Source organism: Callithrix jacchus, chromosome 14 (assembly GCF_049354715.1).
Source record: "Callithrix jacchus isolate 240 chromosome 14, calJac240_pri, whole genome shotgun sequence".
NCBI classification, from domain to species: Eukaryota; Metazoa; Chordata; class Mammalia; order Primates; family Cebidae; genus Callithrix; species Callithrix jacchus.
In genome coordinates, this window is record NC_133515.1 from 20,971,272 (window position 1) to 21,043,360 (window position 72,089).

At 41.2% G+C, this 72,089-nt stretch overlaps 1 protein-coding gene across 1 annotated transcript; it reads left to right on the plus strand.

The window, feature by feature from the left end:
* Positions 1 to 11,824: 11,824 nt before the first annotated feature.
* Positions 11,825 to 38,601, plus strand: LOC144579143 (cyclin-Y-like protein 1B). Its single transcript, XM_078348410.1, has 10 exons — positions 11,825 to 12,594; positions 13,913 to 13,972; positions 16,358 to 16,392; positions 21,769 to 21,869; positions 24,845 to 24,880; positions 26,933 to 26,984; positions 27,569 to 27,688; positions 30,595 to 30,761; positions 35,264 to 35,426; positions 36,944 to 38,601. The coding sequence occupies exons 1-10, from the start codon at positions 12,114 to 12,116 to the stop codon at positions 37,055 to 37,057; spliced, it is 1,329 nt and encodes a 442-aa protein (XP_078204536.1). The 5' UTR covers positions 11,825 to 12,113; the 3' UTR covers positions 37,058 to 38,601.
* The last annotated feature ends 33,488 nt before the right edge of the window (positions 38,602 to 72,089 follow it).

Here is a 72,089-nt window from a genome sequence, read left to right on the forward strand (position 1 = left end):
GATCAATTGCTCACACACCCTTATAGGGTGAAAAGATGCATTTTCACACCTGAGGTGAGTGAGTAATGCACTCTTTTTTACCCTTCATCATTGTTCACCTATTCACACATATTTAGGGGGGTTTATTAGTTTATTTTACTACTCATGCCAGTAGTACCAGCTACTTGGGAGGCTGAGACAGGAGGATCACCTCAGCCCAGGAGTTCAAGACTAGCCTGGGCAACATAGCAAGACTTGGTCTCAAAAAAAAAAATGACTTTTTAAAAATACACGGAATATTTATTGAAAATAAGAAAAAGTAAATAGCAACCAGTGGGTTTATTTTCTGACATTTTTATTTTGCTTTATTAATTTTAATTTTTTTTCATGTGGTTTATTACCAAGTGGTTTTTCACTGAGTAAAATTATTTTATAATCTTGGGCCGGTAAGAGATTCACTGATGCTCATATTTTGTCCATTTTTGTTCTCTTGTTTAAAAAGTAAAAAGGATTTGGGAGGTAAATATTTAGGTGATCGTATTGGAATCAGAGTGGTATTTTGTTACTTCCGTTTGTCTGTTTCTTCCTGAAACACCTTTGAGTCAGGTATCTGACTCAAATATCCTGGTCTGATCCTCTAGATCCCATAACTTTCTGATAGTAGTTTTTGTTTCTTTGTCTGTTTACACCTGGGAGATGTTTTTTTGAGGGTGGGGTGGGGAGGGGTCCCACTCTGTTATCCAGGCTGTAGTACAGTGGCACAATCATGGCTCACTGCGACTTCTGCCTCCCAGGCTAAAGGGATGCCCCTCTCTCCCTCCAGGTGCTACCATGCTGGCAATTCTCTTGACTTAAACACTTTTCTTTATTATCTATTTCAACAACCATATTGTTTTATTTCAGCAGTCATATTGGCTTTTTTTTTTTTTAGATGGAGTCTCACTGTGTTGCCCCGGCTGGAGTGCAATGGCACGATCTTGGCTCACTGCAACATCTGCCTCCTTGGGTTCAAGCAATTCTCCTGCCTCAGCCTCCTGAATAGTTGGGATTATAGACACATGCCACCACACCCAGCTAATTTTTGTATTTTTAGTAGAGATGGGGTTTCATCATGTTGGCTAGGCTGGGCTCAAACACCTGACCCCAGGTGATCCACCTGCCTTGGCCTCCGAAAGTGCTGGAATTACGGGTGTGAGCCACTGTGCCTGGCTAGCAGTCGTATTGTTAATTTACAAGTGTTTTCTCTTGTTCTGGAATTGTTCTTGTTTCATAGCATCATGTTCTTGTTTTCATTTTGATTGCCTTCTTACTACTTCCATGACTAGGAAACTTTTTTTTCTTAAGTTCTCTTCTGTTCTCTGAATTGTCTTTGCTTTCTCTGGGTTCTGATCCTTTTAAATTAGTTAATTAATTATCTGTGGTTGTTCTTAAATTTTATCTTTCATGTTGCTGGTTTTCTTTTATTAGGTCTGGTTTCATTTAAGAATGAGGGACTAGGTCGATTATTACAGAGAACTCTCATGGGTTTTTCTACTGTTAAATTGATAGGGGTCTTTCCTGCTAGTACTATCCCCTGAATAAGAATGAAGTTCTGTACATTGACAGGGCTTTTCAGAGGCTGGGAAGTAGCTTTTAGTCTGAGGAGCCCCCAATGCCGGAATAGGGTGGGCTTTAAGACTGGTGTGTGGGAAACTTCTTTAGCAGCCATGATTCTCTTCAGGTCATTTGTTAATTGTTTTTGTTTGTTGTTTTTTGTTTTCAGGGAAGAATCCCCTGGTAAGGAGGGAGAGCAGAGAAGGGAAAAGGGAGCTAACTGGCTCAGGTTTTCTGTAAATAGACTTTTAAAAGTCATAAGACTTACTATAAAAGAGCCCCAACTAAGTCTAAACTTAATCAGTATCATTACTCTTCCCTTGAATAAAATGAAGACCTTAGATTGCTTTAACATTTATTTCCCTCTTCAAAGCTTAGATGTATGCGTATGATTTAATTTACACAGTATAACACAATATTATATAATGTATAAAGTAAACCCCAGCCACTGTGCATGTCTTTTCTTTTCTTTTTTTTTTTTTTCTTTTTGAGACGGAGTTTCGCTCTCCTTATCCAGGCTGGAGTGCAATGGCGCGATCTTGGCTCACCGCAACTCCGCCTCCTGGGTTCAGGCAATTCTCCTGCCTCAGCCTCCTGAGTAGCTGGGATTATAGGCACATGCCCCGTGCCCAGCTAATTTTTTGTATTTTTAGTAGAGACCGGGTTTCACCATGTTGACCAGGATGGTCTAGATCTCTTGACCTCGTTTTCCACCCGCCTTGGCCTCCCAAAGTGCTGGGATTACAGGCGTGAGCCACCGCGTGCGGCCGCATGTCTTTTATCTGCAAAATTTCATAATCATCCCTCTATGATTTAGTTTCATTAACCCTTGATCCTTTATGCCTGCTGACTCAAGTCCTGGAGTTTTCTGCCCGGCAGATTATCTCCCTTTTATGCTTGTGTGGCATCTTCCTCCCTTTACAGGAGAACATGCTTCCAGCCTTTTTCCATGGAGTAGAAATTTGTTGAAATCTCTTGCTGGCTAGTTGTCCCTCTTCCATTCTTTTCAGTGTTCAGGGTTTGCTACCTTTTCAAACATTGTAACCATTTTTTGTGGGGTTTCAGTAGGCGGTGAAGATGAATGTGTGCTTAGTTTTTATCCTGAACCAGGAGTCTTAAAATATAAACTGTTGAGGATTTTAACAATTACAAAGTTATAAAGGAAGTAATTATAATAAATAATTTATTTTCTTGGTACAGTATATTAAAATAGTTTTTCACTCTGGCCTTTAAGTGAAATTTCTAAGTTTTAGTGAAGATTTTTTTGGTCAAGTAACATGACAGATGTCAAAATAAATTGCTTTACTGTTAGTCTCATTTGACAAAACCCTGCAGCCAGGTTCTCTCAGGGTGGCTTCATGGCCTGTGATATCCTCAAAGACCAGCCCTTGCTGTCGTTCCACTCAGCCATCCTTTGCTTGTTGGTGATGTCTCTCCTTACGGTTACCAAGTCCATACATTCAGTATCCAAGAGCAGTTGTGGAAGGGATTCTTTTCATGCCTGGTAAGGGAGAATAAAATGAGAGGCAATCCCAACACATTTGTTTTGTGTTACACTGGCAGCTCTGGGCCCCCTGCCCACCCTGGAGGCTGAGAACATAGATGCCAATGGGAAGCTGACTGCACCAAGACGAAGGGTGGGTGATGGGCTTTTGGGGAGGTCACTAGCAGGGGCAGCCCCAGTTTGATGTTTCCCCTTGTCTTTTTCTACCGCTTTGACAAAGGACTTTTGTTCCCTTTAACATTTTTAAAATTTATTATTGTTTTTTATTTTTTTCTTCAACTTTTAAAAAGTTTAGGAATCCATGTATAGCATGTGCAGGTTTGTTACATAGGTAAACATGTACCATGCTAGTTTGCTGCACAGACCATCCCATCACCTAGGTGTTAAGCCCAGCATCCATTAACTATTCTTCCTGATGCTCTCCCTCCCCCAGTACCTCCCTCCTATAGGCCTGGGTGTATGTTGTTTTCCCCCATGTGTCCATGTGTTCTCATCATTCAGCTCCCACTTACAAGTTAGAACACGTGGAGTTTGGTTTTCTGTTTCTGCATTAGTTTGCTGAAGATAATGCTTCCAACTCTATCCATGTCCCTGCAAAAGACATGATCTTGTTCCTTTTTATGGCTGCATAGTATTCCATGGTGTGTATGTACCACATTTTCTTTTTTTTTTTTTTTAATTTTTTATTGGATTTTAGGTTTTGGGGTACATGAGCAGAGCATGCAAGACAGTTGCGTAGGTACGCACATAGCAGTGTGCTTTGCTTTGCTTCTCCCCTTCACCCACATTTGGCATTTCTCCCCAGGCTATCCCTCCCCACCTCCCCCTCCCACTGGCCCGCCCCTTTTCCCCCCAATAGACCCCAGTGTTTAATACTCCCCTTTCTGTGTCCATGTGTTCTCATTTTTCATCACCCACCTATGAGTGAGAATATGCGGTGTTTCATTTTCTGTTCTTGTGTCAGTTTGCTGAGGATGATGTTCTCCAGATTCATCCATGTCCCTACAAATGACACGAACTCATCATTTCTGATTGCTGCATAATATTCCATGGTGTATATGTGCCACATTTTTCCAATCCAGTCTATTATCAATGGGCATTTGGGTTGATTCCAGGTCTTTGCTATTGTAAACAGTGCTGCAATGAACATTCGTGTACATGTGTCCTTATAGTAGAACGATTTATAGTCTTTTGGAAATATACCCAGTAGGGTCAAATGGAATTTCTATTTCTAAGGCCTTGAGGAATCGCCACACCGTCTTCCACAATGGTTGAACTAATTTACACTCCCACCAACAGTGTAAAAGTGTTCCTTTTTCTCCACATCCTCTCCAGCATCTGTTGTCTCCAGATTTTTTAATGATCGCCATTCTAACTGGCGTGAGATGGTATCTCAGTGTGGTTTTGATTTGCATCTCTCTGATGACCAGTGATGATGAGCATTTTTTTATATGATTGTTGGCCTCATATATGTCTTCTTTCGTAAAGTGTCTGTTCATATCCTTTGCCCACTTTTGAATGGGCTTGTTTGTTTTTTTCCTGTAAATCCGTTTGAGTTCTTTGTAAATTCTGGATATCAGCCCTTTGTCAGATGGGTAAACTGCAAACATTTTTTCCCATTCTGTTGGTTGCTGATCCACTCTAGTGACTGTTTCTTTTGCCGTGCAGAAGCTATGGAGTTTGATTAGGTCCCATTTGTCTATTTTGGCTTTTGTTGCCAATGCTTTTGGTGTTTTGTTCATGAAGTCCTTGCCTACTCCTATGTCCTGGATAGTTTTGCCTAGATTTCCTTCTAGGGTTTTTATCATGCCAGGTCTTATGTTTAAGTCTTTAATCCATCTGGAGTTAATTTTAGTGTAAGGTGTCAGGAAGGGGTCCAGTTTCTGCTTTCTGCACATGGCTAGCCAGTTTTCCCAACACCATTTGTTAAACAGGGAATCCTTTCCCCATTGCTTGTTTTTGTCAGGTTTATCAAAGATTGTATAGTTGTAGATATGTTGTGTTGCCTCCGGTGTCTCTGTTTTGTTCCATTGGTCTATATCTCTGTTTCAGTACCAGTACCATGCTGTTTTGGTTAATGTAGCCTTGTAGTATAGCTTGAAATCCGGTAGTGTGATGCCCCCCGCTGTGTTCTTTTTGCTTAGAATTGACTTGGCTATGCGGACTCCCTTTTGGTTCCATATGAAGTTCATGGTGGTTTTTTCCAGTTCTGTGAAGAAAGTCAATGGTAGCTTGATGGGGATAGCATTGGTTCTGTAAATTACTTTGGGCAGTATAGCCATTTTCACAATATTAATTCTTCCTAACCATGAACATGGAATGTTTCTCCATCTGTTTGTGTCCTCTCTGATTTCGTTGAGCAGTGGTTTGTAGTTCTCCTTGAAGAGGTCCCTTATGTTCCTTGTGAGTTGTATTCCAAGGTATTTTATTCTTTTTGTAGCAATTGTGAATGGCAGTTCGTTCTTGATTTGGCTCTCTTTAAGTCTGTTATTGGTGTAGACGAATGCTTGTGATTTTTGCACATTGATTTTATATCCTGAGACTTTGCTGAAGCTGCTAATCAGTTTCAGGAGTTTTTGGGCTGAGGCGATGGGGTCTTCTAGGTATACTATCATGTCATCTGATAATAGAGACAATTTGGCTTCCACCTTTTCTATCTGAATGCCCTTTATTTCTTTTTCTTGCCTGATTGCTCTGGCTAGAACTTCCAGTACTATATTGAATAGGAGTGGTGAAAGAGGGCATCCTTGTCTAGTGCCAGATTTCAAAGGGAACGCTTCCAGTTTTTGCCCATTCAGTATGATATTGGCTGTGGTTTGTCATAAATAGCTTTTATTACTTTGAGATACGTTCCATCGATACCGAGTTTCTTGAGGGTTTTTAGCATAAAGGGCTGTTGAATTTTGTCAAATGCCTTCTCTGCGTCAATTGAGATAATCATGTGGTTTTTGTTTTTGGTTCTGTTTATGTGGTGAATTACGTTTATAGACTTGCGTATGTTGAACCAGCCTTGCATCCCCGGGATGAATCCTACTTGATCATGATGAATAATTTTTTTGATTTGCTGTTGCAATCGGCTTGCCAATATTTTATTGAAGATTTTTGCATCTATGTTCATCATGGATATTGGCCTGAAGTTTTCTTTTCTTGTTGGGTCTCTGCCGGGTTTTTGTATCAGAATGATGTTGGTCTCGTAAAATGATTTGGGAAGGCTTCCCTCTTTTTGGATTGTTTGAAATAGTTTTAGAAGGAATGGTACCAGCTCCTCTTTGTGTGTCTGGTAGAATTCGGCTGTGAATCCGTCTGGACCTGGGCTTTTTTTGAGTGGTAGGCTCTTAATTGCTGCCTCGACTTTGGACCTTGTTATTGGTCTATTCATAGTTTCAGCTTCCTCCTGGTTTAGGCTTGGGAGGACACAGGAGTCCAGGAATTTATTCATTTCTTCCAGGTTTACTAGTTTATGTGCATAGAGTTGTTTATAATATTCTCTGATGATGGTTTGAATTTCTGTGGAATCTGTGGTGATTTCCCCTTTATCATTTTTTATTGCATCTATTTGGTTGTTCTCTCTTTTATTTTTAATCAATCTGGCTAGTGGTCTGTCTATTTTGTTGATCTTTTCAAAAAACCAGCTCTTGGATTTATTGATTTTTTGAAGGGTTTTTCATGTCTCAATCTCCTTCAGTTCAGCTCTGATCTTAGTTATTTCTTGTCTTTTGCTGGGTTTTGAGTTTTTTTGATCTTGCTCCTCTAGCTCTTTCAATTTTGACGATAGGGTGTCAATTTTGGATCTCTCCATTCTCCTCATATGGGCACTTATTGCTATATACTTTCCTCTAGAGACTGCTTTAAATGTGTCTCAGAGGTTCTGGCATGTTGTGTCTTCATTCTCATTGGTTTCGAAGAACTTCTTTATTTCTGTCTTCATTTCATTGTTTACCCAGTCAACATTCAAGAGCCAGTTGTTCAGTTTCCATGAAGCTGTGCGGTTCTGGGTTGGTTTCTGTATTCTGAGTTCTAACTTGATTGCACTATGGTCTGAGAGGCTGTTTGTTATGATTTCAGTTGTTTTGCATTTGTTGAGCAGTGCTTTACTTCCAATTATGTGGTCAATTTTCGAGTAGGTGTGATGTGGTGCTGAGAAGAATGTGTATTCTGTGGATTTGGGGTGGAGAGTTCTGTAAATGTCTATCAGGTTTGCTTGCTCCAGGTCTGAGTTCAAGCCCTGGATATCCTTGTTAATTTTCTGTCTGGTTGATCTGTCTAATATTGACAGTGGAGTGTTAAAGTCTCCCACTATTATTGTGTGGGAGTCTAAGTCTCTTTGTAAGTCATTAAGAACTTGCCTTATGTATCTGGGTGCTCCTGCATTGGGTCCATATATGTTCAGGATCGTTAGCTCTTCTTGTTGTATCGATCCTTTTACCATTATGTAATGGCCTTCTTTGTCTCTTTTGATCTTTGTTACTTTAAAGTCTATTTTATCAGAGATGAGAATTGCAACTCCTGCTTTTTTTTTCTCTCCATTTGCTTGGTAAATCTTCCTCCATCCCTTTATTTTGAGCCTTTGTGTATCCTTGCATGTGAGATGGGTTTCCTGGATACAGCACACTGATGGGTTTTGGATTTTTATCCAATTTGCCAGTCTGTGTCTTTTGATTGGTGCATTTAGTCCATTTATATTTAGGGTTAATATTGTTATGTGTGAATTTGATACTGCCATTTTGATGCTAAGTGGCTGTTTTGCCTGTTAGTTGTTGTAGATTCTTCATTATGTTGATGCTCTTTAGCATTTAGTGTGATTTTGGAATGGCTGGTACTGGTTGTTTTTTTCTATGTGTAGTGCCTCTTTTAGGAGCTCTTGTAAAGCAGGCCTGGTGGTGACAAAATCTCTGAGTACTTGCTTGTTTGCAAAGGCTTTTATTTTTCCTTCACTTCTGAAGCTCAGTTTGGCTGGATATGAAATTCTGGGTTGAAAGTTCTTTTCTTTAAGAATGTTGAATATTGGCCCCCACTCTCTTCTGGCTTGTAGTGTTTCTGCCGAGAGATCTGCTGTGAGTCTGATGGGCTTCCCTTTGTGGGTGACCCGACCTTTCTCTCTGGCTGCCTTTAGTATTTTCTCCTTTATTTCAACCTTGTTGAATCTGACGATTATGTGCCTTGGGGTTGCTCTTCTTGCGGAATATCTTTGTGGTGTTCTCTGTATTTCCTGTATTTGAGCGTTGGCCTGTCTTGCTAGGTGGGGGAAATTTTCCTTTCTATTCAATAAAGAGTGCTGGGATAAGTGGCTAGCCATATGTAGAAGTCTGAAACCGGACCCCTTCCTCACACCATTTACAAAAATTAACTCAAGATGGAATAAAGACTTAAATGTAAAACTCAAAACTATAAAAATCCTGGAATACAATGTAGGCAATACCATTCTGAACATAGAGATAGACAAGGATTTTATGATGAAGGTACCAAAATCAAAAATTGACAAATGGGACCTAAGTAAACTGAAAAGCTCTGTACAGCAAAAAGAAACTATCAACAGAATAAACAGACAACCAACAGAATGAGAGAAATCTTTTTGCCAACCGCAGCTGGCAAAAGTCTAATATTCAGCATTTATAAGAAACATAAACCAATTTATAAGAAAAAACAAACATTATAAAGTGAAAAGTCATAGACACTTTTTTTTACAATAAAATATTATAATATTTTATCATGAAGAAATGAATATTCCTAGAAAGTGTTCAACTTTTTTAAAATTGCATTTTAGGTTTTGGGGTACATGTGAAGAACATGCAAGATAGTTGCATAGGTACACACGTGGCAGTATGATTTGCTGCCTTCCTCCCCTTCACCTATATCTGGCATTTCTCCCCCTGCTATCTCTCCCCAACTCCCCATTCCATGCTGTCCCTCCCGTGTTCCCTCCAACAGACCCCAGTGTGTAGTGCTCCCCTCCCTGTGTCCATGTGTTCTCATTGTTCAACACCCGCCTATGAGTGAGAACATGCGGTATTTCATTTTCTGTTCTTTTGTCAGTTTGCTGAGAATGATGGTCTCCAGGTTCATCCATGTCCCTACAAAGGTCACGAACTCATCGTTTTTGATGGCTGCATAATATTCCATGGTGTATATATGCCACATTTTCCCTGAACAGACACTTTTCAAAAGAAGACATACATGTGGCCAAGAAGTATATGAGAAAAAGCCCAATGTCACTGATCATTAGAGAAGTGCAAATCAAAACCACAATGAGATGCTGTCTCTCACCAGTCAGAATGGCTATTACCAAAAAGTAAAAAAATAACAGATGCTGCAATATTTTGGAGTAAAAGGAATACCTATGTCCTGTTGGTGGGAGGATAAATTAGTTCCACCATTGATGAAAACTGTGTGACAATTTCTCAAAGACCTAAAAGGAGAACTACCATTCAACTTAGGAATCACATTACTGGGTATATACCCAAAGGAATATAAATCATTCAGTCATAAAGACACATGCACGTGTATTTTCATTACAGCACTATTCACAATAGCAGAGATGGAATCAATCTGAATGCCTATCGGTGGTAGACTGAATAAAGAATATTTGGTATGTATACATCATGGAATGGTATGCAGTTAGGAAAAATAATATTATGTCCTTTGCAAAAACCTAGGTGGAGCTGAAGGTCTTTATCCTTAGCAAACTAACACAGAAACAGAAAACCAAACACCACATGTTCTCAATTATAAGTGGGAGCTAAATGATGTGAACAGATATAGGGGAAAAACACACCCTGGGCCCTACTGGAGGGTGGAGATTGGAAAGAGAAAGAGGATCAGGAAAAATAGCTACTGGCTACTAGGCTCAATACCTGTTGGAAATTAATGTTGAGCTCTAAAACTGTTTTCCACGGTGTTGAGATATAACTTCCCCATGTCATACTATGTGTTGTTTCCCATGTTTTCATAAGATGACGGATTGGGGGTGTTGCAAGCATTGGGAAAAGAAAACTGAGGTGGCTTAATGTTGCTGTGTTTCAGCAGTTGAATGTTTTTATTATTTATCTGTGTTTTTCTTTGTATGATTATTTGGTTAGTATTTAATATCATGTAGTGCTCTGTCTTCTCCCAAAAAGACGTGTATTTAACTTAGGAAAGAAATGTAAAGTTTGGTAAATACAATGGGTCATGAAGGTGCAGTGAGACTGACTCCATCCTACATTCAGGGATAGGCCATCCCTCTTTAAAAGAGACACTATCTTTACACCATAGTACCACACAGGGGTAGAGCTTCCCTGAACCAGCTGGGGATTGTTACCTAGACCCAATGTTGTTTATTGTTAAATCTTGTGGCTTGAAACATCTACTAATTGAATTGGATATCTTAGTCTAGGTTACTATTTTTGACATATATAAGTGAATAAAATGCAGGATATATATTTTAATTTTTTTAAATTTATTTCAAGTTATTCTACCAAAAGTGAGGTTATGGCACATAAAATCTTGTATTATGTGGTGGTTTTCTTTTTTCAGATGGAATTTGTCTATGTCACCCATGCTGAAGTACAGTGGTGCGATCTTGGCTCACTGCGGCCTCCGCCTCCTGGCTTCAAGCAATTCTCTTGCTTCAGCCTTCCTGAGTAGCTGGGACAGCAGGTGTGTGCCACACACCCAGTGAATTTTTTGTATTTTTAGTAGAGACAGAGTTTTACTGTGTAAGCCAAGATGATCTCGATCTTCTGACCTCATCATCCACTCACCTCAGCCTCCCAAAGTGCTGGTGTTACAGGATTGAGCCACCTCACTGGCTCAGTTTTCTTTTACATAAGCCTTTTCATTTGCTGAAACCACAGATTCTAAGTTGCTCTATCCAAGTGATAATTAGAAGAATGTGATGGGGCCGGGTTTGGTGGCTCATGCCTGTAATCCCAGCACTTTGGGAGACCGAGGCAGGTGGATCACGAGGTCAAGAGATCAAGACCATCCTGGTCAACATGGTGAAACCCCGTCTCTTCTAAAAATACAAAAAAAAAAAAAAAAAATAACCATGGTGGCACATGCCTGTAATCCCAGCTACTCAGGAGGATGAGGCAGGAGAATTGCCTGAACCCGGGAGGCGGAGGTTGCGGTGAGCTGAGATCGTGCGGTAGCACTCCAGCCTGGGTAACAAGAGCGAAACTCCGTCTTAAAAAAAAAGAAAAGAAAAGAAAAATGTGATGTACTTAGTGCATAAATTTTAGAAAATTTCCCTTACTACTATTGTTAGTTTGATTGAATGTGTGTGTAATTTAAAAAAAATGTAAACTGAATAAATATGTATTGAATCTACATATGTATTGAAAATGTAAGTTGACATCACAGAGTACCCTTAGCTCATGGCAATGCTTTCTCTGAAAGCAACTGCAGAAATTTACTCTCTCTTCTTTCTAGTTTGTAAGAACTTGGAGGCCACAGGGGCAAGGGAGTTCTTTGGATACCAGATAAGGCATGAAGCAGATGTGGTTACAGTAATTCTGGTATAATTCATTGTAAGGTGATGATCTCTAGGAACGTCATCACCGTGGAGAAACCTGAAAGCTCCCAGCAGCCAGCAACGAATGAAAGGTGTGGGCGGGACTGCCAACAGGGTGGGGCCTGGTGAGCCAGTGCCTGGGCTCCCGCTTCACAGTGCGCGTGGGGGCGCCTCACGGGGGAGACTCTGATTGGTTCCTCTGGTTGGAACCTGGGCACGAGGTTGGAACTCTGGTGGTTGGTAGGGCAACCTCCTTCAGTTGATAGAAAACAGTGGAAGGAGGAGCTCCCTCTGCGCTGTCTTCTCTGCGATCTCAGCCCTCAGGCTTGTTGTATCTAGACCCATTTTAAATCAAGCAGGTTCGCTTCAGACCAGTCATCTCAGGGGAGGCAGCTGAGGTGGGGAGTGAGTTGTTAGTGGGGTGCAGCCCCATCACCAGGGGCTGGCCCTGCCAGGTGCCTGTGTTTGAAAGAGGTGAAGTGCTGAACTCTGCAGACTGGGAGGCAAGGGAAGGTCCAAGTTGCTGGAGAGGAGCCAAGGTGCCCCATGGGGAACACACTGAGTTGTTGTTTGTGCCCCAAAGTCAGCCGCAGGCGAGGTCTGCGTGGATGGTCTGAGGATCTGCCCTTCAGCTCTGACATCAATGAGGCGGTGGCAAGCAAAGGTGTGGGCCAAGATAGAAGGAACATGTCCAACACCAGCGCCAGACCCATTTGGGGCCCGAGCTGGCTGTGTGGGGTGGTGTCTGGCAGCTGCGATGACATCTATGAGGCAGTGTCAAGCGTAAGTGCAGACCAAGGCAGAGAAAAGCAGAGGCCGGCCAGAGGGATCTTGGTGCTCCCCAATGGCAGACGAAAGCAGAGCCAGTGCAGGGTGCACTGGGCAGAACCGATCTGCAGCAATAACATCAATGAGGGGGAGGTGGTGGAAGTGCCAGACCCTACTGCCGTGGAGCCTGCCCGGTGGGATTTGGGAGCCGGCAACGGCCATGACCTGCAGCACATCAGCGACCAGGTGATGCCCAAAGGTAAGGCAATGAATGATACTGTTTGCCCTTAGGCACGACTCTGGCTGACACTGATACCAGTTCTCACCCCCTCTCCCCACCCCAGAGGCATCCACAACCTCGGGCTCCTTTCTCCTGCCCCTAGCCAGCTTTCCCAGGCCCATGCACCAGGCGGGAGGACTGGCCCTGCCTCGTGCCTGCCGCCACCCTTTATTCTTTTTCCCTGCTGCATCTGGAGGTTTCTTTCCTCCTCCCTACCCCAGTGCCCAGTTCTGGCCCCTTTCTCAACCCCAGGCTGGCCGAACGCTAAGTTTTCCAGATAGAAAATGTACGCTACAGATTTCATTGCTGTAGAGGAGGTGTCTTACAGCTCTTCTGTTTACTTTGGTTGGCCTCTTAATTTATTTAAACGTTAGAATAATTAAGCTTCATGATGAATGTGACTTTGTAGCTGAAAGGTATTGTTCTCTCAGAATATCCAAAAATGGTGAAAGAATGAACAAAGTATGTGAATGAATTGTGCCTTTATACACAAAGCATGCCAGTACTTGTGAAAGCTTTTCCTTGTTCGGTGGTGTAAAATAAGCCTCTGAGTGCTTTCACACACCAGGTAGCAGATGGGTAGTGTTGGATGACGGCCCAAAATAGACTCTTCATATCATTTGTGGGAATTTATAACACATTTACAAGTATGTCTCATTTGACCCTGTCTCTACAAAAAAATGGTTAAAAATTAGCCAGGTATGGTGGCTTGCACCCACAGTTCCAGCTGCAAGAGAATCTCTTGATCCCAGGAGTTTGCGCCTTCAGTAAGTTCTGCTGGCTCCATCTCACCATTGTACCACTCCAGCCTGGGCAACAGAGTGAGACTTTGATTGTTTAAAAAATTGTTTTTGCCCCAAACAGCTCTTTGTTTTAAGACATTTGAAATATTGAGCAGGTGTCGGACCACAGTAACTGGCCACAGCATCTCTTACTGCTTGAGACTTTCCCTGAAATGTGCTGGTAAGAGCAGCCTAGAGGAAGGTGGTTATATCTGATAAGTAGAGGGAGGAGGGCATATATGTGATTCATCTAAAAGTTGCATCCCTTTATTTAGGTGCAAGTCTGAAAAAGAAGTCCCAGCCCTAGCCTGGTTTTATTCCACATGCATGGAGAGATTCTGTGATTTTTGCATTCTCCAGTAGAATTGGGACACTGGTGCCTTTATTTTCTTGACATTTATTACTAAAAGCTTTTCTCAAGACTGTTAAAAGTGATCCAAATGGTTATGTAGCTTTAAAAAGAATCTTTTTTACTCACCTCACTTGTGACATTGTTTCCTCTTCTTCCTCTACAGATATTGCTTCTTACCATCCAAGGGCAAGCACACTCTTCCTGAGAAAGTATCAAATGCATGGTGAGACAATATTGTTTCTGCCTTCAAGGAAAACCTAAAACTTTTCTGTCTTGTGTATTACAGAAAGTATTTAGAGAAACTCAGATATTAGTTAAAAACGTTCAACTTTTCATAGATTTACTTGTCTTATTTTCATATGTGATATAATTTCCTTTAGTTGTCAATGTTTATGGAAACATATAGATTTCGTGTTCACACATTTGGTGACATTTTTACCATTTTACCATGATTAATTGGCCACATGATTTAGTGTAGTAGTCACGGATTTATACCTTTTTCTTCATACGTCTTTGCCATTTTTCCCTTGCTTTAAAGAGTATGTTTTAATAATGACTGATAGGATTTTGGCCACAGCTTGGATTTCACTTGAGCAAATAAAAAGAATCCATTGTTCTGGATTGGATCTGTGATGTTGGCTCCTTGTTCACAGTGCTCTAACCACTGTCACATCCAAGTCGATGCTAGAACTTTTTCATTGGAATGTAATAGAAATGTAACATGCCCCGTGCTGTTTTCTGTATTAGCCTTAGTGTGTGAAACTAGTGTAAAGTTTTCATATCCTGCCTGTTTTAGGATGAGAATTAGAACTGTAGGATTTTTCTGTACTGTTGCTTATGTTACATAACATTCTGTTGTCTTACTTTATTTTTAAAAAAGCCATACACCATGTTTTTCAGTTAATTTGAACAAGAATACAAGAACTGGGGATTCTAGAATAACATCTGAAGTAATGCAGCACCATAAAAAAGGAGTTGTTCACCTGCATTTTCATATTTGTGTGGACTTTGTCTGACTTGAGCTAGTCATTTCTAGTTAGGATTGTTCTATTTCTCAGTTTCTTCCAAGAGCCATGGGCTTCTCACACCTAGAGTGCATGGAAGTAGAAGAAAACTGATCCCCTGCCCCTGTCACTTCAGTGGTGAGAAATGTGTGTCAATGAGACCAGTTCAACTTCAAAGGAGGAGGCATTATAGGGAAGAAAGTGTGGCCCAAGTCCCTCTTGGGAGCTTTTATTCTTTGGACCTTTGTTAGAACAAAATGATTGTGTGTGCTGAGGATACCCCGTGCAGTTAGATTGGCACCCTCATTTTGATATTTAAGTTTAAGATAGACTACCTTTCAGTTGAGTAAAGACCCATTTACTTTTTCAGTAATGTATGAATAGATGACTGAGAAGTGGTTTGGGATGCTTCCAGATATTCTAGTGCATCTTGAGATTGACTCCTGGCCAGAAACTGGTTCTGAGAGCTGTCAGTTATTAGATCCTGGTAATGAAAGTAAGCTACGTGTAAATGTAGAATCTGAAAACAAAACACTGCTGCATAGGGGTTCAGAAATACAATAGTAAACGTTTTTATTAGCTAATTTTCTCATCTGTCCCACATTTTGGCATTTTCATGAAGGAATACTTGAGACAGGATAATTTATAAAGAAAAGAGGCTTTATTGGCTCACAGTTCTACAGGCTATACAGGAGGTGTGGTGCTAACATGGGCTTCTGGCAAGGGCCTCAAGAAGCTAATGATCGTGGTGGAAGGTGAAGAAGTCATCTTTCACATGGTGAGAGAAGGAGCAAGAGAGAGTGGGAGTTGCTGCAGGCTTTTAAATAAGCAGATCAGGCCAGGTGCAGTGGCTCACACTTGCAATCCCAGTATTTTGGGGTGCTGAGATGGGCAGATCACTTGAGCCTGGAGTTTGAGACCACCTAGGGCCAACATAGTGAGACCCTGTCTCTATGAAAAATTTAAAAATTAGCCAGATGTGGTGGTGCATGCCTGCAGCCCCAGCTGCTTTAGAGGGGAAGGTGGGAAGATCACTTGAGGCCAGGAGGTCAAGGTTGCAGTGAACCATAATCACACCACTGTACTCCAGCCTGAGCGTCAGAGTGAGACCCTGTCTCAGAACAACAACAGTAACAACAAAACCCCAAGAAGATCATGCATGAACTCAGAGCAGGAACTCGCTCATCACCAAGGGGATGGCACTAAGGCATTCATTAGGGATCTGCCTCCGTGATCCAAAGACTTCCCCACCTCCAACACTGGGGATTACATTTCAACATGAGATTTGGAGGGCACACACTTTGCCTAATTTGTTTTGCCTTTCCTTATGTACATGGAGATGCTTTCATTTGAACATAATAGAATATGTGTTAGGTCAAAAAGTAAAACCGTGTTTTAAAATCTTACATTATGAGATTCGTCATGCCAGATTATTTAAATGTTAAATTTTGTTTAAATTAAAAATATTTTAAAAATTGATTTTTTAATATAGTGATAATCAGATTTATCTTGTTTTATATAGTGATGATCAGATGATTAGCAACTACTTTTATTCTGTGGTATTTTTCTATACCAGAATTGATTAGTTATATTTTTATTTTTAGTGCAAGGAAAGAGGAGAAGCTCTCGCCTATATTCTGTAAGTAAGCTTTTGAAAAGTTAAGAAATTAATTGCTTAAATTAAAAGTCTATCTGTCATAATTCCTTAGAAATGTAACAGGGACCCAGTGCTGTTAGTTTGATCCTCTTTTGGTGAATTTTCTAACTCTTTTCTATTTTCCTAAGTGTCTGATTTATGCAGGAAAGTCTTTAACTTACTGTGCCCATTTTTAAGGCTGTCTGACATTTAAGTTAAATTTAAATAATTTGGTTGTGATATAAAGATCTGCCTTAAATATTTAATCTTTTAAAATCAAATCAAATTGAAAATAGCCACGTCCATTTTCTTCAACACTTTCTGCTGACTCCCTGTCACAGCAGCTGAAAGCGCAGCATCCTCACTCCACTGCACCCTTATTTCCCTCCCCGTTTCTTCCACCTGTAACACACTTTTAATTAAATCATGAATTGATATTTACATGATTATGACTATGCACATATTATTCACTGCTGATCATATAATGTTCTGAATGTGCCTCTTCCTTGCACATCCTTCATTCTTTCTCTTAAATATTTCGAAACCTGAACACTTCTGCACTTCTCCAAGATAACCTCCCCTTTCCTAGCCCATGATGGCTCATAAAACCAAATGTGACCATTAGCCTCCGCCGGTCTCTTTGTTTTCACATCCTTCATTTGTGTGTGTGTGTGTGTGTGTGTGTGTGTGTAATTGATTTTCTGACTATATTCCTTTGGCTCTCTAACAACTATTCTTCCCCAAGAGTTGTAACATTTGTCACATGCCTATCAAAAATATGTTTTATCTACTAAAAAAATACATTCCATGTTTTTTTCTTGAAGCAGGTTTCCTTGGCCTTTCATTATCATCCTCAGGATGAACTGTGATTTCCTGGGCTGCCCTGCACCTGTTGGCCTGGGAGCTCTCTCTGAAATCTGGGACGACTAATGTTGGGTCCCTGAGTCCTAGACTGTGCATTGCGCTCTGCTTTGTGTTACTCCCCAGTAATGCTGGAGTGCAGTTTCTGAGGAAAGGCTCATATACACACATGTTTAGAGATCTGGGCTTTCTTAAAATCCCTCATTTGATATAGAGTATAAAATTCTATAGTGAAAACTAAATGTCATGGCTTGAAGACATTTTTCTATTGCATTTTTATTATACTGTTTTTGAAAGTATTGCCATTGTGTGATATGTCATATGTAATCAGTGTTTCCATCTGTCAAGTGTTTCGGACCTTCTCTATCCCTGAGATTCTGAAATTGTAACACAAAGCTTGGTAGGGACCTTTTATTTTATTGTGACCATTAAGTCTAAAATAAAGTTTAGAGAATTTTTCTGTGTGCTTTGTTTTATTATTATTATTTTAGTCTAATGATTCAGATGTTGGACCTCTTAGACCAGTATTTCTGCATTGATCTGTAACTTCTTTACCTTCGATTTTCCAGTTTATCTTTTGTTCTGTTCTTAGAGATTCTTTGACTGTCCATGCTAACTGTTCTATCAAATTTTTAAAAATCTCCTTAAGGGTGATTTAAGATTTGTAAAAAAGTTTTGCTCCTGAATTTTTACTGCTCCCAGGAATTCCTTTTTCCTGTTGTTTTGATCTCCCATTGGAGGCTTTGCTCAAATGTGTGGTGGTCTTTGGCTTTCTCTCATTGAAAGTAGGACCTTTTTTTCACTGAGGGGTCTCACTGTAGGGATTTGGATGTCAAGGCAGCTTTTCCTTTGAGGGACATCAGTGTATATATGAGGGAATGAGGGTATTTTCTTTGCCATGGTTCAGTTTTCTTCCAAGAAGGGCCTTCCAATTTTCTGCCTGGGCAGTGCAAGCATGGCTGCTGGCTTTCCAGAAACAGGGTTGGGAAGCAAGGTGGAGTTTCACTTTGTGTGTGCCATTTACTCCCATTTCCCAGGTTTCAGTCCTGGTAGGTCGGAGCACAGAAACCTTCAGGTATAATATATCCAGAGAATACACATCCACATTTCTTATAAGATGGGAGGACAAGTGGACCTGGCATTCTAACCACAGGTTTACTATTGACCTTGTTGGCTCTGTTGTATGTTTCATCTTACCTTCCCTGGTACCATGTGCTCTGATTTTGCAGACTGTGTCGGGTCCTTCAAAATACACAGGATTGCTTGTTTCTGTTCAGGTCACTCCCTGTGGGCACCAGGGTTGTGCTTTCATGTCAGTTACCACTCCTCTATCTGCTTGTCACCTTGCAACATTGACTCAGAATCTGCTGTCAATCCTGTCTCCTGGTCCTGTGTATAGTGTTTATTTTATGACTAATTCTCATGAGATTTCAGAAGGAAGAGAAAATAAATTTGTGGTCAATCCATCATATTTTGTGGTCTATTCATCATATTTAACCCAAATTTAGAACCTATATGTAAGTGTAAATCTAAGTTTAAATTGAACATAATTATGACATTAATTCAGACAATTTTCTAGTTATACCTATAATAAGCATATTACACTTTTCCACTCAGGCCTTGTGTAATAATTCTATTCAAACTCCATACCTGCCATGTGGTCCCATTGCTATGCAACATAGATGAAGCTGATTTTGTTAGCACACAAAGTATTGGAAATTTTCAAGTTAGCTAAAAGTCATTAATTATTTTTAAAACATCTAAAACATGTCTTATAAAAAAGTGGGGAGAAAAAAGTGATCTTGAAGGCTGGGTGTGGTGGCTCATGCCTGTAATCCCAGCACTTGGGGAGGCTGAGGCAGGTGGATCTCTTGAGGCCAGGAGTTCGAGACCAGCCTGGCCAACATGGTGAAACCTCGTCTCTACTAAAAATACAAAAACTAGCCAGGCATGGTGGCACACTCCTGTAGTCCCAGCTACATGGGAGGCTGAGCCAGGAGACTTGCTTGAACTTGGAGGTGGAGGTCACAGTGAGTGATAGGAAATTTTAAATAAAATAAAATGAGGACAGATATCACCTAAAGCTATATCAACTAGTCTGTATTTTGGTGCATTTTTCCTGTTATTTTTATTCTCATATATGGAATTTTCCTCAGAGTTGACTTTTGTTATGTTAAAGTATTATGCTGCATTATCCCTAATAGTAGTGACCTTAAGGGATACCTTCTTTCCCGTTGAATAAAAGTGTCTGAATGAGTCCATTTTTATTTTTTATGCCATATTTGTTTTTGAGACAATTAAAGTATATACGTTGACACACATACATTGTTAATGTAAATTAACAGAATAGCTTAAGAAACATTAAGAGTTTTTAGCTAGAGTTAAAACATTTCTATCTTAAAGGGTAATTTGGTCCTTCAAATAGTAATATTGTTCAAAAACATCTTGGATTTTGATTAAGAAATAAGTGAATTTGCAGTAAAAACCATCTGAAGCAGCAAAATGCTGTTGGACTCTATGGATATTTCTGATTATTGGCTACTGGCAATGTTTAAATGCAGTGTAGTTTTATAAACAACCACTAGATCTTCTCCCTACCCTGCCTTTTGTTTCATACTAGCTCATTAGTAGTAGATCCAAACCTGTTCTGTCTTTAATGTGTTTGTGAGGGACCCTGATAGAAGAGTGTGATAACATGATGCAAACAAGCATATTAAGAGGAGGAAGGAAGGCTCATCCGAGTTAGTATTTTTTCCAGTTAAAATAATGGGTATTTTGTGGTTTTAAACAATGCTATTGATCTTTTCAACTATTTGGTGACTGGCATTTGGCTACTGGGATTATTTTTAAGGACGAGCACTTTCTCTTCCTCTCTCTCTCTCTCTCTCTCTCTCTCTCTCTCTCTCTCTCTCTCTTTCGTTTTTTAAAATTTGAGATGGAGTCCTGCTCTGTCACCCAGGCTGGAGTGCAGTGGCACAGTCTCAGCTCACTGCAACCTCTGCCTCCGGGATTCGAGCAATTCTCTGCATTAGCCTCCTGAATAGCTGGGATTACAGCAACCCAACGCCACGACTAATTTTTGTATTTTTAGTAGAGATGGGGTTTCATCATCTTGTCCAGGCTGGTCTTGAACTCCTGACCGTATGATCCACTCACCTCAGCCTCCCAAAGTGCTGGGATTACAGGAATAAACCACCTCACCTGGCAAGGAGGAACATTTACTTAACATAGTTGAGGCAGCTTCCCTATTGACTATTGCACTCTCAACAAATGAATAGATACTTTGAAAGTGTCTTAGAGATAGTTTCTTTTCTACAGGGCTCAAAGCATTCACTGTCATATCTCTGATAGCACTGTGGATGAATTTTCACTGATTTGTATCTGCAGGAAGATTTACTTTCCAAATTGTAACTGATGTAAATATTTGTCAAGCTCTTATTGAACTCCTTAATTTCTCCCACATTCTGTGCTCAGCAGCTGCAGGTAGAAGAGAAGGGGTCCTCCCTCACCTGGAGAGGCTCACTTTCTCATGAGGGGGATGCTCTGCAGGCAATTGTATCATGTAACACACGGTGAATTAGACTGATGAGTCACAAAACCAGAAATGTTCTGTGGTGTGGCTGCAGGCAAAGGGAGCCCAGAAGGTGGATGAGGTCAAGCTTGCTGGGACAAGGGGGAAAGGAATAAATATTCCAGACAGACAGCAGCATGAGTGAGGCAGGAATGTGCCATAATGTGCATCAAATAACTTAAAGAATGAAATCAATTAACTTTTGAAATGAATGCAGAGTATTCTCAGAAGTTCTCATTTGAATAGTGTAATAGCAGTCTTATGGAAACATGAAGCGAAAGTTAAATTCCCAAAGTTGTTTTCATCATCTGATTTTTGGATGTGAGAGAGTCTTAAAGCAGTACTTTTTCCATCCTCCCACAAGGAAACAGGCCCAGGGAGACCTATGGCCCTTCACTTGTTTGGTGACTGAGCAGCTCTGGCGCACACAGCCTCTGACTCTAACACACTGGTTCCATCACACTCTCTCTTGAATGCACACACTTAGGATTAGTAACTTAGTAAATGTTGTATTAGGTCTTCATTTACTGCATTCAAATGCTCTTGTGTCAATATTGTTTAATGTATTACATTTTGTTTCAGTTAATGAATAACGGAAATAGAAAATCTCAGTGCTTTTTACTGCATAAGAAAAAAGCATGAAATCCCATTTTAAATGTTTCCCATTATTTATAAAGGGAATTTACAATAGAGGCTTGCCAGGTGTGATGATCGGTGTCATATCCAGGGCAGCATTTTGTAACCCATTTCTCAAACATCATCTGTGAAAGTTAAGAGCCTCCAATGAGTTTCCCATAGAGCTGCACATGATACCACACTCAGGCAGGTCACGGGGTATAAAAAATACCTTAATGCTTTATTGTTTGACATTTTGACAAAGGGAAAAACCCACACTTTTGTAAGTTCAGCCTACTGTGATATTTTTCTCTATCTTCCTTCTTCTTCAGACACCTCCATGGCAACTTGATAGAAAATACAGCTCGTGTTCCACCATATTGCTAGGTAACAGCACAGTCAGTGAGCCTGATCTCAGCCACATATTAGAAAGGTGAGTACAATGAGGCTGCCAAGGGCTGAGTGACAGACCCCCATATGCTAAAATCATCCCGGCCATCTGCTGTTATTTCAGCTATTTGATTGCCCCTTTCAGCAAGCAGTTGAAGAAGTTGATGTCAACGATATATGGATTTTTCAGGACCTAAGTATGAATTTTCTGTTTCTTTTTTAATCTTAGACACTGTGTGGTAAAAGGGAAAGCCAGTTCGCAAATAAGCAATCCCAGAAAAAGCATGGCTATTTATTGGATGCATTTATGTTATGACAGTATTGAACCTAATAGACAGGAGAGGTGCTTTTTATCAGATGGTTCTAGGAAAAATTATTAGTTCTTTATAGGCCATAGGCCTAAGATGATGGGCACTACTTTGGAAACTACTCTTGTAAGAAGGAACACCTTGTCCTCCAGCAGCACCATAGTGTATCTGCATTTAAATTTTTCCATCGTGCACAAGCACTTCATAGGCCACAATCAGAGATGCCCTTTCAAAACACCCTTGAAAGATGGGTTCAAGTTGGTTTAAAAGGCCAGCTCCAATGGAGATGCCCAGGAAACATTATTAACATCTCCTTCCATTTAGTGTTGATTTTCAGAAAACAGTTTGGCAAGTGGTACCTCAGAATGTTAATCTCCTTATCCCTAACTTGACTTTCTGGTCTATAAACATGACTAAATTACAAGCTTAATTTTGTCTCTAATGTACTTGTTTTTAAGCTAATTTGTCAGTAACTTCTACTTTAATCAAAAATGACAGTTTATACTCATAATAATGTGACTTTCCTCTCTCATGTATAACAATAGTTGAGATCCAATTGTGTTTCAGCAAGAACTGGGCTCCACCTGCGTCTAAAGCCCTGCGCTTTGACCTCTGTGCTGTCATCACTCAATGTTTGTATTCAGTCCTAAGTAAAAAGCCACCCTTTTTCGGCTAGAGTCCCTGGCTGCTTCTGATTTCAAAAGATTCCAATGTTTCAGTATGCAATTCAAAAGTAGTTTTTAAGCTTACCCTTGCTCAAACAAGTAAAAGTCCTGCTTTTTCTACTAGCGTAGTCTAAATTTTACAAGGTTTTTAAAAAATTGAAATATATATATTTTGTTTTTTGGAGAAGGGGCTTTGCTGTTTTGGCCAGGCTGGATTCAAACTCCTGGGCTCAAGCAATACACCCAAGTCAGCCTCCCAAAATGCGGTGATTACCGGCATAAGCTACCATGCCTGGGCTACAAGTCTATTTTTGAAGCACAGTAAGTTTTAATGTACTCTCCAGTTTTAGAAGAGATTATTTGGTATATTTGCTTTTGATGAAATAAAGGTTTACTGAGCAAGTTAATATAGCAAATTGGCTTTTGGAAAAGATTTTGAAAAATGTATTTCATAGATAGTAGAGCATTGTTCTCAATGGAAGAAGTGAGCCATGTTAGAATCAATTACACTGTTTCTTCAAAATATACGTCTGCAAACACATGCATTTTCCCAGCTCCACCTTCCCTCCGTCTCTGGGCACTCACAAACCTTTTAGGAAAATGGGGAAGTATGTGAGACATCATTATATGGGTAAAAGCATCCCAGATGATTCTGATCTTAGCCCTAATTCAGTCATTCCCAAACTTTGCTGCACATTGGAATCACCTGGGGAACTTTACCAACAACCCTGATGCCTAAAGCTTACCCAACACCAATTAAATCAGAAAGTCTCCAGCTGACACTGAGGCCCTGTTTAAAGCTCCCCGGGTGATCCAGTGTGCAGCAAATGTGGAGGCGGAGGCTACTGCTCCCTTTGTGTGAAAAAGTGATGGTTCTAATATAAAAATTACATGTTTTCCCTGTCATTTGCTCTTCTTTTTACCCATAAAGCCTTTCATCTGTGTGAGTCATTTCTATCTATGTGTGCATATGCTTCAATTTATACCATACCAAAATGTTTTGTAAACACCTGCAGTGCACAGGAACACTGTTCGGGGACCTTGAGCAAATCAGTTTTAAGCCTTGGTTCTCTTAATTGTAAAATGGGTGGTGCATGGATTGTCACGTGAGGTTCCGTGGTCCTTTTCAGCATGTAACTTCCAATTCTGTGATCTTAAAATGTGGAGATGAAACTGTTGGAAGCACTATAGAAATATCTATCTTAGATGCTAAAAATGTTGTAAGGCCTACTTTTTACAACTCCAATTTGCCTTCTCAATTATTACAAGCCACATTTTAAATGTTGAGGGTGAATAGAAGGCCAGAACTTATCAAAGAGAAGCCCCAGTTTCCTGACACACAACATCTGTGGATGACTGGAACACAGTAACATCCATCCGAAGAGTTGTATTTGTTCATTCATACTTTGTTTAAACTAATGAGGAAGTACCTGCCATAAATGTATGATGTGGTGTTACACTCTGTGTTTAGTACTGCTTATTTTCGGAGCACTACAAGTGTCATCAATTTTTGGATGCATTATAATGTTTACTAATAAATTTTCTGCTAATCATGCATAGGTGATTTTAAATTACTTTATTTGGTATAAAGCACATTCATTCTCTGCTTTTAGGGAAACAATGACAAATGGGTGAGTAGGTGATGGTGAACTAAATCAGCCAAAATGCGGGGCCAGCAACTTAAAAAGCAAAACACTACTGTCTGGCCTAAATGTAAGCATATGTACACATAGATATAAGTAACTTGCCCAGAATGAAAGGTTCTATGGGCAGAAGAGCAAATGACAGGGAAAATATGTCATTATTTATACATAATAACCATCTGCACACACAAGTCTTCTAACAGCATATTGCCTAGCATTTTAGTTCTCCTATTTTTGCTGTAAGGCCAGAGGACTAAAACAAAAGGAAAGTGTTCATATGGTACTGTTGTGAAGAGAGGATTTCAGGGCCACTGAGAGGGTTCCCTCCTCCCCCTTTAGAAATATATCTTCAGGCCTAACAAATGATAACATCAGTTCTTACAATTTTTTTTCCCTCCACAGTGTGACTTTGGCAATATATTACAACATAAAGCACAGGTAAGCTCTTTGAAACCTATCTTGTTATTCCAGCTCATCACTTTGTGTCATACGAAACACGCTGTCAGGTCATAACTCTGTATATTATAAGCTGTAGAGTGCTTATTTTGCAGTGTTACAGTGAATCATTTGTGGGTTATTTGGTCCATAAGACTCTTTTAAATTATTAAGGGTTCCAAAGTGTATTTGTTTATGTCTTTGTTTGCAATTTACTTGTAAAGAAGCAGTTAAAAGATGCTCTAGCCTCACGCAAATATATAGTAGGAAAGAGACATATTTTTGAAGCTTTCAGGTAACTGTGGGTATTCTTTAACCCCACCAAAACTCCAGAAGTGCTAACTGATTAAAATAGTTATAGCGGGATTGTACATATCAATGAATTCGTTCACTAATAGTCACTGATCTTTCTTGTACAATAAATGGATCTTTCCCCTTACTGGCTTTTACAATGTTATGCATTGGCTACTTGGTCTATTTATAGTGTCAAAAACTCACTTTCATTAGTATCACCACCATTATAAAAATGTCTTCAGATATGGAGATGCTGTCAAGCTCACAGTAGTAGGTATGAGTTTTCAAAGTCCTGATTTTTACCTTGAAAGTTTTAGCTTTATTATAGACAAATATTTGTTATTTTCCCTGAAATGGCAGACTCTCTTGACTTAATTTTATAGATAATAGTCAGTTATACTTTCAGATAAAAATGGTGTTCTGTGAAAAATTGGCTTGCTCAGCTCACAATTAAATCACAACTGCTTTTCTTTAACATGACCATACTTCAGTATACAGAAGTGCTTTATGTGAACTTTCTACTTAGAATACTAAAAAGAATACTAAAATACATTAATTTTTACTGTTTCATCAAGGACATTCTTCAGTGAAACAGGCTACTTTAATAAAAAAAAACTGCAAGGGGCAGTGAAGAGTGGAATGAATACTGGTATAATTTGGTACCACTGCCCTTATTCATACTGAGAAACCATCAGTTTTACCCACGTTTGCTTTTAAACAGTCATTACAAGTGTTGAACAGGAAGGAAGCAGTCAATGTCTTAATACTTTAAAAAAGTAATAAATTGTGTGTTTTATTTTCAATCAGCTTCTCAGGTTGAATTAGTATTCTTGTGAGAACAGTTTGGGCCATACATGGTGGTTTACCCCTGTAATCCCAGCACTTTGGGAGGCCAAAATGGGAGAATTACTTTGAATCAGGTGTTTGAGACCAGCCTGGGCAATGTGGCAAGACCCCATCTATCAGAAAAAAAAGATCAGCTGGGCATGGTAGTGTGGACATTTTGTCCCAGCTACTTAGGAGGCTGAGGCAGGAGGATTGCTTGAGCCCATGGAGTCAAGCCTGCAGTGAGTCAGGTTGGTACCACTGTGCTCCATCCTGGGTGAAAGAGAAAAACCCTATAACAACAACAACAACAACAACAACAACAACAACAACCAGTTTTGACATCATGGGTCTCCTAGAGAATCTCAGGGGTCCACAAACCACGTTGGTAGCACCATTGGTTTCCTTAATGATCACATAATGTGTTAGTTTTTAAAGTTCATTAAAGACTGGCCTCTTTTAAAATAAAAAGGCAATTAAGTCTGTAACTCAAACTACTTCAGCAAACATAAAGTATAATAAAGATTTGGGAAATCTTAATTGATTTTAAAAAGTTCTATAATCTTTATTGCCAACAACGACTGCTTTCTAAAATGTTCTTGTGTTCCACCATGAGGTTAGAGTAGTAAAAATAGATACAGTTTATTCCCATTGCCTATTAGCGGGGGTCAGTATTTAAAGGCAAGGCTGGCTCATCAATGTAGAAAAGACTTCCCAGTTCAGAACGTGATGTGCTGATGAAAAAGAGGTCAAGAAACCCTCTGAAGGCCAGGATCCAGGAGAAAAATGGGCAACAACAGTTTTGGTGAACAAATTTTACCAAAGCAAACAAGAAATATCTCCCTCCACCCTCCATGCCCTACTCCCAGCAGATACTTTACTAAGATATTAACAGTTCCTGAATTAATTTCTTAAATTCACATTCTTCTTTTACAGATATGCAAATAGATCTCTGGCTATTTTCGATGAGTCAATACATCCACTTTCAGTAAGTGTCACTTTCTCTGAGGTTCTGTTTATATCTTATAGAGTTGTGTTTATTTCTTGATGAAGTCAAAATCATCCACCATTAAGTCTTCACTAAGTTGTATCCAATCATCTTATGTAAGGAGTGTTGTAAATTGGACACACTGGAGTAAGAGCTGACTTATAGCTTTGTTTAATTTGTGCACTAAGGGGAATAAACATACCATCCAAATAACAAAATGTGTCATTTTAAAAGATAATTTTTTATAGCAGCAAACAATATAAATAGTTGTAAGTAGTCCTAACAAATATGCACAAATTCTGTGAATAGTATTAGAAAACAATTTAAATTTAAATTTGTTTAAATGCTATAAAAACTTAAAAACTTCCTTCTTCAGGTATGTGATAGCCACAGGGCCACCTTAGCACCTATGTTTACAGAAAACCAAAAATATTTTAAGATCCTACTGTTTATATTTTTAGAACTAAAAGACATTTTATCCCAGCAAAATTATTGTAAGGGACACGTGGGCACAAATTTGAACTTAAGAGTACTTAAGAAGTTTTCTTGAATGAATATTTATATTGCCTTTTTTCTTCTTTCAGCAAGAAGAGATTCCAGGGAAATCCTTTGAGGACGATCCCACACACAAATGCATTTTCAGTTATTTCTGTAATATTTTTGCAGTCGCAGAACTAACAGCTCCATGTGCGATCGTAGCATTGGTAAGCTATTTCTTATCTATAAAGCAGCTTTAATAACTGGTCTCCTACACAGCGTATGGCCGTGTTTCTAAATAAAAGTCAGTTCCTAAAGTTATCATCAGATCTTTTAAGAGAAACCTATGTAAGCCAAGTAAATACACATATTAGAGTTTAATCATCGTCATGTTTTAAAATGATGCCATTGCTTTTCTTATCACAGAATAATTGCTACTAAAAGCAGTGGGAGAGACTTCTGGTTTCTCCCTCAACAGATTCCCATGTAGGTCTAAGCTGAGTTCCAGGCTGTATTTCCCCACAGTTCTGACCTGGAGCTGCTGCTCTGAATGCTTTGTTGTTCCTGGTGACCTCTTGTGCCTGCTCAGGAAATTGCCCAGGAATGTGGAACCAGTAAGACTTGGACATGGGCTTTGCTAGTTAGCCTGCCAAGCCACAGCTGTGTCCTTACCTCTACATGGTTCTCACAGAATTCCTGTGGTGAGACTCATTCTGAATATAAAGTCCTGTTCAGATGGCTGGGATTGTTTGAGCCCTCCCCACACTAACCTGTAGAGGAATGTCAACCACACGGCCTGGAGAGAAAGGATACTTAGAGCAGTACCCTCTCCTTTAGCATCTGGCTAGAACTTAGGGGTGAAGGCTTCTGCTGGGCACCTGCATAGAAACCTCTCTGTGAGCACTGGATCAGATGCAGGCCATTTCATGGAGCTGCAACCATTGGGAATGCTCAGCACATGCTGGAGGGAAGCAGGAGTGGTACTTCCAGATGGAGAGAGAGCGAGCTGATGCAGGAGGGAAAGCTGGATTGGAAGAAGGGGGAGTTCACTGTATACAGGCTAAATTTGGTGTGCCTGTGAGATAGCAGAATGATGTGTGCAGTCATTATTTGAATCTACGGAACTGGAGCATGAATCTGAGCAGTGTAGTCATCATTTGGATCTATGGGACTGGAGCATGAATCTGAGCTAGAGGTAAGGAATGAAGAGTAAGAGTAGCTGCTCAAGGCGAGGCATGATGGATCATGCCTGTAATCCCAGCTCTTTGGGAGACCAAGTCAGGTGGGTCACCTGAGGTCAGGAGTTAGAGATCAGCCTGGCCAACATGGTGAAACCCTGTCTCTTCTAAAAAATACAAAAAATTACCTGGGCATGGTGGTGAACACCTGTAATCCCAGCTACTTGGGAGGCTGAGGCAGGAGAATCTTTGGAACCTGGGAGGCAGAGGTTGCAGTGAGCCACGATTGCACCACTGCCCTCCAGCCTGCACAACAACAGCAAAACTCTGAAAAAAAAAAAAGAAAAAAAGAGTAGCTGCTCAAATGCAAAGAAGGTGTTTAGAATAAAAGTGGACAAGCCGGACATGGTGGGACACACCTATAGTCACAGCTACTCAGGAAAAGGAAAAAAAGAGAAGATGGACAAAAGATGGCTCTGTAAAGACTACCAGCATGTGAGGGACAAACCCCCAGTAAAGTGCCAGAGTGGGAGGAGGAAGAGCAGAAAAAAATAAGAACAAAGTGTTCACAATAGGAAAGGCTGTGGTCACAGTGCTACATGCTGCCAAGAAGGTGCTCATTCCATAAACACCCCTGGGATGCCAACCCTGTGCCACTCTTCTAAGTGCTGGGGCAGAGAAGAGGACAGGTCGAGCACAGTCCTTGTCTTTATGAGACATTTGCTTTAATGAGGAAAGCATTTCTTTTTTTAGGTAACGGCAAATAGCAAAATGATAAAGCAGGATACAGAGAGAGTGATGGGAGGGGCTCGCTGTTTCTGATAGAATGATCAGGAAGAGCCTCTCTAGAGAGGTCACATCTGAGCAGTGACCTGACTATAAAGTGAGGATGATAAGGAGAGCTGGCATACAGGCAGTGTGATGAGTGCCAAGACTGAGACAAGAACACATTTCATGTGTGTTCAAGGAACAGACAGCAGAGAGCCCACCTGTGAGAGAAATGAAGGAAAGAATGGAAAAGATGAGGTCGCACAGGCAGTGCCATAACTCACAGAGCCCTTTGGCTTGCAGACCAGGGGACGAAGTTAAGGTTTTATTCCAGTTTGAAGCGGGGACTAATGGTAGATCTTGAGCAGGAGAGTGAAGTGTCCTTAATTTAGAGGTTATCACAACTGTTTTGGGGAGAGTAGACCATAGTTGGGAGGAGGGTTGGGGCAGAGAAGAGGACTAAGAAGCAACTAGGCTGTTATAGGTGAGCCATGACACATGGTGGCCCAGAATCTGAAGCAGGCAGCCTACCAGTGAAGTTAGCCATAGAGGGATTGCACATGGATTGGAGGAGGGTAAACTCACAAGATTAGGGCCAGGTTGGGGAGTGGAGCCTTGGGGTGAAGGGCTCTGGTTTGTGGGTGTGAAGGCTCCAGGGACCTCGGCAAGAGAAGTCTCAGGTGAGTGATGGGGGTGGGGGGTGGATAAGGAGAGATGGGAGGTGAGGAGCTGAAACCAGGGCATGACACTGTGAGCAAATGAGAGGATGTCCTGGAGGAGCTGTGGGGAGCAGGATGGGAACAGGCAACACATTCCTATCTACCTGCCAGCCAAGTGTGATGCTGCACACAGATGGCACAGTAGTGTTTCCTGAACAATCTTAATCTGCACGAGGCCTGTGTTTGTGCTGCCTTTCATGAGTGTGAAGGTGCTGAAGGTGCCTTTCTTCATGCTCACATCCCTGTGAATGAAATTGGCATGGAAAGTTCTGTGGGCAGAGTATGCTGCAGAGGTATCTGACTATGACTGTGACTTGCCCTCTCGCTTTATCTGAGCAAAGTCTCTGCAGAACGTAATAATAAAAGGCACTTATTTTCTGGCCAAAACCAGAAGTCTTTCATTCTGAAATGTTCTTATCACCACACTGAAACAGAACTGAAATCAAAGACAAGTGCTCTATTTTGCAGGTGTACATTGAACGCCTTTTAACTAAAGCTAACATCGATCTTTGTCCTACTAATTGGAAAAAAATTGTCCTCGGAGCCATGCTTCTGGCCTCCAAGGTTTGGAGAGATCGTGGTCTGTGGAGTGTGGATGACAGCCAGAATCCCAAGGATGTTGCAGTTGAGAAAATGTGAGTTTCTAAGGTTTGGGCAAACTTTGTCATCATTTTCCATGCCTCATTTGCTCTCCAAGTTATCACTGCAAGAAATATCTTTATAGGTTTTATTGTGCAGATAAAGGAAATAGGCATAAGACCACAGACTTCAATCTATCCAGCCTTAGTATAACAGTTTATATTTTCCAGCAATAATAGGTAAGTCTTGTGTTATTGTTGTAACAACTGGCTGATAAACTAGAAAATGTTTTTCTGATTTTTTTTTTTTTTGGCAAACCTCTTACAAGTGTGCTGTCAGAATGACACAGTATAGTAAATATCTTCATAGCTTTTTAGAAGCCACCTGCCAGTTTCAGTCCCCTTTTAAGGGGCAAACATCTAGCCTTCGAAATAATTGGCCACTGTTAAGGTCTTAAGGTCTCTGGACTATGCAGAAGTTACAGCTTTAACCTAAGCCACCCATTGTGTATTTGCTTTTGCTGGTCCTTGTCTACCCCCTTTAATCTGAAGATCTGTTTTTATAGGAACCTTGAGGTATGATGTTCTGTGCCCTGGCTCCTCCCCATTGGGAACATTGCATGTGTTTGAAAATCGGTTAGAAGCTTCCACATTCACCTCCCACAGTGTGAGAAGCATTTCTGGGGCATCACCCCATGCCCACCACACTCACAGGCTCCCTGGGTACTCAGACATTCACAGAAGCAGGCTGGGGGCCAGTAGTTGTTTATGAGAGTTGCGGGGAGCCTTGCGGGGTCATGGGGTTCCTCCCGGATGCACCAACATGACACTGAAACACAGCTTCCCCAGGGTTCCCTTCTAATTTGGCTTTGTGACTGCTGTGAAGTGAAGGGACCTGAAGCAGGCAGGCAGGGTGAGCAAGGGGGCATTTCCAGCAGAGCCGCCCTGGGTGCCTGCTGGAAAGTGAGGACAGCTGTGTCAGCTGCATCTGGTGCAAGACAAGGGAGCAGCTCTTGTTTACATTGAGCAGCAGCAGAAAAGATGATGCCAGGCAGTGGGACAAGTTAGTTTTGTGATCTTTGCCCATGACTCCAGATAGGACTGTTATTCAGAATCACCTCAGTGTTTGTCTACAAATGAATATGTAGTGTATATTGTAGATATGCTGCAATGTGTACATATCTACATTCAAAAATAACTACTTGGCGTCTGAGCTCAGTGACTCATGCCTGTAATCCCAGCCCTTCAGGAGGCCGAGGTGAGTGGATCGCTTGAGCACAGGAGTTCAGACCTGCTGGATAACACAGTGAACCCTGTCCATACAAAAATTTTTTTAAAAAATTAGCCAAGTGTGTTGGCAGGGGCCTGTAGTGGTCCCAGCTACTTGGGAGTCTGATGTGGGAGAATTGCCTGGGCCTGGTAAGATTAGGCTGTAGTGAGCTGTGATCACGTGACTGCACTCCAGTCCTGGGTGATGGAGCCAGATTCTCTCTCAGAAACAAATAAAAAAACATTTTTTGCCACCACTTTGCTAAGAGTATAAACCAAGTGATCATTGCAATATATGTGGTAGCCATTTTAGCAAAGAGTGTGACAGCAAATGAATTTGAAACAAATGGAAGTATTTTGAAAGTTGCAAATGCTAAAGTGACTTTAATCATAGTCATCCATTTGCAAACTGGTCCCTCAAAGGAAGCAAGATTTGTGACTGCCTGACTTCTCCTTGCCTGCTGCCTAGCCAGAGCTGATTTATCAATACAGGATAATTGCAATAGAAAAAAAGTTGAATTCATGCAGAGACAGCTGTACGGGAGACCGGAGTTTTACTATTACTCAAATTAGTCTCTCTGAAAACTCTGGGATGGTTTTCAAAAAGAATAATTTGGTGGGTATGGGGTCAGAAAGTGGGGAGTACTGATTGGTCAGGTCAGCGATGAAATCATAGGGAGTTGAAGCTGTCCTCCTGCATTGAGTTGGCTCCTGGGTGGGGGCCACAAAACCAGATGAGCCACGTTTATTTGTTGGGGTGGTGCCACCTGATCCCAGTACAAGGTCTGCAAAATATCTCAAGCACTGATTTTAGGTTTTACAATAGTGATGTCATTCCCAGGAGCAATATGGGGAGGTTCAGATTCTTGCAGCCTTCAGCCTCATGACTCCTAAGCCACAATTTCTAATCTTGTGGCTAATTTATTAGTTCTGGAAAGGTCATCTATCTAGTCCCCAGGTGGGAAAGGGGTTTGTTTTGGGAAAGGGTCATTACCATCTTTATTTTAAAGTCAAACTACAAACTAAGTTCCTTCCAAAGTTACTTCGGCCTCCGCATAGAAATGAACAAGGACAGCTTGGAGGTTAGAAGTGAGATGAAGTCAGATCAGCCCTCTTTCACTGTCATAATTTTCTTAGTTACAATTTTTGCAAAGGTGGTTTCAAATTTGTAATCATGAACACTTAGTTCTGCCATTTTGGCAGCTGAATTGTTCTCAAAACCTGCAGCTAAGCTGGCTGGGGCTCTGATTTCTAGTTACAAGATCAGAGAGCATGTGGGGATATGTGCAGCTTTCCACAGAAGTGAGCTTCAGGAGCGGTGGAGGCAGAGGCCAGCCCCAAGAAGACCGGCTCCAAACAGAGCTGTGTGTGTGTGAACGGAGAAACACCAGGAGCTATGCTCCGAACAGGCTGCTTCTGTGTATGATCCTGGGAAGCTGGAAGGCATTACATCCAAGCATTTAATAGACATGTGTCTCACCCCCCTGCTGTTGACTGTTTGCAGTGACCCCATTTTGAGTGTCAGTTTAACAGATTAAAAACTGCTGTCCATCAGATTTTTCTTAAAACTTTCCAACATCTCTGTGTGTCCCTAGAATATATTTTCTTTCTAGAGAGTAAAACTGAGTAGCCACTATTCAGAAATGCTGTGTCATAAAGGGTATGCTATTCAATCATCTAGCCTTTTCAAAAACCAGAAATCCTAGAAGATGCATAGTCTGTACACAGAATTCTTCTCTTCAGTGATTAAACCTCTATTAATAGATATGTTAATTTCATAAAGTGCCATTAATTCCTGTAGTAAGTCAGGTCCTGATTAGCTGCCTATTCAAATATTGTTTGATTTACATTTCTATAGACTTATGGATATGTGAACAGGAAATTAATTTTGGAAGTAGGTTCAGTTGAGTTTTTTTGTTTTTTTTTTAATTTTTTATTGGATTTTAGGTTTTGGGGTACATGAGCAGAGCATGCAAGACAGTTGCATAGGAACACACATGGCAGTGTGCTTTTCTTTCCTTCTCCCCTTCACCCACATTTGGTATTTCTCCCCAGGCTATCCCTCCCCACCTCCCCCTCCCACTGGCCCTCCCCTTTTCCCCCCAATAGACCCCAGTGTTTAGTACTCCCCTTTCTGTGTCCATATGTTCTCAGTTGAGTTTTAAGTTCAGCAAATGAGATCCTCACATCTTGGCTTGTGGTCTAACTGTCCTCCACTTTCAAGCCAGTGGGTAAAATGTTAAAATTTTCAAACCAAGAAACCAAATGTATTGTTCAGATATTGATCATTTTTAAGCAATTAACTTCTTACAGGGGTTATTCTGAAAGCAGCCAGAATGACTCTAACTGTGTACCTATTAATTTAGCCTTGGTGAGGGCAGCTGGATGACCATGAGGCAGAGGACGGCTCCCAGTCCTTTCCTCTCCCATTGCATCCAACAGCCCCACATTCTATTCTGCCCAGTGGTGACAGATACTGAGTTCTTCAGGGTTGCATTCCCAACCCAAGAGCAACACTGCATGTGTTAAGGCCAGAGCCCTACTATAAATCACATTATAAAATGAGTTTAGTCTAGCCAAAATGTCTCTCCTTGACTTTTCTGCCTTTCAAATTGTAAATGTTATTCTTCCCCAGTCTCTTCATAATATTAAGGTGAGCAGAAACTTGCATTATGCCTCCTTGACATAGCCTTGTGTGCTGGAGCAGAGGGAGGGGGATTCTTTTTGCCATGGAATGTATCTTGCTTATGTATTTATTTGGGATGAATCCTCCTTAGAGCTTTTCCTCCTCCGAGGTAATAGGGTGGGTCTCCATGGGTCCATTTGTTGCCATGGTGATGTGCCCCATCTTCCCGTTGGTGCTTCTCTACTTCAGTAAGTCCCTTCCTGTTATCATCCTGGTAAACACGCCTGGAGCTTCTTCAGAACTACTAAATGGTACCCATCATTCCTGTCATCTGATTGTGATTGCGGGGTTTGTGAGTGCGTGTGGAGTCTGAGTTGTGCAGCTGCCCTAAGGAAACTGTGAAGAATAAGCCCCAGGTCAGTAGCAGGAGTGCAGAAGAGGCCTCTACCTATCCCTCATCCAAAATTTGGGGTGCTGGGATGATGAAGAGACCCCAAGCAGCTGTGCCTTGTTTGGACATTAGTGTAAGGACCCTACCAGTCAGCCTTTATTTGTTTCAAAACAGAATTTGGAGCATCTTAGTAGCTCAGAATGATATTTTTAAAGATAACCCACTGGACTAAAATTGACCTGTGTTGGCTTTATTATGTTTCTCCTCCCCCAGGAGTAAGATGGAGAAGAGTTTTTTGGAGCTACTCGAGTTTAAAATTCATGTGTCTGCCAGTGTTTATGTGAAATATTACTTTGACCTGTGTGCCTTGCCATACGACCATGAACTGGATTTTCAGTTTGGTATTCTTCACAAACATATAGCGCAGAAATTGAAGGTAAGGCTGTGAAGTCACTTAGTGAAGTTTCCCATTGGCCACAAAAGCCAACATCTGTGACAAAATCATATTAAGTAGTGATTAGGAAAATGAAAGCCTTAAAATTAACAGACCAAAGTGCTTATTTCTTTGGCATCATATTTCTTGTCTTTTATGCTTTATACAAGAATCCTTATTATTATTATCATTTTATGAGAAGGAGTTTCACTCTTGTTGCCCAGGCTGGAGTGCAATGGTGCGATCTCAGCTCATTGCAACCTCCGCATCCTGGGCCCAAGCGATTCTTCTACCTTTGCCTCCCGAGTAGCTGGGATTATGTGCATGCACCACCATGCCCAGATATTTTGTATCCTTATTAGAGACAGGATTTCTCCATGTTGGTCAGGCTGGTCTCGAACTCCTGACCTCAGGTGATCTGCCCGCCTTGGCCTCCCAAAGTGCTGGGATTACAGGGATGAACCACTGCACCAGCCAAGGATCTATATTTTAAAAAATTATTGATATTCTCACTGCTTTGACCATAATTCAGAACATTTTTAATTAAATTTAATCTGTTCTTTTGGGTTTTGTTTTTAATCTCTACTTGTTCACATAACATTCATGAATAAATGCAGTTGTATTCCTAATTATATCTAAATAGACAATGCACTTACTGCTCTTGACTGCCTTTTACTTAAGCAGTTTGCAATTTTGTGTCCTTGTCTATTCTATATATCTCAGTGCAGTCCCAGGAGTTTGTTAGACAAAGCAGTAGTGGCTGAGAAACTTGTGCTTACACTGTATAAGGTGCCAGTAGTTCAAGTACTAGGTGTAGGAAGGACATGGGTTTTTAGTGAAAATGGCTTCATGGGACAATGTAAGATTTATGGTTTATGACTGTTGGTGAGTATACAGGAAAGTTCCAACTGAAATAGACACGTTTAAAATTGGCACTGTCTCTGGTGTTTTGGTGGTACTTTGGAATAATACATTTATTTACCACAATGTGCAAGTAAAGTAGCTTCAATCATTAGGCTTCTTGGGTGTTCCAAAACAGCCCAGCATGTGCCTGTCTCGTTAAAATCTGCTTGGAGTGTGTAGTAACTACTAAGGATTGGGTAGAATTTGAACCGCTGAATAAGCTGATTGTTTGGCACAAGTGTATGTTGAGTATGTTGAAGGAACAAGTGCACAGGTAACAGATAATATTGTCACAAGCTTGTCACAATACTCTTAGGAGCCCTATTTTATTTTTTATGTGACAGTATCACCAAGCAATGAGCCCAATTTTAAAATTATAAAGTAAGTTCCTCTTGGCTCTGGCAGTCTTTTCATAGCTCTTAAAGGAGACGACCTTAGTGAATGGGCAGGGAGTTGCATCCTCAGAACCTGGCCGAGTGTAAACCTCAGCCAAAGCAACCGCAGGGTAACCCTCTAAAGGAACCTGTATGTGTGGTTTCTCATCAATGATGCCTTTTAAAAAATGTTGGAGCCTTTTTAAAAATTGTACTCATTTTCTCTTTGATTGACTTTCCTAGGCTATGTCACGGCTGTGTGAGTACAAAGACCTGCATCAAGATGCCGCCGCTATGACAAGGGCCATCAGCATGGATTTCATCGGCATTAGGCATACTAATGCCATCTTATCTTAAAGAGAGAAATTAGCATTATAAAGTCCTGGACTTGTCAACTATAGGGACTACAAAATATCACTTCTCCTGCTGAAAAAGACCAGAAAAATTAGGATTTTCTTTTTTTATCTTTTTAAAAAAAATTTTTATTGTTGTTGTTGTTGCTGTTGTTGTTGTTGATTAGGATTTTTATAGAGTGGAGACTTCTTCAAATAACCACACTGTGAAGCTGGGTGATGGTGGCATGAACAGTGGGTGCCAGGTGCTACCTGCCCTTCTTGTTCCACTGAGTCCAGATGGCATTCCTAGGGCACCACCTTCTTGAACAACTCTTGGGGAGGAAGAGTGTCATATGGGCACAGCACATCCCAGTTCAGAGTCCACAGTCACCCACAGTCCCAAGCAGGTGACAGTCTGAGCTGAGCTGGAATTCAAACAACTTTGGAATTGGCTCCAGATTTGTGAGAGTACCTGGGTTTGGATCTCTGTCCACTGAGGCACTGAATGCATGATGGCCCAAAACAACAAGTGTGGGAAGAGAGAATGGCATGGGGACAAGGCTGTCATTACTTCAAGTACCATGGGGGCTCAGGCCTGTTCATCAAGTCTTTGGAGAGAATCTGCATGTGAAATGAGGCACCCACATCATGGTTATAAAGGGAGAGATGAAATCGGTTCATCTTCCCCCAGGCCTATAATGGTCATGTCAAAACACAGAGTCTTGCTGTGTTGCCAGGCTGGAGTGCAGTGGCAGGATCTCGGCTCTCTGCAACCTCTGCCTCTGGGGTTCAAGTGACTCTCCTGCCTCAGCCTCCCAAGTAGCTGGGACTATAGGCATGAACCACCAACCCAGCTAATTTATATATTCTTAGTAGAGACAGGGTTTCATCACAGTGGCCAGGACAGTCTTGATCTCTTGACCTCATTCTGCCTGCCTCTGCCTCCATAAGTGCTGGGATTACAGGTGAGAGCCACCGTGCCTGGCCTCTTGCATTTACCATTCACAATAAAGCAGTTTGGAATATCCCACTGTTGATTTATTATTTCCTCCTCCAAACATAATCTGTGGCCCTGTATACATAATTGAATATTTTTGTGTATTGATATTTTGTGTCTGAAGATGAAATATTAGATGAAACATGTTAAAACATTTCATGCAAAGCCTTCAGTGGTTGTAGAGTCTACTCTTTGGCGAATACATGAATTAATCTATTTTAAATATTAAAATTTTTATTAGATGTGATAATGATATTTTTTCTTTTATCTTCATCTGTTAGATATAGTTACTTACATTCTTCCATAATTAATGATATTGTATCTTATATTTGATGTAAAAAAAACTCCTTGAATATTTGGAATTGATCGTTGAAATTAAACTGCAAAATGAGATTTGCTAAAACCTAGTGATAATGTACTCATAATGGGTTTATTATCTATTATCTCTATCACTGTTAATTTTTAAAGTTTCCATGGAAAACTATACTAAGAACTTAAAATTTTCTATAAAACCCTTCATGCTCTGCACTTTAGCTCCAATGCATAATGAATAAAGGAAAATAAATTCTCCGGTGGGAATTCTGCTGGATTCTTCCTTTCTTTTCCCTTTAACCTGGGGGGGAGCATCTTGAGGTCACCATGGGGTGAGGTGACCATGAGTGGGGTCCCTAGAGCTGCCACTGACGGGAGTGTGTATGTGGAGATGGGTTTTGTGGCCACGTTTCTTCCTCGGGTATTTCTGGTTGTGATGGGGGCTTTGAGGATGGTTTCTGAGGATCCCCTCCAGGGGAGTCCTCCGCCTGTGGTGTCTCCCTTGGGGGAAGGCCCAAGAATATCTGGAGAGGGATTCATAGGGTCGCCCCTGTGTGACAAAGGTGCCTTGTGCGTTTTAGGGGCGGTGGAGCCTCATCTCCCCTGTAGGGTGGGCAGGATGTCTGAGGGAGTGCTGAAAAGAAGCCCTGTGTGTTGGGGTTGCTGTGCAGTCTCAGTACAGCCCTAGACCTGGGGAAGTCATGATGGAGACTCAGAGGTGCTTGGGGCAGGGAAGGGGGCAGCCTAGGTAGTCACCAAGGTGTGACAGCATCGCTGATGCCAGTTTTGGGAGGGGTCTTTGGAGGGGAATAATTGTGAAGTCCCCAAGGCTGGAGAAAGTGTGAGGGTGCTCCAAGGCTGGAGGTCAATGTAGGGTGGGTAGGAATAACCCAGGGGAGCTCTCACAGGAATAATGAGCCCCCCAGGGGTCAGGGGTGGAAGGAAGGGGCCTCAGCAGGTCCTGTCTTGCAGGGCCTTTCTGTAGGGCATCTGAGAGATGATCCCTGGGGCTCCTGAGGTCACCAGTACCCCAGGTGGGGTGTTTTCCAGGGTCAGACCTTTTTGGGTCCTGGAGCAAGGAAATGAAACTGGCTTCTTCCTCCCCTCTGCCTGGTTGGTGCTGGGCAAACTCCCTTTGGGGAGTCCTGGGGCTCCTGGGCGGGGAAGCGCCTTGAGCCCTGGGGAACAGACGGGCCACCCCTTGAAAGCCAGCAGCAGGAACAGGTGGAGCTATGCACCTCTGCATCCTTTTATTGTGGAATTGAAACTGGGTTTTCTTGGCGATGTGCAAGTCTGAGGGTGGGTCCGGCGTTTCCCCTGCTCCTTCTCTGCCAGACACAGTGTTCATTGAAATCTGACCCCCTAAGCTGGCGCTGAGGGGACCGCGGCCTGGTGCAAGGTGACATCTAGGCTCCAGGGACTGTCAGGGGCCATCTGCACCCTGTGAGCACCAAGTCCACCCACCCCATAGCTCCTGTGCTACAAGGAGGGCACCTGGCACCAAACGCAGACCCACAGCCTGAGATTTTGAGATTCTTTTTATTTCTGACACAGAGACTTGTTCCAGAACCAGCCACGCCAGGTAGGGATACAAACAGAAGTAATGAGGAGGGCTGGGAAAAAAGAAAAGAAAAGAAAAAGCAAATTATTGAATGTGGTAGTCATGAAATATGGGGTTTGTATTGGATTTCATTGTTACTTTGGGTTTAGAATGAGTGACTGAATGTAGTTTTAGGGCTGGGATAGGCAACTGTAAAGCTCCAGGCAACTGGGATCAGGAGGGTCTTGCTGACCTCCCTGTGCGATGGCTCTTTTGAGCTGTACTTGATAAGGGATATGCCCAACCCTGTGAGTACAGCATCACATTCCTAACACTCTGTGAGTCACAGCAGTCTTCTACAAATTAAAATCATTTCCTTTGCTTTTCTGACCTGGTTAAATGAATCAGATGGTTCCTGCCCATTAATACCCCTAGGTCAGTAACCAAACACGTGCCTGTTAGCTTGCTGCCTCCCTTTTCTTTATTATGCTTTGAACTGGACAAGAAATATATTTCATTTTTACAATGTGTGACTTGGGTTTCTGAAAGTTAAAAGTACCTTAGTGTATGTTGATATGTTTATTTTTAAAATGCTTTACTGGGGTCTACTTTGCATTCACTCTCCTTTGCCATGTCAGATCTAGACAACAATTTTATGTCTCTATACATGAGCCTATTATCAAAATGTCTAATACCCAGGATCATGAATTATGTGGTCTTTTGGGTCTGGTTCTTTCACTCAGCCTAATGATGTTGGGTTTCATTTCTGTGGTAGCGTGTATCATTACATCATTCCTCTTGGATGGCAAGTAGTGTTCTATTGCATGGACAAGACCACACGTTGTGAGCATTCATGTAAGAGTCTTTATGATTATAGGAATTTTATTTCTTTTGCATACTAACTTTGGGTTAGAGTTTCTGTGTCCTCTATTGATTTTATGTGCAACATTTTGAGGAATAGCCCCATTTTTGTTTTGTTTAGTTTTGTTTTGTTTTCAAGGTGGCTACAATATTTTACACTCCCATTTGCAGCATATGTGAGTTCCATATTCCTCACTTCTTTTCTAACATTTGTCATTGTACCTTTGCTATAGCCATTTAAGTGGGTGTTAGTTAATTAGTATTACTTGTTGTTTGACTTGTATTTTTTTTTTACCAACGAATGAAACTGAGCCAATTGGCAAATTGTGTATCTTCTAAGGAAAATGCCTATTCAGTGATCATAGAACCTCTCTCCTCCCTCTAAATATCTGCCATTCAAAATCCCATGAAACACATGGGGGGGGCAGTGTTCAAGTTGGGGACACTGGGAAGTCCTCAGGCCACCCCTGCATGAGGGCTGCCCCAGGAGAGCAGGGTGAGCTTGTGAAGGCCCTGAAGCTCTGACACCCCGCCCACCTGAGACAGGGGCCCACACAGAGGAGGTGGTCTTTCCAGCCCCCCCAATGCCTGGGTGTCCTCTAGAGACATTTGGGAGAAGGTTCTTTGCCAACAAGGATCCCTGCTAGCCAGCAGGCAGGTGTGTGTGTGTGTGTGTGTGTGTGTGTGTGTGTGTGTGTGTGTACCAGAATTCTAGTGTTCATAGTGGAATTTGAAAATGAAAGTGTAAAGCTGAAAATTTAATCACACAGGATAACACACCTGCAAAATTAAACCACTGCATAATAACACTCTGCTCTGTGCTAGGTGGGTTGTTCCAGAATGCAGGGCCCTGGGAACCTGCCTCCCGACAGAGCCCTATACAGTGTGTGAGGCCTCATATGTGTGAACCAGGGCAGAAATTTGCTCAAGAGCACGGACCCGGACCCATCAGATGCCTCCAACAGGGCTGAGGGTAGCCCCTTGTCCTTCCTGAGCATTTTCACTGGGGCTGACCTGGGAGGTGCATGAGGCACTGGGGCTGGGAATTGTGCAGAAGTGCAGAGAGCATGGGAGCCAGGAACTGGTGAGGGGGGCGAGAAATAGGCCTTCCCACTGGAGGAGTCTGGGGAGGCACCCAGACCAGGACCACATTTGGGAAGAGAGACAACTGGCCCTGGATGTCCTTTTCTTGTGAAGACCAGCAGCTATGGGGCCTTCAGAAGGGCTTGAAGATGAACCCCCTCAGTTAGCACGCCACCTGAGCACATCCTTCCAGGGAGCCAGGAGCAGCTATGGTGTCCCCTGAAGTCCCAGATCTATGAGTGGAAGGTGGGACTCCATGGAGGAGCAAGGAAGAGGCTCTTCAGTGGGGCGGAGGGCCACACTCTAGGAGGTGCGGTGCCTTCACGCTTGACCATTCCTGCATCCCTTGCAGTGCCTGAAAGTGCTCACCATAAGCAGCCAGAACCTACCTTCTGGGGACCACAAGAGGCATGGGGACCTCACATGCTTCTTTGTGATCATGGCTGAGGACTGGCAAGGCTGAATCATCAAACACACACCTGAATCAGTGGGTCCCTGCCAGCCTGCCATGACCCTCTGACATGCTATTGGTTCTGGGTCTGTGGGAAGACACTCAGCCACCCACTCAGTGACCACCGCTCTTTGTAGATGCATGACCTCTTATCACAACCCCAAATCTACCAGCAACTCTTCTGAAGCCCTTCCCTAGCAGAGCTGCTCAACTGGATCAGCTGGACCTTCAGAATCCACTTTGCAGGAATGCAGAAGAAAAGGTGGTGCGTGTGCCTCTTCTGCCCCGCCTGTTTCATGCACGCAGGGGAAGGGGATGAACCAGCCAACCTTAACTCCAGCTGATGATCTGTCACCATCTCTCATCACTCCCAGATGGGACTGTCTAGTTGCAAGAAAACAAGCTCAGGGCTCCCTCCCGCTGATTCTACATATGGCGACTTGCATAATTATTTCATTATATATTACAGTGTAATAATAATAGAAATAAAATGCACAATAAATATAATGTGCTTGAATCATCCCGAAACCATCCCACTGCCTCTTACCCCCAACCTCTCCTCTGTGGAAAAATTGTCTTCCATGAAACCAGTCCTTTGTGCCAAAAAGAGTGGGGACTGCTGGCATAATGCATTTGAGATTCATTTATGTTATTTTTAGGTTTTTTTAGACAGTGTCTCACTCTGTCACCAGGCTGGAGTGCAGTGGTGCGATCTCAGCTCACTGCAATCTCTGCCTCCAGAATTTCAAGCAATTCTCCTGCCTCAGCCTCCTGAGTATCTGGGACTACAGGCACTCACCACCACACCTGGCTAATTTTTGTATTTTTAGTAGAGATGGAGTTTCACCATGTTGGCAAGGGTGATCTCAAACTTCTGACCTCAATTGAACCACCTGCCTTGGCCTCCCAAAGTGCTGGGATTACAGGTGTGAGCCACCGTGCCTGGCTTCATTTATGTTATTGTTTGTATCAGTTCTTTTTAAAATTGCTGGGCAGTATATCATTGTATGGCTGTCCAACAGTTTGTTTATCCATTTCCCAGTTGAAGAACATTTGAGGTGGTTCCAGTTTTTTGGCAAAGATGATGGAAACTGCTGTAAATATTTGCATACAGGTTTTTGTGTGAACATACGTTTTTGTTTCACTTGGGTAAAATGAATACGTGGGATTGTTATGTCTGAAGGTGCATGTTTGACTTTATAAGAAATAGCCCTACTATTTTTCCAAGTGTCAGCATCATTTTGCATTCCCACCAGCAATGCAGAAGAATTCTGGTTGCTGTGCATTCTCACCAACTCTTGGTATTATTAGTTTTTCTTTCTTTTTTAGTCATTCCAATAGGGGTATAGCAGTATCACATCGTTTTGATTTGTGTTTACTGAATGATTACTAATGCTGAGAATCTTTACATGTGATTTTTATTCAGTCTGTATGCCTTCTTTGGTGAAGTGTCTGCTCAGATATTTTGCCTGCTTCTTTTTTTTTTTTGAGATGTAGTCTCACTCTGTTACCCAGGCTGGAGTGCAGTGGCACAATCTTGGCTCATTGCAACCCCGTGCTCCCAGGTTCAAGTGATTCTCCTGCCTCAGCCTCCCGGGTAGCTGGGATTACAGGAACCCACCTGGCTAATTTTTGTATTTTTAGTAGAGACAGGGTTTCACTGTGTTGGCCAGGCTGGTCTCGAACTCCTGACCTCGTGATCCACCTGCCTCGGCCTCCCAAAGTGCTGGGATTACAAGAGTGAGCCACCACGCCTGGCCAAGGGCTCATTCCTTTTGAGGGTTGTGAAGGAAGGATTTGTTCTAGCTTCTCTCCTTGGCTTGCAGATGGCCATCTTCTTCTTGTGTCTTTTCACATCACCTTCTGTTTGTCTGTTTCTGTGTCCAAATTCATCTCTCTCTCTCTTTTTTTTTTTTAAATAAGGACACTGGTCATATTAAACTAGGGCCCACTGTAATGACCTCATTTTAACTTGCCTACCTCTGTAAAGATTCTATCTCCAAATAAAGTCATAGGCTGAGGTCCTGGGAGTCAGGACTCCAACATATCACTCTTTTAGTTCTGCCTATCGAAGAAGGGATGCCTTACAAAGAGGTAAGAGATTTGAGTTCCCCTCCTGGCTTAAGTCCTGGGAACCGTCCAAGAAAGATTACCCATACTATTTGCTCTCAAGAGGAAAAGCATAGAGACATATTTTGCTATGGTTTGTTTGTTAACTATGATAGTTGGTAAGATTTTATGCTCACCTGTACCCAAAAGAGAAAGGACTGGGAGGAAGTGTTGACTGGTTAACTCTATTACCTTTTGAAGTTAAAACGTATCCTCTGCTCACCCTTGTCACTCATATCACCTCTTGTGCCAAATAAATACTTAAAAATTATGGTAAAAAACATGTGAAATTTACCACCATATCTTTTTTAGGGGGGAAACAACTCAAACACCCTCAATAGGCTTCAAATTCCTCTAGTTTTTCTTTATCCTTAAGATGGGGCTGGTTTGCCAGAGGGTTTTCTTGTTTTTATTTGACAGCATCTTGCTCTGTTGCCCAGGCTGGAGTGCAATGGTAAGATCTTGGCTCACTGCAACCTCTGCCTCCCAGGTTCAAGTGATTCCCCTGCCTCAGCACCACCCCCTCTCCATCCAGTGGCTGGGATTACTGGTGTGTGCCACTGTGCCTGGCTAATATTTGTATTTTTAATAGAGACGGGGTTTCACCATGTTGACCAGACTGGCCTTGAACTCCTGACATCAGATGATGTGCCTGCTTCTGCCTCTCAACGTGCTTGGATTACAGGCGTGAGCCACCATGCCCAGCCTCTATCACCAGCTTTAGGTCTTCCCTGTTGCCTCTCTACAGCAATAGGCCCCTGGTGGGGGTGGGGGCAGGGGTGGGCTCATGTTTTCTGTAGTTCTGATGAAGCCTCTATATCAGACTGGCACTCTTCTTTGGGTCTAGAAGGATGGGCTCTTCTATGGGTCCTGCTCCCCTCCCCACCAGCTAGAGGATATATATATATACATATAGGCTGGTCTCAAACTTTTGGGCTCAAAGCAGTTCACCTATCTTGGCCTCCCAAAGTTTTGGGATTACAGGTGTGAGCCACCGCACTGGGCTAGAAGGCCTGCAATGGTCTAGGCTCAGCATGTGCTCTTGCCACTTCTCTAGGAGCAGAGGGTTTTTTTTTGTCTGTTCCCTTCTCTCAGATTCAATAGATTTTTCATCTGTGCTCTAGGGATGATAAAGCCTAATACTCCCTCTATGGGATAGTGATATGGTAATAACAATAGCAACTCTACAGGGATTTGTTTTTTTGAGACAGAGTCTCACTCTGTTGTTCAGACTGGAATGCAGTGGCATAATCACAGCTCACTGCAGCCTTGAACTTCTCTATGGGGATTGTTATGATAAAATAGGATTTAAGTTTTAAGGCATCTTATTCATATGTAATAGACAGTTGCTTATTGCATTTCACTCAATAGTTTCTTCCCCCACATCTTCATGTTATTTGCAAGGCTGAGCTCTTACCTTTTACATCTCCATCTAGGTCATTACATCTAATGACTTAGACGTAATGTAATACAAATTCATCTAAGTGCTGATTATTACAACTCCTGAACATAACGACACACAGGAAAAGTTTTCAGAAAAACACAAAATATCTTACTGAATATTCTATTTGATTTAAGTTCTATTTAGTGTTACTTAATTTGGGGTGAACATTCCAGAAAGCTCTTCTTCTTGAGAATTGGAATGTGGTAGAGTACCCCTAAGACAATGTTGTATCTGGTCGGATATTTGCACAAGGCAATGAAGACAGGGAAAATCCACATTACAGTTTAGAGTAGAGGTCACAAATGGAAGGTGAATTGCAAGGCTGGAGGCTCTTACAGTTAAAACTCCAACCATAGTCAGTATAGTAAGTGAGTAAGCCTAGTGTAATTTTAGAAAACTCCATGACTATTCACAAGAGCAAAGACATGGAGTCAACCTAAATGCCCATCAACGGTACACTGGACAACATGGAATATGACACAGCCATAAAAAATAATAAGATCACATCCTTTGCAGCCACATGGATGGAGCTGGAGGCTATTATCTTAAGTGAACTAACACAGGAACAGAAAACCAAATGCCACATATTGTCACTTATAAGTGGGAACTAACCATTGAGCACACAGGGACACAAAGAAGGAAATGGTATACACTGGCTCCTAATTTAAGGTGGAGGGTGGGAGGAGAGTGAGGATTGAAAAACTACCTATTGGATATTATATTAGTCTATTTTCATGCTGCTGATAGAGACATACCTAAGACTGGGCAATTTACAAAAGAAAGAGGTTTATTGGACTTACAGTTCCACATGGCTAGGGAGGACTCATAATTATGGTAGAAGGCAAGGATGAGCAAGTCACATCTTACATGGATGGCAGCAGGCAAAGAGAGCTTGTGTAGGGAAACTTCTGTTTGTAAAACCATCAGATCTTGTGAGACTTATTCACTATCATGAGAATAGCATGGGAAAGATCCACTCCCATGATTCAGTTATCCTCCACTGGGTCCCTCCCACAACAGGTGGGAATTATGGGAGCTACGAGATGATATTTGGGTGGGGCACAGAGCCAAACAATATCAGGTATTATTCTTAATTCAGGGTGATGAAATAATTGTACACCAAACCCCAGTGACACTACACAATTTACCTATATAACAAACCTACACATGTAGCCCTTAACCTCAAATAAAAGTTAAACATTCTTTTAAAAAAAGGCTATGGACATTTTGAGGATTCCATGACCAACTGAAGTGAAATACACATTCAGGGAGTGATTGATATGGGAGAATGTAGGGGAAGGGGACATTCTGATGGTGAAGTGAAAGGTATGGTTATCCACCGTGCGCTCTGTTACAAAGTCCATGCCCCATTATTTCTACCTCCGGTATTTGAGCAAAAGCCAAGACAAATATGGATTTATTTTTTCCCAGTGTGCTAGACTGGTGTACAGAATAGGCATAGAAAGAAAACTGGGGAAAAGCATAGTGAGTGTACAAGAAATACTTATTTCTGACATCTGTGATACAGAGAAGTATTAGGCAATGTACCTTTTGATTTCCTAATTCCCTGGTGAAAAGAAGATTAATCCTTTTTTAGGTAATTAATAGGAGCACTGAACCTTTTGTTCACCTGTATACAAATCATTAACAGAGCAAGACACCAGCTGGAAGCAGGTAATTTTGCAGCTCCTCCAGAGAATTCTTTGGGGATGAATATTTTTCCTATTTTCAAGCTGCATTGTTATTAAAAAAGGGAAGTGCATTTCAACACCCATATTTAGTTACCTTGGTTATATCAGTGTCTTAGTAGAGTGTCCCAAGTAACCTATTCCATGGATTATGTGAATTTACTCATTCTTGAAGCCCATTTTAATTAGTTATCAACTGAATTCAGCATTCAGTTGTTCCTCTTTACTGTCTCCTTTCTATTTCCCTCAGACACCATAGACTGTGGCCAGGATTAATGATCAAGCCCAGGTCCTTCACATTATCTCATATCAGACTCAATCCCCACAGGAACTGGGTTACCCTTTGGGAACAGGTGTGTCACTGACCCAAAATTTGAGCCCTCTTTAATTTTTTAAATGTTTCTGCTGATTTTCAGGTTTGAAGATGAGTGACCTTCTCTGTGAAATTCTTGAGTGCTTTAGAAAAACTGACATTCAGTAGTACCATGCATGAAAGCCAGCCTATGTAAAGAGATTTCTTTCTGTCCTTGCTTCCTTCCATCCTCTCCTCCTCTTCATCAGCTTTTAGTGACAACTATTTGCTAAGTTCATAAACATTTGGTTTTAAAGAGTGAAGACTCTTTAAATTTGGTTAAGCTTAAACAGAAAAGGATAGAAGAGTATCAAAAGAATACAAAACCAGGTCTCATAAATGTCTGGAACTAATACACTGAAAAGTCAGTGGGAACTATGGCAGGTTTTCTACTCCTTATTCTCTCCCCCCTTTCCTCCTCTTCTTCCCCCTCTTTAAAACATGTGCTAATCTCTCTAGTTTAAGACTCTATATAGAAATCAAGTGGCAGGGGATGAGTGTAGGAGGAAGCAACTAGCTATATTCTGAAGATACCACCTGCCCCTGCCCTTTTGTTTTTTGAGACAAAGTCTCATTCAGTTGCCCAGGGTGGAGTGCAGTGGCTGGATCACAGCTCACTGTGGCATCAACCTCCTGGGCTCAAGTAATCCTCCCACTACGTTGGCTAATTTAATACTACCAGTACGCTGGCTAATTAAAAATTTTTGTTTTGTAGAAACAGGTTTCACCATGTTTCCCAGGCTAGTCTTGAACTCCTGGCCTCAAGTGATCCTCCCACTCTGGCTTCCCAAAGAGCTGGGATGATAGGCATGAGCTGCCATGCCTAGCCTGGAAGATGCTTTCTTTAGCTCCTCCTTCCTCTTGCCCGATTCCCAAAGAGCCCTGTTTACAGGCTTGGATTCCTTTTCAGCAGTCCTTTAGACTCTTAAGAACAGAACAAAAATACATTCTAACATTCATTCAACAAACGTTTCCTGAATGCCTAGGTTCTGATGCTACTGAGATAAATGAGAGTGTGCCTTCCCTTGAGGAGCTACGAGTTAATAGAAAACTTTCAGTGAATTGACTTAATGAGAGCTTTTAGCTCAGATTTGTGGAGAGAAACAACTCTCCCCTTTTTTGAAAATTCAAACTTTGTTTTTATAAGTGTTATAAAGGTCCTGACTGAACCTAAAATGGCACACTTGGTAGAGTGTGTTGTTGGCCAGTTGTACTGAAATAGTCTGTCTTGAATGTTCCAAATACTCCTTAATTCAAGAAAACTGAACTTAAAATCTGCCACTTCCCTCCACCTCTTGACACACACTGGTATGCAAACATATGCAGAAAAAGGCATCACAATTCATCCTGTTGTACCAGGATGAATTGTGAAACAGAAACATAGGCGATATTCTCAACATATGCCTCATTGGCGTACCAATTAATCTCGTTCAACGAGTCCTTCTTATTTTGCAGATACCTCATCTCTCATAGCTGCTTCCTCTTCTTTACCTCTTCTGGCATCACCTTCAGACATTCATTATCTCTCACTTAAATCACTGCCACTGTCACTACTAAGCTGGTCTCACTGTTTCCAATCCACCTTCCTTCCAACTGTTCTCCAGGCATAGTGTCTAACAAACAGTGGTTGTTGCTAAAGTTGGGAAAAAAAAGAAACTTTGATGATGAGTTTTAGTTACATTGCCCCAGATTATTATCTGTGAAGACCCAGAGTCTCTGTTTTATTTTTTATTTGATCATCTCTAGATCCATTATCAGTGCTAAGATAGTGATAGTCTTTACATTTTCCATCGATTTTGAACAAATTGTTGAGCTATTTTAAATGAGTTGTTTTGTTTATTAAAACCTTATACATAGATATTTCAAATGTGTACAAAACATTATTCATTCAATCTATAGACTATGTCTTTTGGAAAATCAAACATCGTATGTTCTCACTCATAAGTGGGAGGATGCAAATATTATGCAGCCATCAAAAACGATGAGTTCGTGTTCTTTGTAGGGACATGGATGAAGCTGGAGAACATCATTCTCAGCAAACTGACACAAGAACAGAAAATGAAATACCGCATGTTCTCACTCATAGGTGGGTGTTGAACAATGAGAACACATGGACACAGGGAGGGGAGCACTACACACTGGGGTCTGTTGGGGGAAATAGGGGAGAGACAGTGAGGGGTGGGGAGTTGGGGAGAGATAGCATGGGTGGAAATGCCAGATATAGGTGAAGGGGAGGAAGGCAGCAAACCACACTGCCACGTGTGTACCTATGCAACTATCTTGCATGTTCTTCACATGTACCCCAAAACCTAAAATGCAATAAAAAAAGAATGACACAATGGACTTTGGGAACTCAGGGGGAAGGGTAGGAAGAGGGTGAGGGATAAAATACTACAAATAGGGTGCAGTGTATACTGCCTGGGTGATGAGTGCACCAAAATCTCACAAATCACCACTAAAGAATGACTCATGTAATGAACACCACCTGTTCCCCAAAAACCTATGAAATAAAAACTATAGACTATTATCTTTTGAATAGAGATTCGTGTACTATCTGTAATATCTAGATAGCACCTTCCATAAACTTATGGACTAAATTATAGAAATCACTGTTCTGGACAATATCCCTTTCATGGTAAAACAAAATATAGCCATTCTCTGGTAAATAATAAGGTGTAAATCTTCTTCCCACAGTGCCCTGGTAATTGCATTTGATGATAAGTGGATCCCCATCCGTAAGATTCAATCATTTAATTGATCTAAAACTTTCTTTCTAGCTTATTCTTCTGTGACTCCCTGATAAACCCTCTCAATTCTCATCATACTGCATACTCTTAACACAGGGTGTGCATAAATATTTCCCGACTCTGTATCTTTGCTTGTGCTTCCTTCGACTAGTACAGCCACGTGCTGTACATCCATGTTTCAGTCACTGATGGACTGCATATATGATGGCGGTCCCCAAAGATTATAAGGGATTTGAAAAAGTCCTATTGCTTAGTGATGTAGTGGCTGTCCTAATGTCATTGCACCACACATTATATTTTCTATGTTTAGATATGTTTGGAGAGATGAATACTTGACACTGTGTTACAGTTGCTTAGAGCATTCAGTACAGTACCATGCTGTACAGGTTCGCAGCCTGGGAGCAATGTCTACCACATAGCCATGCGTGTAGTAGGCAATACCATCTAGGTTTGTGTAAGTATATTCTATAATGCCCTCACAATAATAAAATCCCCTAACAACACATTTCTCAGAACGTGTCCCCCCTTGTTAAACAACATTTGGTGGTCATGTACTCTTTCTTTTTTTTTTTCTTTTTGGAGATGAAGTCTCACTCTGTCACCCAGGCTGGAGTTCAGTGTTGTAATCTCGGCTCACTGCAAGCTTTGCCTCCTGGGTTCAAGTGATTCTCCTGCCTTGGGCTCCTGAGTAGCTGGGATTATAGGCTCCTGTGACAATGCCAGGCTAATTCTTGTATTTTTAATAGAGACAGGGGTTCACCATGTTGGTCAGGCTGGTCTTGAACTCCTGACCTCAGGTGATCCACCTGCCTCAGCCTTCCAAAGTGCTGGGATTACAGGTGTGAGCCAATGTGCCAGGCCTCATGTACTCTTTCTTTCACATTTTTGTCTGTTGAAATATTCTCCACTTCAATTCAACGTATCTGCAAAACTTGCCTTAGTCCATTTTGTGCTGTTATAACAGACTACCACAGACTAGGTAACTTATAAGGAACAGAAATTTATTTCTCACAGCTCTGGAGGCTGGGAAGTTCAAGATGAAGGCACTCGCAGGCTTGGTGCCTTGTGAAGGCCTAGTCTCCACTCCCAAGATGAGGCCTTGAAGGCTGCATTTTTTGGAGGAGAGAAACCATTCCTCACATGGCAGAAGAGTGGAAGAGCCAAGAGACAAAAGGGATCAAACTCACCCTTTTATAACAGCAGTAATTCCACCCATGCGGACAGAGCCCTCGTGGCCCAATCGCCTCTTAAAAGCCCCACCTGTCAACACTGTTACAATGGTAGCTAATTTCAATGTGAGTTTTGGAAGGAACAACCATTCAAACCATTATAAAACTTCTCCAAGATCCTTTTTCAGTGGACTACTGTATTCTCTTTCCTTTGAAGCAACTGAGTTTTCTATTTTCTTCCTTTCTTCTTCTGCCAGTTCTTATGGGTAGAAGAGCCTACTATGTGCCTTGGGGACTACAAACATGTTTCTTCCTAAAGGATTCTACCGTCTTTTAGAGAAGACAGACACATTACACACACCATTATAGTTAGAAGCTCTTAATATTATCTTCTCTGGCAGACCACAGTGATCTTAGTATTATAAACTATATTTTAATCACCTTTGTATTCCTTTTTCATCACATAATACATCAATGATCAATTATAGTAAGTGCTTAAAATATTTGATAAAGGAATGAATATGGTAGTTAATGCTTATTGTATACTTACTAAGTGAAGGTTACTAGGGTAGGTGGAAAGTGGGGGAGGCAAAAGAATAAGATGTGGTCTTCAGTGTTGTGTAATTCCTGTGTTTGTGTTTGTTGTTGCATATTCCTTCAAATGAAATAAAAATTATTTTTTGTCTTCAAATACATAAAAAACAGTAACCAACTCTGTACCATTCCCTAAATGCATGCTTGGGGTGCAGATGCAGAGAGGTGGATTGTACAACTTTGCTAGGTGACTGTCTGCTCCTTCAGATGGAAGTTCTGGTCTTTTTATTGCACTTCCAGTGTGGTGTGACAAGATTTTAAAGTATTGATGGGGTGCAGAATAGGTGTTAGTTGGAGCCAGTATTTATAGAAGCAATGAATTTCCAGTACTTCAGGAAAGAATGTTAAATACAGCCTGAGAAACAAAGGAGATTATAGAGTCAGGTGAGCACTGTGCCTGAAGCACAGTTAGGGCTCAATCAGTGTTTATTAGGAAGGAAGAAGGAAGAGAGGAAACCGGCGAAGGCAACCACCATGTGTCTAAATAAACAGAAGCAACTGAGTAAGAGCAAGACCAAAACGGAGTCAATTAATGTGAACCGAAATTAGAAAGCAGTAGGCAGATGAGATATTACTCGTATAATTATTATTTTATTAACGATACTATAACAACTTAATGTGTTTTTTTTTCTTGCACTAGGCATCTCACATATATTAACATGTTTATTATTTAGAAGAGCATTTAATTATAACTACCATTGTAATTACTTTATGGATGAAGAAATTAAGGTTTAAAGGGCAAATAAGTTTGCCAAAGCTCGCACAGGTAGCAAATAGCAAATGTGGCACCGTGTCCTCTAAATATTCAAGATGAGACTCTTCCTGGAGGACACAGATGATGGTCATACCCAGGCCACATCAACTCTGCCCATCTTTTTCAGCCAAGTGGAGGTGGACAGCTCCTGTTCCTGCCAGCATCTCACCTCAAGCATTTCCATGTGTGTCTTGTTCTCTTTTGCCTTAAGGACTCTTGAAAGCCACGGAAGGACAGTCAACTGCCTTATCCTAGATGTGCAAGAGACCAGTCCTTCAACAGGGAATGAGAGTTGGTTGATTAAATAAAAGGTTATTAAAATATAATAATTTATAATATCAAGATCACTGTGGTCTACCTGAGAAGATAATATTAAATGCCTCTAACCATAAGGATGTGTATAATGTCTGTCTTCTCTAAAAGACGGTAGAATCCTTTAGGGAAGAAACTCTAGAGGCTGGGTGTGGTGGTTCATACCTGTAATCCCAACACTTTAGGAGGCCAAAGCAGGAGATTTGCATGAGACTATAAGTTTGAGATCAGCCTGGGCAACATAGAAAGACCATGTCTCCAAAATATAATAAAAATGACTAGGCAGGGTGGCATTTGCCTGTGATCCTAGCTACTTGGGAGCTGAGGCTGGGTGACAAAGAATGATTCTGCCTCAAAAAAGAAAAAAAGAAGAAAAAGACACCAGACTGTTACCCTGTAGCTGCACAATTCTACATAGCTTCTCAGAAGTTCCCTGGTGGGTCTGAGCTCCAACTGACCCAAATGTAAACAGCTCAATAACCCAGACCTGCTTTTTCCTCCTTCCTGTTTTGCTCCTGGCCTTCCACACTCCTGCTTCAGACATCACCTGCACTCAAATCCTTGTCTCAGGTTCTGCTTTCAGGGGAGCCCACATCAAGATGCTGGTTCATCAGCCCCACCAATCACATCAATATCATACTCTCTAGGGCATCTTAAAGGAACACTAGGTATCGGAATCTGTTAAGCCATCAATATCACTGCTTTAGAATTATAACTTGTGCGATAGGGAAAGACGTGTGTTATTTTTCTTTTCTTTCTTTCCTTCCTTCCTTCCTTCCTTCCTTCCTTCCTTCCTTCCTTCCTTCCTTCCTTTCTTTATTTATTTTTTTTTTTTGGCAAGGTATTGCTCTGCCACCCAGGCTGGAGTGCAGTGGTGCAATCATAGCTCATGGCAGCCTTGACCTCCCAGGCTCAGGCGAGCCTCTCACTTCAGCCTCCTGAGTAGCTGGCACTACAGGCATGCACCATGCTAGGGTAAGTTTTCAATTTTTTTTTTTTTTCATTGTAGAGAAGGGTTCTTGCTATGTTGCACAGGTGAGTCTCAAACTCCTGGACTCAAATGACCCTCCTTCCTCAGTCTCCCAAAGTGCTGGGATTACGGTGAGTCACGGAGTTCGGCTTTTTTTTCCCTCCTAAAAACAATAGTGCCTTTTAGGAGGATGTGTTTTTAAAAAGCTCATCTTTTGGTGTTTCAGTGGTGGTTAAAGTCATCTGTACCTTTTTCATTTCCTAGTGCTTCTATTTTCCTCTAATGGATAGTCATAGGATTGATTTCTAGAAAATGGTGCTTATTTAAGAAAAAAGCGAGGAGGAAATAAAGACAGCTCTGTGTGCTCCAACTTTGAAAAAATGGATTTTGTATTGCTGAGCGGGTCATGACCATTAGTGGACACGAGGGGGCAGCCTCATCCCGGGCTCTGAGAAAAGAGCGGCGGCTTCTTTTTTTCCTCCCATGTGCACAGTAAGTAAAACTCAACAGTTTAGTGGAAGCAGATTGCTTTTTTTTTCCTTTTTCTTTATGAAGGACTTGAGTAAGGGACCAGGGTTCACTCTGCCGCACATCACAGGGAGTGTGCGTCTTCGCGTCTCACCTCTGAGGGCCTTTTGATTATGGGGAAGAGGCACCAACTCCAAACACGCTGCGTCTAAGGACTCCGAGAGTCACCTCACTTCCTTTGTTATTTTCAAGCACTGTCAAAGAGCTGCTGTGTATGAGATAAAAAAACACAGAGCTTCTCGTGGAAAGGAGCGGGGTGGACTGCTGCTTCACAAGCATTCCTCCTTTTGCCCGGTGACCTCATCCAATCCCATGACTTTAAATAACAGCCCTACGGTGGTAACTCCCAACTGGATGCCCCTATCCCAGACATCTTCCTAGAATCCCAGGTTTGTATATTTCTATATCCAGTCGTCTTGCTGGTATCTCACATGGGCATCTTATAGGCATCTATTTGGCCCAAAAGAACTATTTCTTTCTTCTTCTTCTTCCTCTCCTCCTCCCCCCCCGCCCCCGCCCGCTGCCGCCGTCTCCTCCTCCTCCTCTTCCTCCTCCTCCTCCTCCTCCTCCTCCTCCTCCTCCTCCTCCTCCTCCTCCTCCTCCTCCTCCTCCTCCTCCTCCTCCTCCTCGCTTCTGCTTATTTATAACTTTTCAGGAATACACGTGCAGGTTTGTTACATAGGCAACAAACATAGGGGGTTCGTTGTGAAGATGACTTCATCACCCGTACTAAGCCTACTACCCATTAGTTATTTTTCCTGATCCTCCTGTCTCCTTTAATCCAGTCTCTGCACATCTGCTGGGATGATCTTTTTAAGAGAATTCAGATCACTCCTTGTTTAAAACCCTCCAGTGGATTCTATTTCACTTGTAAATAAAATTCATACACACTATCATGGATGTGCAGAGTCCTGTATTATCTACCCATGCCCTGCTGCGCCTCCATCGTCTCCTTCAGCAGCCTCAGGCCTTGGCACCAACCATCCCTGTCTGCTTTTATGCCCTCCCTCGGGTCCTCACATGAATAGCCTGCATGCCACTCAAGTCTCAGCTGAAATGTCACCTTTGAGGGAGAGCTTCCCTGGTGGCTCCATCTGTAATAGACAGTCACTATCCCATTCCTCTGCTTTAATGATCTGTAAGCACTGATCCCACATGCATCTTTCCTACTTCTTTGTTGTTTTTTTTTTTTTGTCTATTTTCCTCCAGTAGAAGGCAAGCTCCATGACATCATGTCTTCTTTGGACACACAACCACTTCCCAGTGACTAAACAAGGTCTAACACATGCAAGATGTTCATTAAATAATTATAGGACAATTAAATGACTAAATGAGTGGAAAAAGCACATCTGATGCTATGAGGGTGGACAGCAGGGTCCTCTACTGTTACCTTTCTCTTTGACCTTAGGTGAGTTGTTTCCTTTCTCAGGGCACCAGTTTTCTCTTTCAGGTTAATAGTATTCTGTGATATGTTTTCTATTCTATTCTATTCTATTCTATTCTATTCTATTCTATTCTATTCTATTCTATTTTTTGAGATGGTGTTTCACTGTGTCACGAAGCCTAGAGTGCAGTGTACGATCTCGGCTCACTGCAACCTCCGCCTCCCAGATTCAAGCAATTCTTCTGCCTCAACCTTATGAGTAGCTGGGACTACAGGCACACACCAACATGCTTGGCTAATATATATCTATATCTCTCTATATATCTCTATCTCTATCTATCTATCTATCTATCTATCTATCTATCTATCTATCTATATGGTATTTCTGGTAGAGGTGGGGGTTTCACCATGTTGGCCAGGCTGGTCTCGAACTCCTGACCTCCAGTGATTCACCCACCTTGGCCTCCCAAAGTGCTGGGATTATAGGCATGAGCCACCATACCCAGCCCCTGTAATATGTTTTTTCTAATCCGTAAGTATGCTTCTTAGGAACTTCTGTAGAAGTTTTTGAGGCATTGGGAGTGGAAAAGCCTCTCGCTGATGAAGGGTTTTGAACACTGTTGAAACTGGTGGGAAGCACTAAGATTTAATGGTTTTTATTATCCCCTTCATTCACTTTCACGTAATGAAGCAAAATCTGAAGTTGCCAGAGTTTTCGAAGTCTCTGGTGAAACGAATCTTAGGTCATGAGACAGACCGAGCTCACCCTCTCGTGATGCCAGCCCCTAGAGGAGGAGATGAGCTGTACATCAGGCTGTGTTTTTCTTTCTTTTTTTTTTCTTAGAAAGGAAAGAAGAGAAGAAAGAGGAAAAAAGGAGTGAAGGAGAGGAAGAAAGAGGAAGAAAAAGAGAGAGAAAGAATGGGAATATTGCTTTATTCTAAAAATGGGTATTAATAATGGCAGATCAATATTTTGTGTATGTAAAGTGGAGAATGTACATTTTGTGTATTTGAAATGGAGAGCTCTATAAATATTTATTAAGTTTACTTGTTCTGGATCTGAGTTAAAGTCATGGTTGTCTTCATCAATTTTCTGTCTCGTTGAGTCTAAATCTCTTCATGGGTCTTAAGTATCTGGGTGTTAGGATCATTAGCTCTTATCATCGCATTGATCCTTTTACCACTATATCTTTGTTGCTTTGAAATCAGATGTGAGAATTGCAACTCCTGCTTTGTATTTATTTATTTATTTTTGCTCTCCATTTAGTTGGTTAATCTTTCTCCATCCCTTTGTTTTGAGTCTTTGTGTATCTTTGGATGTGAAATGGGTCTGGATGTAGCATACCGATGGGTTTTGGCTGTATCTTTTGATTGGGGGATTTAGTCAACTTAAATTTAGGGTTACTGCCATTTGATGTTAACTGGTTATTTTATCCATTCGTTTATATAAATTCTTCTTTATGTTGATGCTCTTTACTTTTTGGTATATTTTTAGAAAGGCTAATACTGGTTGTTCCTTTCTATGTGTAATGCTTCTTTCAGAAGCTTTTGCAAAGCAGGCCTGGTGGTAATAAAATCTCTCAGTGCTTGCTTGTTCATAAAAGATCTTATTTTTCCTTCAATTGTGAAGCTTATTTTGGCAGGATATGAAATTCTGGGTTGAAATTTCTGTTCTTTAAGGATGTTGAATATTGGCCCCCACTCTCTTCTGGCTTGTAGGGTTTCTGCTGAGAGATCTGCTGTAAGTCTGATAGGCTTCCCTTTGTGGGTAACCTGACCTTTCTCTCTGGCTGCCCTTAGTATTTTCTCCTCTGTTTCAACCCTGGTGAATCTAATGATTATGTGCCTTGCAGTTGCTCTTCTTGAGGAATATCTTTGTGGTGTTCTCTGTATTACCTGGAGTTGAATATTGTCCTGCTTTGCTAGGTTGGGAAAGTTTCCCTGAATAATATCCTGAATAGTATTTTCCAGCTTGGATTCATTCTCTTCATCACATTCAGGTATACCTATCAAACATAAATTAGGTCTTTTCACATAGTCCCATATTTCTTGGAGAGGCTGCCTTTTTCTAAGCCCGTGGTTAGCAATACCTGGTTTGAAATTCTAGACCTGCTATTTCAGAACCATCTTAAGCACAGCAGAGCTGTTCCATCTTACCTCACTTTAGGTGTGATCTAAATGAGGCAACAATTATAGACCCACACTCTAGGATGTTAAGGTGCTATCCATAACTAACCAGAAAAGCTTGCCAAATAAATACTTTGACGTTTGCTAAGAAGGGAGATTAGTGAAAGTCTTGCCTCTATGTTCACTGAGATCCCAGGATGTAGGAGTGTTTTTATTCCCTCTCAATTCCTTTGCTGCTCTGGGATTCTGATGTGCTTCTAAGCTTTAATTTCTTGAAAAGCCCTTTCATCAACCCTGTTGACTGTACTCTAAGATTCCCTCCTCCCACCTCCTCTGCATTTGGGTCAGCCTGTACCAAAGGAGAAGGTTATCTGGGCTGTTAAACCTTTGACTCGGTGTCTTTTGAAGAGTGAATTTTGCATTTTGTTATGTCAGGATTGTAATTAGATTCGTTAATTAAGGGAAGAATGAACTTTTCCCAAACTCTGCACCTCTTTGAATTTTTGATAAGTTTGCTTAGGTTGCTGCTGACCTTTGCTAAGGGGTATACTACCGCTCATTAATTGGCAGATTTTAATGAGGATAGGTGATGAAGAGTGCTGGCCTTGACAATAAATAAAGCTGGCCACCACTCCAGGCTTCACTACTTCCGCTTACTTCAAAGTGTGTAGTGTTTCTTGACTAGTGACCATGAAACCCCGGACACTCAGATGACATTTTCCCCATACGACTGAGCGAGGGCTTCCTCACCCAGGCACTGTCCCAGGTAATTCCTTACCACTGTCTCATTTTAGTCTTACAGAAATCTGTTAAACCTGTTTTTTTGGAAGGGGAAACCGGCATAAGGGGAGTAGTAACTTGCATAGGATGTGTGATCAGTTAATCATGATGATGATCATAATAATGATAATAATAGCGATATTTGAGTTCTACTTATGTGCTCTCCCAAGCTCTTTTTTTTTTTTTTTTCGATATGAAGTCAGACTCTGTCACCCAGGCTGGAGTGCAGTGGTGTGATTTCAGCTCACTGCAAGCTCTGCCTCTGAGTTCAAGTGATTCTCCTGCCTCAGCCTCCCTAGTAGCTGGAATTACAGGTATGTGCCACCATGCCCAGCTAATTGTTGTAGTTTTAGTAGAGATTGGGTTTCACCATGTTGGCCAGGCTGGTCTTGAACTCCTGACTTCAGGTGATTTGCCCACCTCAGCCTCCCAAAGGGCTGAGATTACAGGTGTGAGCCACTGTGCCCGGCCCCTCCCAAGTTCTTATAAGTGCTGTATCACCTAATACTCAGAACATTGCCATGAGATAGTACTGTTTTTGCCCCATTTTACAATGAAGTGCTAGAGGCAAAGAGAGCCAGATAATTTGTCCAAAATTACACACCTTACAAATGGTAGAATCAGGCTTTCAGCCCAGTCTGCAGGAATGATGCTGTCAGTCATACTAAGTTGGTGGCAGGCCCGAATTCCAACCAAGGTCAGCTTCATTTTAAAGCATGCAGTCCTTTCTCTTCACCCATTTGCCTCATTGATTTAGCTTTACTAAGTGTGTGTGTGTGAGTGTGTGTGTATGTGTGTGTGTGTCTCTGTGTGTGTGAATGTGTGCATATGTGTGTGTATGTCTCTGTGTGTGTGTGAGTGTGTGTTTGTGTGTGTGTGTGTCTCTGTGTGTGTTTGAACTTGGATTGTTTTAATTTGCTGGGCATAATTCTTCTGGAGTTATAACATCTGGAATATTCTCTGTGATTACAGGTATTTAGAATACAAAGAATACAATTCAGATTCTCTCTGTCACACACACACACAAACACACACACAGACATACACTCTCGCTCTCTTTCTCTTTGTCTCACAGATTTCTCTGCTCAAATATAAAATTTTTACCGCCCCTAGAAATTGAGTGAGCTGTGACACTTCAGAATATAATCAGACGTACAATATTTAACAGATACAATTGGGTGATGAAAGATTTACTTAGTGATCACAGTCTGGGATGTGAATTTTGGCTTTATTAAGTCATACTCACTATGACTCTCTGGATTATAGTGAGTGAGAAAGTATCTTCTGTTTGGGGAGCATTGGTGAGAAATGGAATACGCCTGAGGAGTGCAGTCATTCAGTAACTCTTCAGCGCCTTTTTTCTTGAGACAGAGTCTTGCTTTGTTGCCTAGGCTGGAGTGCGGTGGCACGTTCTTGGCTCATTGCAGCCTCAGTCTCCCAGGCTCAAGTGATCCTCCCACCTTGGCTCACTGCTGTCTTGACTTCCAGGCTCAAGTGATTCTTGTGCCTCAGCCTCTTGAGCAGCTTGGACCACAGGCGTGCACCACCATGCCTGGCAAATTTTTGCATTTTTTTTTGTAGAAATGGGGTTTTGCCATGTTGCCCAGGCTGGTTTCAAACCCATGAGCTCAAGTGGTCCACCCACCTCAGCCGCCCAAAGTACTGGGATTACAGATGTCAGCAACAATGCCTGGCCCAGCGCTCCTTTTAAAGGTGCTCCAAAAATGCTATAACTTTTAATGATGACAAAATATAGTGCTGACATCACTTTACCCCTTGCTTAAAATGTGCACTCTGAATAGTCTACAATCACAATGACCCCCCGAAATAACCACCAAATACTCAACAGTTTAAAATACACACCAGCATCCACAGTTGCGACAAAGATTCCTCATTTGTTGCTAAAGACATCCTCGCTTGCAAAATGTCATCTTTTCTAGAATTTCCATCTCTGAACATTGTCCTAAGTGAGTTCTTTGAAATTTCTTCCAACTGTTTCTGAAGATAATTTGACATCACTGGGGAGCCTGGTTCATTTGGGAAAATGCCATACTCATTTGATCCTCAACATGTTCTATTATGCCTGCTTTATACAGGGGAGACGCGAGGTAGAAAGAACGTTGGTGTCTTGCCCAGGGTACCACTTAGCAAATACTTTGTTAAAGTGTGCTGATTATAAATATCAAAATAAGCCTGTGTATTTCAGTATACACCTTATGATCTGCTAGCATGGCGAAAGCTCCTATTATCTTTAGAGCCATGTACACAGGCTACCTTATCCAAAAGGGGATTCTTTCACATACTGAGAGGAGGAAGAACTTAACTTACTTGCACTTTTGCATAGGCTAAGAGGCAGCTCAAGGATTAGGGAACTTCCAGGGCAGACAGAGAACATAGTGTACCTTGAGGCAAGATGCTGCCTATGAGGTTAGGCTGAGTTCACATAAAACTGTCTACTCAGCTGCTATTAAGTCACATGTAGATCAAGAGAGTGTGACTGCTGTAGTCTGCAACCACCAATGAGATACATATCTGTAAGTATAGTGTCAGCCTTGGGATGAATGGGCTCAGTTTACAAATACTGTCTTAGTCTGTTTTTGTGCTGCTATAAGAGAACACCATAGACTGGGTAATTTATAAAAAAATAGAAATTTATTTTTCACAATCCTACAGGTGGAGAAGTCTAAAATCAAGGCATTGGCAGGTTCCGTTGTCTGGTGAGGGCTGCATCCTCTGGAGGGAAAGAACGCAATGTCCTTACATGGAGGAAGGTGGAAGGGCAAGCTAACTGAGTTCTGCATGGATTCTTTTGTGAGAGCCTTAATCACATTCATGAGGGAGGAGCCCTCATGGCCTAATTACCTTACAATTTTTTTTCCAGTATATTTTATTTTAGGTCCGGGGGTACATGTGCTTGTTTGTTATATGCATATATTGCATACTAGTAGGGATGAATGAACATTGTACTGGATAGGTAATTTTCAACTTCCCCTCACACACTCTTCCCCTCTTTGGAGTCACTAATGTCTATGATTTCCAACTTTCTGACCATGCATACCTATTGTTTAGCTCCCACTTATTAGTGAGAACATGCAGCATTTGATTTTCTGTTTTTGAGTTAGTTCACTTAGTATAATGGCCTTCAGTTCCATCCAAGCTGCTGCAAAGGACACTATTTCATTCTTTTTAGTGGCTGCATAGTATTCCATTTTGTATGTATACCACATTTTCTTTCTCTAGTCAACTGTTAATGGACAGTTAGGTTGGTTCCATGAGTTTGCTATTGTGAATAGTACTGTGATGAACATATGAGTACAGGTGTCTCTTTTATACAAATATTTCTTTTCCTTCTGGTAGATACTCAGTAGTGGGATTACTAGGTTGAATGGTAGGTCTATGTTTAGCTCTTCGAGAAATCTCCATATTATTTTCCATAGTGATTGAACTAATTTACATTCTCACCAAAAATGTATGTGTTTCCTTTTTTTCTACAGCCTTGCCAACACCTGTTATTTTTTGACTTTTTAGTAACATCCATATCGATTGGTGTAGGATGATATCTCATTGTGGTTTTAATTTACGTTTCTTTAGTGATTAGTTATGGTGAGGATTTTTTTTTCTGAGACAGATTATCACACTGTTGCCCAGGCTGGAGTGCAGTGGTGCATTCTCTGCTTACTGCAACTTCCACCTTCTGGGTTCAAGCGATTCTCCTGCCTCAGCCTCACAAGTAGCTGGGATTACAGGTGCACGTCACCACATCTGGCTAATTTTTATATTTTTAGTAGAGATGGGGTTTCATCATGTTGGTCATGCTGGTCTCGAACTCCTGACCTCAAGTGATCCACCTGCCTCAGCCTCCCAAAGTGCTGGGATTGCAGGTGAGAGCCACTGTGCCTGGCTGGCATTTTTTCATGTGTTTGTTGTCTGCTTGCCTGTCATCTTTTGAGAAATGTTTGTTTATGTCCTTTGACAAACTTTTAATGGGTTTGTTTTTCCTTATTGCATTGTTTGAGTTTCATGTACATTCTGAATATTTATCCTTTGTTGGGTGCATAATTTGCAAATATTTTCTCCGATTCTGTAGGTTGTCTGTTTACTCTGTTACTAAGTTCCATTGTCGATTTTTGCTTCTGTTCCATTTGCTTTTGAGGTCTTCATAATAAATTCTTTGCCTAGGTCAATGGCCAGAAGAATTTTTCCTAGGTTCCCTTTCAAGATTTTAATAGTGTCAGGTCTTATGTTTGAATTTTAGTTTCAGGTCTTATGTTTAAGTCTTTAATTCATCTTGAGTTAACTTTCTGTTCATGGTGAGAGATAGAACTCCAATTTTATTCTTCTACATGTGGCAATTCATATTTCCCAACACCACTTAGTGAATAGGGAGTCTTTTCCCTTTTAAAAGCCCCAGATCTTAATACTATTATATTGGCAGTGCTTGCATTTTGGAGGGGACTCGTTCAATCCATAGCACATACTATGAGCAAGTCCAATCCTGTAGCTGAAGAGATCACGAGAGCAGATTCCAGGTGAGATGCCGGCAAACAGTCCAAGAGCAAAGAGAGGAAGGAGGAAGGAAGTCAAAGTTAGGCAGGGGTCTCAGGGAAGGTTGGCCGCGAAGAGTCAGCAGGTTGGGGTCAGTCCCTGGTCTATTGTTTGTCTACTTATTGAGTTTTAGCTTTCTTTTTGGAGACAAGGTCTTGCTCTGTCACCCAGGCTGGAGTGTAGTGGTACAGTCACAGTGTGCTGCAGCTTTGACCCCTGGGGTCAAGCAATCCTTCTGTCTCAGCCTTCTGAGTAGCTGAGACTACAGGCATGAACCCCATGCTTAGATAATTCTTTTAAATTTTTTTGTAGAGATGGGATCTCTCTATGTTGCCCAGGTTGGTCTTGAACTCCTGTCCTCAGGTGATTCTCTCACCTTGGCCTCCCACAGCACTGGGATTATAGGTATGAGCCACTGTGCCTGGACTTATCGAATTCTTTGTATATCCTGACTACGAATCCTTCATCCGATATATATGTTGTCATAGTCTGCGGCTTGCCTTTTCATTTCTTAACAGTGTCTTTTGAAGAGCAAAAGCATTTAATTTTTATGAAGTCCAATTTATTTATTTATTTATTTATTTTGAGGAGGTTTTAGCCATTGGGTTTGAACTTGGGCCACATGGTGGGGGCAGCCAATGTTAGATAAACCCAAATGTGAGATGATAGAATAAAGTTGCACTTTGGTCTCCTCTGAACCAGAAGCTAAAAGCTGCTTTTTGTTTACATTTTCTAGAAATGTATAGAAATGAAATCATATAGTATGTACTCCTTTTTAGTCTGGCTTCTGTAATTCACCATAAATGACTAAGAGATTCAGTCATGCTGTTGAAGTATCAATAGTTTGTTTTTTTTCTATGTTCTGAATTAGTTGTAAGGACATAGATACATTAACTTAAAATTAATCAAATTGTGACCCTTAAATATGTGTAGCTTATTGTATCAATTATACCTCAATAATGCTCTAAAATTAGTTCATTAATTGGATGGAAATAGCTGTTCTGAGGCAGCTTACAATTTTGCGACCCAAAACAACTTCTAAATCAGAACCAAACGTTAATTTTCCTTAATTGCATTTAAGTTGGGAAGAACCTTTTTAACTTTTTTTAATTAAAAAAGGGTATTTTATTGAAAAAAGAGATAGAAAGAGTATTTTTTATCAATCTGCTGTTTCTAGTGTAATTGTCCTTAGATAAAGAAGGGGCACAATGAAAAAATTTTGTGGTTTTATTGCAAAGTGCTGGTTTTATTTTTATATATTTTTAAAATCAGCATCATATCTTTTACATCTGCAATTAGCTAGAGCTGGAAACTTCAAGAATAAACCTTGCACCTAAACACGTTGGCACTTAACCCTGCACTACTCACAGCAGCAGCTAAAATCCATATATTCCCTTAGAGCAGAACCTTTATTTGGGAGTATTAGAAACACATGCACACTGAAATCAGCTATAAAATCTACACCTGTTCAAAAAGAGGGCCAACCTCTGAAAACTAGGATTGGACAATCCTAAAAGAAATGTCCCATCTTCTGCTTCTCAAAAGGAGTCAATGTTCAGCCCCCAACCCAAAAAAATGACCTTGGATGACCTTGCCTTGAGTGTGCCACCTGATCTCTTGGGCCTCAGTTTTCTAGCCTAACCTATTGGTTTATTGGGTTAGATAATTTTTAATAGTGTTTCCTATAATGCGTTTTCAGAATCAGTTGCTAGAAACCATTTCGTGCCTCACCCTTAACCTACCAAATGCGTTTATATTTTTGTTCCAAATGTTAAATATTTAATCAACTCTAAGGTGAAACCCAAATGTAATTCATTAAGCAACTTGTTGTTAATTCAAATATGATGGACATGAAAAATGCCTTTTCATTAGTGTCCATTGGCTTCATTGGTTCAAGAATTCTGGCTGATGGAATGAATAGCAAAATTATTCTCTGTTCGAGCAAACTGAATGTATATAAGTAAAAATAAAATAAAATAAGCCAGGAGGCTTTCCAATTGCTTTTTACTAATTGTGATGTATTGATTTTCTTTTCTTTTTTTTTTTTTTTTTTTTTTTTTTTTTAGAAAAAGCAGCTGAGGGGCTGAGCTTTACCTGCAGCTGCCTCCAGGGGTTAGGACAAAGAGTCACAGTCCAGAGCCCAGCAAGAGCATCATGGATACTTGACATGTGAAAAATGTGTCACTGTGCTCTGACAAATCTTTTTTTTTTTAATTTTTTATTGCATTTTAGGTTTGGGGTACATGTGCAGAACATGCAAGACAGTAGCATAGGTACACACATGGCAGTGTGTTTTGCTTCCTTTCTCCCCTTCACCCACATTTGGCATTTCTCCCCAGGCTATCCCTCCCCACCTCCCCCTCCCGCTGGCCCTCCCCTTTTCCCCCCAATAGATCCCAGTGTTTAGTACACCCCTCCCTGTGTCCATGTGTTCTCATTTTTCATCACCCTCCTATGAGTGAGAATATGCGGTGTTTCATTTTCTGTTCTTGTGTCAGTTTGCTGAGAATGATGTTCTCCAGATTCATCCATGTCCCTACAAACGACACAAACTCATCGTTTCTGATTGCTGCATAATATTCCATAGTGTATATGTGCCACATTTTACCAATCCAGTCTATCATCGATGGGCATTTTGGTTGATTCCAGGTCTTTGCTATTGTAAACAGTGCTGCAATGAACATTCGTGTGCATGTGTCCTTGTAGTAGAACAATTTATACAGCTTCTGCACGGCAAAAGAAACTGTAACTAGAGTGAATCGGCAACCAACAGAATGGGAAAAATTTTTGCAGTTTACCCATCTGACAAAGGGCTGATATCCAAAATTTACAAAGAACTCAAACAGATTTACAGGAATAAAACAAACAAGCCCATTCAAAATTGGGCAAAGGATATGAACAGACACTTACGAAAGAAGACATATATGAGGCTAACAATCATATGAAAAAATGCTCATCGTCACTGGTCATCAGAGATATGCAAATCAAAACCACATTGAGATACCATCTCACGCCAGTTAGAATGGCAATCATTAAAAAATCTGGAGACAACAGATGCTGGAGAGGATGTGGAGAAAAAGGAACACTTTTACACTTTTGGTGGGAGTGTAAATTAGTTCAACCATTGTGGAAGACAGTGTGGCGATTCCTCAAGGCCTTAGAAATAGAAATTCCATTTGACCCAGCAATCCCATTACTGGGTATATATCCAAAGGACTATAAATCGTTCTACTACAAGTACACATGCACACGGATGTATTGATTTTCTATGCTGCATTAATGTCTACAAAGCTCTCCTTTGGCTAATCCAAAAGATGAGAATTTAATGAAAAATTTTATTTCAAAGTGTGCACAAAAGGTTGGAGAAGGCTCACATGCATGTGAGTGTGCACATACACACACAAAGGTGTACATAGAACTTGGAGAAAAAGACACACGTGGTGCAATTTTCATATGGGGGCAATGGTAGAGACCACCATCAAAGAATCTTTTGTATACTGTCTTATTTTACTTTTTTCCCTTGACTATAGGTCTTGAGAAATCAATCTTTCCAAAAAAAAAAACCCAATAACTAACTATATATATTTTTTGAGACAGGGTCTCACTCTGTCACCCAGGCTGGAGTGCAGTGGCACATTCATGACTCACTGCAGCTTCAACCTTATGGGCTCAACTGATCCTCCCACCCCAGTGTCCTGAGTAGGTACGACTACAGGCACATGTGAACATGCCTGGTTAATTAAAAAAATATTTTATTGTATAAAAGAGATCTTACTATGTTGCCCAGGCTGGTCTCAAATTTCTGTGCTCAATGAATGATTCTCCCACCTCAGCCTCCCAAAGGATTGGGATGACTGGCATGAGTCAGTGTCCAGCCCTAAAATCTTAACTATGTTTTAAATAATAAAGATTTGACTTTCCTATTTTTCTATTAGTCAGACTTAGGAAAAAACCCTAGCAAATATTAAACATAATCACACTGAAACTAAAATCAGTAAAAAAAAAAAACAAGGGAAGGAAGGAAGAAAAGAAGGAATCAAGTGTGGTCAGAGCATTGATGCTTTACTCAGTAATAGCTAGTCTTTAGCAGTTTAGAGGGCATTGTTGCCCTTATGCTGACATCCTAAAATCCAGTCACTGTGGGCTTGGTTAAGGAAGTTCAGCATTCCGTGGAATGTGACTGTCTTCTGTTGGTGACGGTTGCAGTAGGTTTCTATCCTCAATCTTCAGGGAAGGGCACACTTTTTCTCTTTAACTGCCTTCCAGAAGAACATGCCCTCCTCTTTAATTTCGTAGAGGAAGGGTTGGCAAACTCTAATCTATGGTTCATATCTGGTCCTCTGCCTGTTTTTGTATGGCCTGTGAGCTAAGAATGAATTTTACATTTTTAAATGGTTGAAAAAAGTCCAAAGACAAATAATATTTTATTGCATGTAAAATTATATTAAATTAAAATTTCAGTGTATATAAAGTTTTATTGGAGCACAGCCACACCCATTCATTTACATATTTATGGATGCTTTTCTGCAACAGAGTTAAGTGGTTGTGACAGAGACAGCATGGGCACAAAGCCTAGAATATTTACTATGCAGCCCTTTACAGAAGATGTTTGCTGAATTTTGTCCTAGCTCATTGCAGAGATTTTACTGAAGATTGGTAATAAGGAGAGAGAAGTAAAACATGCAGAATTTACAATTCTGGCACAGTCTCAGGGCCTTTCACCAGAGTGGCTTCTTGTTTCTTTCTAGAACTGTGTCACTGAGGCCAGGAGTAGACAATATCAAATGTATTGCCTTAAGTCCTTGCCCCAGAAGGACCTCTTCACAGGATGGCTAAGAATGAAAATATTGTTCCATTTTAAGAAAACTCTGCTCTCATCTGTGGGAATGAAGTTGGGACCTGAGATCCCTTCAAGACAGTTAATTGCTCAATAAACTCATATCAGCATAGTACCTCCTTATCTATAGATTTGCTTTCTGCAATTTCAGTTACTGGAGGTTTCAGTTACCAGAGGTCAACTGCGTCAAAAAGCATTATATAAAATAAGATATTTTGAAACTCACACACACCCCATTTACCTTTTTTTTTTTTAAAGTGAGACAGAGTCTTGCTGTGTCACCCAGGCTGGAGTGCGGTGATGCGATCTTGGCTTATTGCAACCTCCGACTCCTGGGTTTAATATTCATGTTTATCAGCCTCCCACGTAGCTGGGATTACAGGCATGTTTAACTATGTCAGGCCAATTTTTGTATTTTTAGTAGAGATGAGATTTCATTATGTTGGCCAGCTGGTTTCAAACTCCTGGCCTCAGTGATCCACCTATCTCTGCCTCCTAAAGTGCTGGGATTGAAGGCATGAGCCATCACGCCTGGCCTACAAAACATTTAATACCGTATATTGTTATAATTGTTTTACTTTATTATTAGTTATTGTTAATCTTTTGCTGTGCCTAGTTTATAAATTAAACTTTATCATATATATGTATGTATAGGAATAAAACATAGTATATACAGTATATAGGGTTTGGTACTATGTACGGTTTCAGGCATCGACTGTGCATGTTAAAATGCATTCCCCATGGATAAAGGGAGTGATATGATCTGGCTCTATGTCCCCATCCAAATCTCATCTTGAATTGTAATCCCCAAGTGTTGAGGGAGGGACCTGGTGGTAGGTGATTGGATCAAGGGGGCAGATTTCCCCCTTGCTGTTCTCATGAGGGTGAGTTCTCATGAGATCTGGTTGTTTGATGGGTGTCTGATGCTTCCCTCTTCTCTCTCTCTCTCTCTCCTGCTGCCTTGTGAAGAGGATACCTGCTTCCCGTTCTCCTTCTACCATGATTGTAAGTTTCCTGAGGCCTCGCCAGGCACATGCAACGGTGAGTTAATTACACCTCTTAACAGAAAATGAAACACGACATATTCTCATTCATAGGCGGGTGATGAAAAATGAGAACACATGGACACAGGGAGGGGAGTACTAAACACTGGGGTCTATTGTGGGGAAAAGGGGAGGGCCAGCGGGGGCGGGGAGCTGGGGAGGGATAGCCTGGGGAGAAATGCCAAATGTGAGTGAAGGGGAGAACAGAAGCAAAACACACTGTCATGTGTGTACCTATGCAACTGTTTTGCATGTTCTGCACATGCACCCCAAAACCTAAAATGCAATAAAAAATTTTAAAAAAATAAATTAAAAAAAATTACACCTCTTTTCCTTATAAACTACCCAGTCACAGGTATTTTTTTTTAAACAGCAGTGTGAAAATGGAATGCAGGGGGACTACTGTGTAGTCCCAAAGTTTAGTTTATTCAATCTTGTGGTCTAGTTGAGACTGAGTAAAATTAAGCACAACTTTTAAAAAAATTTAGTGTCTTCAAATAAAGGGATCAACAATCTTGTTTATAGTCACACCCAAGGTTACTCTTAACCAGCATGTTCATCTGAAAAACAGGAATTATAACATTCACCTTATTGAGTTTCTCATAACCACACCGAGGTGTTAAATAAACTTGCCTGAGGTTGCATAGACTACAAATGTTAGGGTTGGGATCTGAAGCTAATTCTGTCAACCCCAAACTTTCTCTTTTGGGAGTTTCTTCATGAGTAAATGTATGATTTCCACTGAAGTTTTGGAAACTTTTCTGAGCTTGTAGATTTCCATATAATAGCATATGGGACCCTTGGAACGTGCTCACAAGCTCACCCTCCGGAACCGTAGAGACCTGTGTTTGAATCACCATTTTGCCACTTACTAAATAGGAATGCCTCTTCATATGTCTGTTGGCATCTAGGAGGATATCATCCATAAAGTTAAAGGACATACAAATGTAAAGCATTTGTTAGTCTGACACTCAGCAAACGTTCTATCACTATTGGCTATTATTACTTTCTAACTGGATAAAAATGGAATTCCCATGTAGTAATAGCTTACTCTTCCCACTGTGAAAAATCAATTTCTCAAATCTTATTTCAGGTTTAACTTTTTTTTTTTTAAAGCTTGGATGTACACTGTTGAATTCCCCTTGAATTTTGCTGCCAACTTTTGAGAGCCTTCAAGTGCATTTGAAGGTTGCATTGGGGAAGGGGCACTTGGGAGATATCATTGTAGCAATCTCTGGTGGTTTTTGACAAGGTCTTGAGAATCGATGACATTCAGGGACAAGGGGGCTTCAAATGCTCTTCATGATCCATTAGGCATGGATCATTTACATGGCTCAGAAGTACACGGAGACATTTCTAGAAGTCTGTACTAGCAGCAGACTACAATGAACCCATTCTTGTCACCACGGACTCTTAACATCTCAGTTTTAAGAATTGCAGTGATGACTGACACTTCATTTCAAAGAACAGGCTGAACACACCGTTCTTTATGAAGACGTTAGCAGATGTACTTTTAATGTTTCTGAGTGGGACAGCTATGTAAAAAAGGCACTGTGTGTCTTAATGTGCTAAGCATATTAAGAAGTGAGATACATTCTGTTAATTTCCTAATGTTAATTTCTTTCTCTCCTTCCTTCCTTCCTTCCTTCCTTCCTTCCTTCCTTCCTTCCTTCCTTCCTTCCTTCCTTCCATCCCTCTTTCCTCGCTCCCTCCCTCCCTTCCTTTCTCCCTTCCTAGACAAGAGTCTCATTCTGTCACTCAGGCTGGAGTGCAGTGGTATGATCTCAGCTCACTGAAACCTCCGCTTCCTGGGTTCCAGTGATTTTCATGCCTCAGCCTCCTGAGTGCCTGGGATTACAGGCATGTGTTAATTTTAATATTTTCAGTAGAGACAGGGTTTCACCATGTTGGCCAGGATGGTCTTGAACTCTTGGCCTCAAGTGATCCACTCGCCTCAACCTCCCAAAGTGCTGGGATTACAGGGGGTGAACCACCATGCCTGGCCACTTTCTGTTAATTTCTTAAATGTTAATTTCATATTGTTACAAAGCTTTGCACAAGTATCTACATCTATATCCACATACATAAGTATTAATTTATCAATAAGGTCTGTGTTTACCATCCCGCATTGGATCAACAGTACATCTAGAAATCATGTAAAGATATCCTAGTAGTATTTTTCAACCATTTCTCTCAAGTGGAGTTATTTTCATATAGTTTTCTACTTGAGCAGTTTCCTATGGTAAACTCTAGGTGGCTTTCTCATTCTATCTCAAAATATATGAGAAGGGGAAAGCATAAGAGGGGAGTGTTGAGAATGGGATGGAAAACTCATTTACTTTCTTAACTGTTAACTTTAGCCACTCAGCCAGATTGTTGGTTACTGTTCTTTGAATGGAGTCAGCTCCATTCTAAGCATTTGTATCT

What these genes read in the sequence shown, in the direction of transcription:
- LOC144579143 (XM_078348410.1), top strand. Translation starts at nt 12,114, where the DNA reads ATGGGGAACACACTGAGTTGTTGTTTGTGCCCCAAAGTCAGCCGCAGG. An exon ending in AGTCAATACATCCACTTTCA is followed by an intron (nt 26,985 to 27,568) that starts GTAAGTGTCACT and finishes TTCTTCTTTCAG; the next exon opens with CAAGAAGAGATTCCAGGGAA. An exon ending in ATATAGCGCAGAAATTGAAG is followed by an intron (nt 35,427 to 36,943) that starts GTAAGGCTGTGA and finishes TGACTTTCCTAG; the next exon opens with GCTATGTCACGGCTGTGTGA.